Source organism: Aphis gossypii, chromosome 3 (genome assembly GCF_020184175.1).
Source record: "Aphis gossypii isolate Hap1 chromosome 3, ASM2018417v2, whole genome shotgun sequence".
Taxonomy (NCBI): Eukaryota; Metazoa; Arthropoda; class Insecta; order Hemiptera; family Aphididae; genus Aphis; species Aphis gossypii.
The window spans coordinates 21911781-21983869 of NC_065532.1; the positions used below are offsets into that span (position 1 = coordinate 21911781).

General features: G+C 29.5%; 6 protein-coding genes and 4 pseudogenes across 6 annotated transcripts; 6 read left to right on the forward strand and 4 right to left on the reverse strand.

The window, feature by feature from the left end:
- The first annotated feature begins 11342 nt into the window (after positions 1–11342).
- Positions 11343–13100, forward strand: LOC114124773 (uncharacterized; annotated as a pseudogene).
- Positions 13101–13656: 556 nt separating this feature from the next.
- LOC126551023 (uncharacterized) lies at positions 13657–18510 on the forward strand. Its single transcript, XM_050203779.1, has 9 exons — positions 13657–13971; positions 14137–14302; positions 14411–14579; positions 15736–15967; positions 16037–16192; positions 17148–17321; positions 17406–17542; positions 17606–17774; positions 17842–18510. Exons 1-9 carry the CDS (start codon positions 13657–13659, stop codon positions 18508–18510), a joined length of 2187 nt encoding a protein of 728 aa, XP_050059736.1.
- Positions 18511–18786: 276 nt separating this feature from the next.
- LOC126551024 (uncharacterized) lies at positions 18787–22969 on the reverse strand (annotated as a pseudogene).
- Positions 22970–24475: 1506 nt separating this feature from the next.
- On the reverse strand, positions 24476–25456 carry LOC126551025 (52 kDa repressor of the inhibitor of the protein kinase-like). The gene has a single exon (XM_050203780.1). It carries the CDS (start codon positions 25454–25456, stop codon positions 24476–24478), a length of 981 nt encoding a protein of 326 aa, XP_050059737.1.
- Positions 25457–28258: 2802 nt separating this feature from the next.
- Positions 28259–29440, forward strand: LOC126551026 (zinc finger MYM-type protein 5-like). Its single transcript, XM_050203781.1, has 3 exons — positions 28259–28280; positions 28376–28381; positions 28710–29440. Exons 1-3 carry the CDS (start codon positions 28259–28261, stop codon positions 29279–29281), a joined length of 600 nt encoding a protein of 199 aa, XP_050059738.1. The 3' UTR covers positions 29282–29440.
- A 6814-nt stretch (positions 29441–36254) lies between these two features.
- Positions 36255–37304, forward strand: LOC126550901 (uncharacterized; annotated as a pseudogene).
- Positions 37305–48475: 11171 nt separating this feature from the next.
- On the forward strand, positions 48476–49465 carry LOC126551027 (uncharacterized). The gene has a single exon (XM_050203782.1). It carries the CDS (start codon positions 48476–48478, stop codon positions 49463–49465), a length of 990 nt encoding a protein of 329 aa, XP_050059739.1.
- Positions 49466–50010: 545 nt separating this feature from the next.
- LOC126551028 (uncharacterized) lies at positions 50011–50827 on the reverse strand. The gene is made up of 2 exons (XM_050203783.1): positions 50114–50827; positions 50011–50049 (listed from the first exon to the last, which is right to left on the reverse strand). Exons 1-2 carry the CDS (start codon positions 50825–50827, stop codon positions 50011–50013), a joined length of 753 nt encoding a protein of 250 aa, XP_050059740.1.
- A 15038-nt stretch (positions 50828–65865) lies between these two features.
- LOC126551029 (uncharacterized) lies at positions 65866–68503 on the forward strand. Its single transcript, XM_050203784.1, has 2 exons — positions 65866–65934; positions 68180–68503. The coding sequence occupies exons 1-2, from the start codon at positions 65866–65868 to the stop codon at positions 68501–68503; spliced, it is 393 nt and encodes a 130-aa protein (XP_050059741.1).
- Positions 68504–70233: 1730 nt separating this feature from the next.
- Positions 70234–72089, reverse strand: part of LOC126550898 (uncharacterized) — a 2511-nt pseudogene continuing 655 nt past the window's right edge.

Here is a 72089-nt window from a genome sequence, read left to right on the forward strand (position 1 = left end):
GCTTGGACAGAGAAAGTTAGAAATGAAGAAGTATACCTAAGAATGAATGAACAAAAAGCAATATGGAAGACAATCAAAGAAAGGGGAAAAAATGGATCGGACATATTATGAGAAATAATGAATGGATAACGACAATAATAGAAGGAAAAATAGAAGGAAAAGCTGGAAGAGGTAGACCAAGAACACCATTTATGAAACAGATCATAGACGATATAGGGAAAACCAACTATAAGGAACTAAAAGTAGCTGTAATGGATAGGGATAAGTGGAGAGCCATCAAAGTCATTTAACCAATCTAAGGATTGACAAAAAAAAAAAATAAATAAATAAATAAATAAATTAAAATACACCATTGTCATAACTTAGGTATAAGAGTACCTACTGCTATGATTTTATTTCTAATTTTACATAATTTTATCGATGTTTATTTTTCATAACAATATAATATTATCATCATATTAAGGTTATAAATATCTTTATGGTTATAATAATAATAATATCCTATATTTCGTTTTAGTATTAAGTAGTAAGACGTACTAAGTAGGTACTAACAGTGTTAATGTGCTATTTTTTTTCCAATGGCCCTTCAACCATATAATTTTGAACCAACAGTGGATGATCTGGGAGCAGATATCCAACCGCGATATTTAAATAATTCACTTTTTGAAATGAATGTTAATGGACGATCAAAAGTGACTAACATAAATAATTGGTGCACGTACGAAAAATGTTGTATTTTTAATAACGATGTCGAGTGTATTTGTTGTGCTGAATTTGAAAAAGTTACATCTTTACGATCGTGAAATAAGTGTATAACAGAGAGTGATTTGTTTAAAAAAATCGTTTTAGACGAAGACATAATAAACATTACTCGTCGTCAGATTATTCTAAAAACAAATAATAAATCTAAAAAAAAACTATTTAGTATGTCAATCCTATCAAATAGTTCATGGAGGTACATTTGTTACACACAATATACGCATTGGATTAATTCATGGTCTTCATTGGGAAAATGTAATATGATTATTATACCTTTGTTTTATATATTAAACTGTTTATAACTAATAAATTATAATCTACTATATTTTAATACCATTGCATAATATAAAGTATTTATTTATAAGATTTACCCTTATCAGGTGTACGAGTTGTTATTCCAGCCTGTGTTGTAAAAACTATTAGAGAGAAATACCCAGAATTGAATGGAGTTTATGTTGGATTCAAAAATGGAAGTAAATTACCCAATTAAATAAAACACATTTTATATGTCATCATTTTAGATTTATAATGAATGTTCTGATAATATTTAAAAAACATATTTTAGTATATAAAAAGTGTTCAATATATTTTATTTAGTATTTTTTTAAACTGTTCTCCTTTGAACTAGACAATATTATAATATAGTATATACATAAACATAGGATCCTTCAAATATTTTTAGATACAATTGTAAAATACATTTTTAACAATATTAAAAATATTTTTTTTTAAAACATTTAAAATCATTTTTAATTATTATCGTTGAAAAATCTGGAATATTTTTTTGATCTCAACTCATTTATATCTGGTTTTGGAATAGATACAATATTCTTTGGTACAGATATTAATTGATCTTGATTTTGGCAAATTAAACTTATCTTAGACTTTTCTTTAACATTTTGCATTATTTCAGCACGCCAATTATTGGTTGTAGATGTATATTGATTTTTCATAGTATAACGCCCCAAGGGCTTAGAGTACACCAGGGCCTAAAATAAATGAAACTTCGTACTACACTATTTTATAATTTCACTTAATTTAATATGAGTTCTCCCTATCTAAAAATAAAATGTCAAAACAATTTTTTATTTGAAAATTCAACATAATATTACATCTGTCGCCTGGATAAAATAATTAAAAGTAGAACATAAAATTATATTTAAAAGTTTAAAACTGTATTTTTCCAAGTTCAATATTGTTTGTTAAATCATATTTTTCTTTGACTTCATCAAAAACCCCTTGATACCATTCCTGTTTTTTCGCATTTATATGCATTTTAGAATGCCTTTTCTTTTTGTTCAACCAATTAAAGACAGCTGGTTGAGGATCAAACTCGTCTAATGCCGGCATGTTTATTTTCACATACAGAGAATCATTTATTACTGTTGGAGATAGAGAAGATCTTGTTGCCGTTTTTAATAAGTTGTAATAAGAAATTAATCTTTCAACATCTGCCGAATGCGGTTTAGCCGATAGAATACGAGCCTATAAAAAAAATATACAAATTAATTAATCTTCTTCTATCACCTAACCTTCACTCCATGGGGTCAGCCACCCTTGTCCTGCAACTCTATAGGACTCAATTGACTGTCTTCTACTTCTTATTTTTTCATACGTCACACCAGCTATTTTCATATCATTCTCTATATTGTCTATTCGACTATTCATTGGTCTTTTCCACTCTTTCTTTAAACATTCATTTCCATAACTATTCTCACTATCTCCAAGTTGTCTATATACACAATAGTTAGTAAAAAATAAAAACAAATGAATAAATGAAAATTATTTACCACAGCAGTGCTAAGAGGTTTCCACGAATCATTAGATAATAACAACTTCAGAAGATCAGATGACAATTGTTTATCTTTTATACATGGTACCCCAGCAGCTTCTTTATAAGACGTAACAAAATCAGCTAGTTCAAAATCAGAGCAGATCACTTGATGTGCTTTTTGAAGTTCTTCGTCACTTACAGCATCACTTACTTTTTCTAAAACTTTCAATGGAAGCCATTCGGATGAATCAAGACGGGTGTTGAGGTAATTAACAATATGTTCAATTACATCGTTTCGTATTGCGAGAAACGAACGTTTATCAGATACATATAGATTATGTTTCTTTCTTCTCGATTGTTGACTTTTATCAAATAATTCAATGTTATGCAGTTTAATAATATTTTTTTCAAATTCTGAATTATGGGTTATAATTGTATTTTTGTTGAACACATATTCCCATCCACCCAATAAAGGGCTCACTTTTAAATTTTCAATCATTTTGACAACTGTATTTTTTTTTGTTTCTATATCAAATATTAATACATCATCCGTTTGAATTTGCTTTTGAAATCTACCATAAAGATAACCGAGGTCTGTCAAAAAACAAAGCAACATCATCTTGTCATAATCTGTCAATATTTTATAAAATCCTTCAGATTTAACATCATTATCTTCTGATTTCTTTTTTAAAAAATATTTAACTAAAATACGCCAATTTTTTAAAATTCCTAGAAGTAAATTGTATGTAAATTCAGTCCATCTCACTTCAAAATATTTTGGCAACTGGGTAAAACTCATACCTTCATTATTTGCTATATCTTTCAATTCTTTGGTTCTGAGACCAGATTGATGAAAGTATGAAGATATACCCGAACATGCAACAATAAGTTTATGCACTTCAATTACATTAGATGTCAGTTGCCCCCATGCTAAGGCACTTCTATGTACAGCACACCACATTTTTAATAATGGTCCTTGGATATTATTAGAACATCTATTTGAATCTATTAACGCCCACAGTCCATTTTTTTGTCCAATATTAACACTTGCTCCATCCGTTGCAATTGAAGACAAAATGGATAAAAAATCTTCAAATGACATTAACTTTTGTATTAAAGATTTAATTACTTCATAATATCCTATTGCTCCTTTTTGAATAGGTTCTTTAAAACCTATAAATACTAGTTCAGAATCTCCATTTGTAGTTATTATTTTAGCCAATACATGAATGTTGTCAACCTGTGTTCTATCAACAGACCCATCAACTCTTAGTGATATAGCTAGTGCAGTCTTCAGCTTATTCATTAACAATGGCTTGTCTGTTTCAACTATTGAGTTCAATAATTCATTATGTGTTGTTGGATTAATGTATTGTAAATCACATTCTTTAATATCAATTTTTTTAGGTGGTTCTAATAAATTTAATTGACTTTTTTTAATTTGCACAACTTCTCTTGATGGCCAAGACCAAGCACTGAGAGTTCCTCTTTTAGCATCATTAAATACTTCAATCATGAATTTCCCAATTTTGAGAGCTAATTTTTCATTTTGTTTTGAAACAAGTTTATTTAAAGGAGCATTAATATTAATTTCAGATGTTGATAGATTTTTCATATTTTCTACTTTTATACATTCTTTATGTTCAATAGAGCCTAAATGATTTATTAAAATTTCATTTCTTGGAATTGTACCTAACTCAGTACAAATAGGTGGCAAATGATTTTTTTGTTTAGTATGTAATAAAACAGTAGATTTATGCTTAACACAAATAGAACATCTAACCATTGTACGACCTTTTTCTTTTTTTACTTTTTCATAACAAGGATCCCATTTAATTTTGTTTCTATTTTCTTTGGTTGTTTTAACTATTTCAGTACAACTATCTACAGCAACATTTATTTCTACTTCTTTTATTTCAGTAACACCAACTGTTGAAAAGTTAAAAATTAAACTATGTTAAAATAAATTTGAAAACCTGGATGTTAGAATAATTAAAAAAATAAAATATTGATAGGTAATTGAATTAAAAATGGTTATTAAATGTTTATGTTTAACAATAATAATATAGTTATTGGCATTATTGTACTTATGAATAATACAATATAAATTCATAAATAATAGGTATACAATTTTATTTTTATTTGATTACCTCTCTGTATTGTGTTAATTTGTTAAATTAAATTTGTTCATACTTATTTAACCAAAAATGAATAAAAGAATATAATAATCACAGGCTATACTGAATATTGATATTCTATCATATGAAATACCAACAAATAAAACAAATTATAACAATTGTATTTTATTATTCACATACATATTTATACATATTTCCCAATTAATATTAATGTTTTCTTAAAAAGAAATAAAAACCAAACTATCAGAATCATATTATTATTATTGTTATTTAATATTTTATAATATAATATATATATTATAGTCACACCACACATATCTATCATCAATTTGTAATATTTATTATTTAATATGATTCAAAGTTAAATAGAAATAATAATAAATTATAAAAACTGATGATAATACTCAATATAATATATATTATAAAAATAAAAAATAAATAATTATTACTTTTGTTTTGAATTTTAATACATTTCTCATTATTTCCATCATCCTCAGATGTTCTTTTTCTAATAATAAAACGATCCATAACTACAACTGTAGTACTAGGTATACTAAACAATATATTATATTTTTTCGGTTATAGAACCTAGTTACTACAAATTTAAATATTAAATTCAAATAAAAGTATAAGATAAAACTTATAAGTTATAATAGCCAAGTGGACCAGAACGTCCAGAACCATAAAATATTATTATCAAGTTTTTATTTTTCTGATAATGCAACTATTATCAGAGTTTTGTCTAATTTATTTATTGCTGAGTTATCATTATCATTTATCACGAAAGAAGGTTACCTATGGTATACATAATATTAATAATAATAATAAAATTACAATATCATAAAACCGTGATCATAAACCTTAATAGCATTGCTTAAATATACATGGTGGTATTATCAGTATTTTTCAATGGTATAATTACATAATATATATGTATATTAATATATCAAAATTCAAAGTTAATAATATAGATTAAAATAGTTAATTGACGGAATTATCAGTCTACATAACACTAAAATAATCTACACACTTTTTCATTTTGTACTGCACTATTCCAATTTTGTACTACACTAACAGTGTCGTACTGCACACTATTTTAGGCCCTGGAGTACACCATTTTATCTCCAAACATAGTTTTGTTTACGTTACTATTATGATCTAAAATAGCTAATATTGAACGCATATGCATACCACTGTACTTTAAATGAATCCTTTTAGGCATGTATTTTAATCTGACGTTATGGTATGATTCTAACCGTCCTGTGTGTACAAAATGTTTGGCATGTTGTAGATCTTTTAGAAAATCTTTTGCCAATAAAATTTTTTTTAGAGCATTATAAGACTCGCTGTCTGGGTGTATCCATAATGTATTATTTTTATATTCTTCGCTCAATGTTTCATGTTCACATTTTTGTATAATTCCATCTTCTTCCTGTAACGATTATTACATACTTATTTATAAACATAATAATATTATACAACCGTATATATACATACTACATATTATATACTTACACATATTATATATTATATAGTATACGTGCATATATGTATATAGGTATATATATGTGTATCGTAGACCAAAACATGTAAAATATATTGTGATGAATGTACATTATGCCCCTCCTGTGCTGTCTCATATTTAACTATTGTAAAGCTACGGCTAAATAAGAATATATGTAAGAGACAGCCAGTTCCCCGCGTTAACACCAGCGCACACGAACTCCAAGCCAATCCAACAGCTTGTAAACGTTTTAGTTAGGTAAGAATAAACTTGATATATTTATAAGTATTGGATCAATCCACATTTATTTGTATTCTGAGTACCATTTGCTCCCAAGCTACGGTTAACTTATATTCATAAGAAACCAACTTCTTCCCTGAATATCATATATTAACGGGTCATCCCCGACCACGTTACATATTGGTGGAGGCGCCGAAGCTCTTTAGTAGTTAAGGTACAAATATTTGTGGTTGGTTCAGATTTTTGTTTATTATTAGTTATTAAAGTTATATTAGTTAAGGTAAAAAGAAAAAAAGAGAGAAAAGAGTATAAGAGATAAAGAAAATTAAGAGAGTAGTCGGTTTAAGTATAATTGAGTTTTTTTTTTTTTTGTTTTTGGTTTATTATTAAGTAAAAATTCATGAGATTATAAATTTTAAGAATTAGGATTAATGGAATAAGTGTGTAATGTTAGTAGAAAAATATTTTATTCAATAAAAATATAAATTATTTGAATTTTTTTTTGTTTCTGTTGGAAATTTACGAGATTGTAAGCATTAGGAAAAAACGTATAAGAAAATAAATGAGTAACGTTGTTGAAAGATATATACATTAAGGAGCATATAATACATAGGGTAAGTAGGAAAACATAAGTGTAAAAGCATAGTTATATAAATAATAGGATAAGACATTTCTATTGTAGGTAAACTTAAACAACGTTTCAATAAATAAAAGTAATTAATGGACAAAAATTTTTTAGATAAAACAAAAGTTAAGTAACGATTTGACAATAGATCGTATAGCTCTAAAGGTCAAAAATAATAATTATAACTCAGGTGAACAGAGCATATAATAAAATTTAAAACGGTATAAACTTTAAAGGGAACTATAAAAAATAAATTAAATAAAAAAAATGTCCTTTAATCAATTAATGTACAAACCTGATATATTCTCGGGAAAAGAAAACGAAGACATCGATAAATTCATAAAAAAGTTTGAACTTATATCAGTCGTAAACGAGTGGGATGATAAAAACAAATTAATTATTTTACAATTATGCCTAAAAGACTCAGCAGAAGAATTTGTGAACAATTAAAATAAAAAAAAAACGAAAATATAACATGGAATGAAGTCAAAAATGAATTAATAACAGAGTTTACAATAGTAGGAAATAAACATTTATTAAGGGCAAAATTACAAAACCTTAAACTAATGAAAGGGGAAACATACAAAGAGTTTATAATTAACATAACAGGAATATGTTATAAAATAAATAAGAATATGACGGAAGAGGAAATATGTGAATATATATTAGAAGGATTGCCTAAAGAAACTTTTCAATTAATAAGGTTAACTGATAATACATCAATCGCAAGCATTAAAAAAACCTTGGAGAAACTTGAAGTGACAAATCTATTAAGATCGGACGATAAGGTAAATGACGAGGTAGAGAAATTAACAAAAGAAATAGAACTATTAAAAAACCATATAAGTCAAATAAAGATTGGACAGGCACAAAATAGAAACAATAATTTTCAGAACGTAGGGGGAGCTAATTTTAATAATTGTGCCATGCTTTATAATAGAAATCAACCATACCAACCACCTATATTTAATAATACTAAACTAAAAATTTTAGGAACGACTATGGTTCAGATAAAAATAGGAACGATAGTATTAAACCACAGAATCATTGTAGTAAACAATCTATGCACACCCGCAATAATAGGATTAGATATAATGAAAAAAATTAACACAATCTTAGATTTAAAAAATAATTTAATTACATTTAACTATAAAGGTACCGAAACAAAATTAAAAATGGAACATGAAACCCAAATACAGCACGTTTCTCAGGTCACCCACGAAATATTAAATGAATATCAAAAATTCTTATTGCATAATAATAATCCACAACACTTTAACAATACCTACGAGGAAATAACTGGCGATTTGTTTAGCGATACATCAAGTGACGCTATCGCTCACTGCGTCAGCAAATGCCTAACGATGAACCGTGGTATCGCATTACAATTTCGTAACAAATTTAATAATATTGATAATTTAATTTTACAAAACAAAAGAGTAACGGAAATTGCAGTTATTAAAACGGAAAAACAATGGCTGTTAAATTTGATTACAAAAAACTACTATTACGAAAAATCAACATACGTTAACATATTCGCGACATTACAAAACCTGAGAATATTTTGCCTAAGAACAACAAATTAAAAAATTATCATTACCCAAAATATGTGCGGGAACAGACGGAAAAGATTGGCCTATTATTTCTAATATGCTGAGGTTCATATTTCGAAATACATGCATAAAAATATCTATTTATGACATAAACAAACCAATATTAAATAATAATGATATCACCAACAAAATGAAAAATAATGAAAATGAATTATTTTTTCGCCGACAATATTAATCACGCACTGAGGGAAAATATTCTATTAAATGCATTATATATAAAAAAAATCGAAGAAGTACCCGATGACAGCGACTGTGGTGCACATGCACTACGGGTTTGCTTGAGAGAAGAAGGGGTAGAGGTATCCACAATAGAAATACTAAAGAAAATTAATATACCATATACAACATCGGGATACTTTAAGACTAAAGACGACTTAGCATATTTAGCAGACCAATTTAATAAAAATTTAACAATAATTTCAAAATATAAAAACACAGTTAACAATGTATTAAACACCGCTGTAATATACTGGAAAAAAAATCGTCCGATGATAGCACTGATTCATGAAAATAATCGCTGGACTCCTGCATTAATAAATCAAGAGTCATCACCACTTACCTTACACAATACATGCATATACACAATTATACCCGATGTAAAGACTATTATAGAACATGTAAACCAATACTTAGACAAATTAACATTATCTAGCCTTGACGAAAAAAAATACTCATTAGATAAGCGTAACATTAACAATCCGGTGAAATAAAAAATAATTACATAAACAAAAAACCAATTATGTGGTACACTCAATATTGTCAGGATTGTGAACATCTGTCAACATCCGAGTCAGCGTTAAAATCTCACGAATATTCGAACCATCCATACTGGATCGAGGGGGGAGATGTAATTTTTTGCGACGTTTGGGGAACCTATATTAGAGAGTATCGTAACAGAGTAATTAACGAAAACAAAGAAAAATTACTGGATAAGCATAAAAAAAACAAAATTTCATCACATAAACAGTTTAAAACCAATTAATCGGAAAAATTATAAGGAAATGTTAAATTTTAATAACGTGCCATTTATTGACAAACAGAACACGGACGAATCAGAATTTGATATAAACCCGAAATTAACCCAATCACAACAAAATGTAAAATATAATGAAATGCATGATAAACAAAACGAAAATACTTATATTATTTCAAACAATATTATCCATCAATACGGAATATAGGTGCGCTTTAATACTAAGTTATATAATTATCATTTAACGATAAAAAAACTAATGTTGTATTGTATGAGGGAAACGAATCGAGACATTATTAAAACTCAGAGAATAAGAGGTTGAAATAGAATAGTGTAATATTATAAATTAATCATATATGTACTTTTATTTTTTAGCATAAGGATAATTTATTTTTTTGTTTTAAAAAGAAAAAAAATGTTTAGTAAAAAAAAAGTGTAAAAGCAAAAAAAGAGAGTGAGAAAGTTCTTTAGATTTATAGCTATATCCATGAACCATAAGCACTGAACTCAAAACATATGGTTCAATCACGGCCTTTCACTACACCAAAGTCATACCCGTACACCAATCCGAGGACAGACAATGGTAACAGACATCTCTAAATTCAACACAGGAAGAATGATATTTCGACTGATTAAAATTGAATAATTAAATAAAAAATTACAAAACACAACACTATGTTGACAACGCGAGTACAGTGTACTAAATGAGAAGTATAATTATGTTATATTATAATAACATAATAATATACTACAACAGATTAGAGATAAAACTATTATTAGCAAATTAATAATAATGGCCTACATATATAATATTATATAGTCTATATGTCGCCGCCGCGGTCCGCAATTAAATTTTAAGTAAGAATAGTCAGATAACAATATTATGCAAGCCTTCACCCACTTCTAATATTAGCTCAAGTTAAGTTAAAACTAAAATAGCCAGTTTAGGCTTGGAAAATCTGTAAGTACACGATGCCACGATCGTCAAAACAATATTACACACGTTTACTGTAATGAATGTATGGTAAATTCGTAAAATAATTGATTTAAGTGTCATTTTTTTCTAATAGATTAAACCAAAATGTGAAATAATGATACGAACAGAAAGATTATGAGATACTCTTAAATACATTTGATTAGTTCATTCGAAAAAAAATAAATTCATTAGAAGTTATTTCACGTTAAACCAAAAATGGATAAATATTGCCGAGTATTATATTTGGCCGCCGCCGCGGCGAATGAATCCGTGACGGCACGCACAATGTCAAGAACCTCCGTAACTAGCGAACGAATAGTCGCAAATGAATTTTAGTAGTATCATTTTCTTAGTTAGACTATTATATTTATTGTGGTAATAAAATAATAATTGATTTTTTGAGTTGGATGGTCCTTTAAGAACTAAGATTGTGTTCTATATGTAATCAGACTGTTTGAATTTTCAGGTGCACTAAATTGTGTAAATGACAGTATATTAGAAGAAACAATACCAGGCATATTATCATTAGATACAAATAGAAATAGTATACCATGTATGTATGTTAATACTAAATAATTTTGTCAAATGTTATTTGGTAACAATTTATAAGTACCTACTTGATATTTAACTAATTGAAAATAAGTTCATATTGTGAATATACATGTTAACATAATTCTTTATTTATTGTAATTCATATTTTTGTAGCGAATGACATGCAAAATGAACAAAATGACCAAAATATGGTTGAACAAATTGCTACCATACTTGCGTATGTCAAACGAATTGATAAGAAATTAGATATATTAATGGATGACAATGTATCATTAAACAGAAGTAATGAAAATAACATAGTTAGTTTGTTCCCAATCAAAACTGTTGAAGCTCTTCAAAATATTGAAATAAAACTATTAGACGCTACATTTGAAAAACAAATGGTAAGTAACATTTTTAAAACAACTTTTACAACACAGCTGTTGACTTCAATTAAATATATTTTTAGATACATTTTGTTACCTAAATTGGTGGTCTTAATGTCCATAACTTCACAAAAAGAGTGTTTTCCAGAATGTTTACTAACGAATTAGCCACGAAATATTCATGGACCGGATTGTAACGAAATTTGAACTCTTGTGGTTTTGTATTACGTTAACTTTTATTTAAAAGAATACTTTACATATATATATGAAATATTTACATTATTTTCTTTTTTATTATTTGACTTTATGTCTTTTAAATACAATAAAAAGATAGGATAGTATAACAAACACTCATTTAATGAGATATGATATAAGAACAAAACTCACGGATGGGAAATTGTATAACTTTGTCCTTTATTCACCGTCTTGATTTGGATCGTGCTGTAGATTGAATGGATCTGCTGTCTCGGATCTCTGATCTGATTTGATCTTGGATCTGTTGTCTCTCGGTCTCGTTCGGAATCTCACTGTTGTCTTGATTATTTTTCTTCTTCGTGATACACCACTGGGAAGTTTGGGTACATATAAAATATTATATATCTCAATATATTTGTATTTTACAATGGTATATTGTAAAATATATACTAAGATATATAATTAAACCCCGTGCAACTGAGTGTTGGTCCCGACTTAAAGTAAACCTTAAGTGGGCACTGCAGTTCGTCGTGGTTGAGTTGTTTTGGTAACTGTATAGTCGATGTGACGTCACCGTATGAAGGTCGTATATACCTTCCGGAGCGTAATCGACTAGTTACGGAGTAAAAGGCCGGAGGCGGGAAGTGTGTGTTTTGGTGCCAGCGTCGACGGTCTTATATGCCTTCGTTGAGCTGTTTGACAACGGAGTTTAAATTTGTGTTTCCTGACATTTGCATAATTTTCTAGGGCCATATTTGTTCGGGAATTATTTTCTTATTTTTTTGTGGTGTTTTTTGCTAAACAGAGATGCATGTGGTTATGGGTTGAGATGAGATGTAGTCGATAAAAAAAAATAAATAAGATGAATAAGAAGCGAGTCGCAACGACGGCGGCGGAACATACGCCATCTGGTTAGTGTCTAATAGGTCGTCGGCGCATTGACGTGATGGTATCGCGCTAACGTACGACACAAGAGCGCGGCACCTGTGCGTTCTTGTCTCGTTACAGAATTTAGGAATAATAACCCTCTAAAACAGTTAAAACTAACTACAAATATAAAAGGTAATTTAACTACATTTATTTAAAATTATTTACCTAAACAAATAAAAAAATTCAATATATTTATATATTTAATGGTTTTAATAATATTATATAACAACTTTGAGTTGTCGTATATCCAAAATATTTGTTCGAAAAATAAACAAATTTAAATGGTATCCCATCAATTATATTTTCTTCGGTAAACAAAATTAATTTAACCTGGTTATATGTTATTTTTCAGATATTTGCTTAAAGACTTTTAAAGCGAGTGAACTAGAATTTGAGAATAGTGTAAAAAACTGGTTTAAAAATGGAAGTCTTCGGCAATCACGAGAAAAAAAATGAATTGTTTTATTAAAGTTTTTTTAAATATTATTTTAAAAATAGCTGAAATTTAGTAGTTTTTAAAATTAATACGGTGTATAAAGCATAAACACATGATTTTTTTAGTATATTTTGTAATGTTCATAATATTTGTTCATATTGCATATAATTAAATACATTTGTTATTATTATAACCAAGTATCTTATTCATTTGTTTTAATACTAGATAAGGAAAAAAAAGGATATGCATTCAATGTCTAAAAGAAATTTTTTACCGTGCGTTAAAAGTAAAATAACTGAGCAGCCGTCACCTGACGTGACTCTAAATATTTCTGAACCATTCGTGCAGCCTCACATGCTCAACGATTTGAATAATTTTCATTAAAAGGTGTATACAGAAAAAAATAGTATTGATAATATTTTGCAACCGTCTGAACAATTAGTTGTTAGTACTAGGATAGCATTTAGTAGTGACAATAATATTAAAGATAATGGCATTTCATATATAACTAATTCTGATCAAAATTTTGACTATGCAGAGAAAACTTCCTTAGATTTAAAACTAAATAAATGGATAATGGAATATCATATATCTCATAACTGTGTGAATGCACTTTTCGCACTTTTAGCGATATTGATATCAGAAGGCCATGATCTACCCCGAACTGCTAAAACTTTACTTAAAACGCCAAAACTAAAGGACCATAGAATCATAAGTATACATCCAGGGTCATATATTCATTTTGGTGTTGAATTTATGATGTCTAAGATTTTAATGATGCATCTTGATAATTTTGATACAGACATTATAATTGAATTGGGAATGAACGTTGATGGCTTACCTCTCACATCTAGTTCAAAATCAAGTCTTTGGCCCATACTTATTTCTTTTGTAAATATCAAACATTTATCACAAGTTGTAATCCCTGTTGGATTATATCATGGTAAGTATAAAAAACCTACTTCAAGCCATGAATACTTAACTCAATTTATGAGTGAAATGAAAAATATTTTATCTTATGGTATAACTATAAATGATAAAATATTAAAATTTAAGATCGGTCAAATTGTATGTGACGCCCCAGCGAAGGCGTTTATTTTGAATGTTAAAAGTCATTATGCGTACCATGAGTGTAATTCCTGCACTGTTGAAGGTGATTTCATAAACAATCGTATGGCATATTTGAACATGGATGCTCCTTTAAGAAATAACCAATCATTCCGTGAAAAAAAGGATGAATTCTAACACAAAGATATAAGTCCTTTAGAAGATTTGCCAATTGATATACCATCTGTAGTTGTATTAGAATATATGCATAATGTCTGTTTAGGAGTTATGAAAAAATTAATAAGTTTTTGGGTAAAAGGTAAAAAACCAGTACGTCTTGTAAACCCTGAAAGTATTTCTGAAGAATTATCTAACATTAAATCTTTTTTGCCTGTTGAATTCAATCGCTTACCAAGACCATTAGACGAGTTTGAGTACTGGAAAGCTAGCGAGTTTAGGACTTTTCTAATATACACAGGTCCAATTTTTTTGAGAGGACGTTTAAAAACTACTTTGTATAACCATTTTATGATTCTATGTTGTGCTATTAGATTATTAAAGTAGTATGAAATGGACAGTTCTGAAACATAAGCCCCTGAGCCCTGAGCCTTACTGAGCCGCTGATCCTTACTAACCCCGCAGACCCCTCCGCCCACTACGTGTGTGACGTATGCTCTCCGCATGAGCCACACCGCCTGATCCACTACGTGTGTGACGTATTTTTACACCGCCGCCCCCTGACCATCATGTACCCCCGCCTCCTGCCGCAGACCCAGCCACTACGTGTGTGACGTATTTGTACACCGCCGCCGTGGTTATCAAATTATCAATTACGCTTATCATATTATTGTACACGTACCATATTACCGTACATGCACCATATTATTGTACATTCACCATTTACCGTACACACATCATATTACCGTACTCGCACCATATTATTGTATATACACCATATACGCGACCGACACAATATTATTGTACATGTATTCGAGCCACCACCGTAAATTTCATTTAATAATATTATTTGAAAATAATTTCGTATGTTTCTCCAACTAACATACAATTCTCAGTATGTCATCATCTATTCTTCAAAGGTTTCACTGTGCAGCCATTGTGTATAAATCTTTAGGTGGGATATATTTTTAAAATCACATGCATTTTAAACCAGACGTGTTATAAAACGCAACACAAATTATTTATACCAACACAGTATACTATTAGATTTATTCAGATACGTTTATAGCGAAACAAATATTTTATTTGACATTACGTTTACATAAAATATTTGTTTATATTTATTATTTCTTGTGATTATTTTATCTACAGTCTTTACAAGTATTTTTGTGTTACATTTTTCACTTTATTTCTATCAGTTAGTTTAAATAAAAAATATGATTAACTCATTTTTTTTATATATCTGTAATCTTATAATAATATTGTTATTATATTTGGATTATTATTAATCCAATATGGAAACGAGAATCTGAGGAAGATATCCTACTTTCACGAGCTGAGTTCATCGCAATCCACGGCGAAGTGTTTCAGGAAGAGTAAGTTATATCATTTTTATTTATAATTTATTTTTTAATTTGTTATTTTATATAGTGTGATTGATGTGATGATTGAAACAAATCATGTGATTGCACCGATAAATGCGCTAACTATAAGGGTAATTTATCAAGAATACTTGGTGAGACATACGTCTATCGAAAGAATGATGAATTGGGCTGTACGTGCAAGGACTTTGTCGCAGCAAATTAATCTAGAATTTAGGGCGTTAAGAATGCTAATGTCTAATCATTATTCTGATAGTTCAATCCCCGTAGACGAGAGCATAGTAAGCTTATAATATATACATATAAAAAATATTAAAATTAGGTATGAAAAATCGTTAATATTATTATAGGTTATGATGTCACTTGAAGATGTATTTCGTTTATCAAGGAGAATTACATATAACCATACTCAATATTATATATTTATGCAACTTATGTATTGGCTTAGGAGATTGGGAGAAATTGAGCCAGTAGAATATAGACGGCGTCTAAAAGTACAATGGAGGGTAAATGCAGTTATGATTTTAATATAGTACGACTTCCCGAGTGATACTCAAGATTTTATTATAGAAAGAATTCAGATTTTAATATAGATGTAAATATTAGTAGTAGTATTCTACAGAAATTAGATTTAAGTTTCGAAATAAGTGTGAATAATCCTGTAAATTTAGTTTTTATTATTTTAATACTTACGTATCTACTTGATGTATTTTAATTAAATAATCTTTTCTATCAATAAATAAATCTATATAATCAAACAAATTTTATAATTCTTTGAGTATACCGATTCTCAAAGCGGTATATGTCGGTATTATTATAACAACTATTTTTATGAGACTTCTATAAAAGTTAGCTCGAAATAATATATTAATCATAATTTTTGTCAAATGCTGCGTAAACAACACTATTATTGTTGACAACACGGTATGCGTTATAATATAACATGTTCTATTGTTAACGGAATGGCCTGTCCCAGCCGGTCTTTCGTTCTATTGTGGTCAACACCCGCAGGTCAGTTTCTAGAATCGGTAATGAAACTCTGTCCAATACATTGATACCCAAAATAATGAAAAATCTATAGCGATGTACACAATTATCATGTAAATAGTAAATACCCAATTAATATTTTACCTAGCCCTGGCTTATAGCGTTTTCCACCTGACTGCACTAGCTGCACTAGTGCACTTTTTTATGTTTCACCAGCTATTCCAGTGTGCACTAAATTACTAATTTTATGTTCCATGTTACTGCACTACGCGATTTTTTTGCACTCGGTGCAGTGATAGTTGCACGAGCTCCTGGAGCTCGTGCGCCTTATCATTATCACGAAATGTACTGATATGGCAGCATTGATATTTAATAAAAATGATAACGAATATTATTGTACCAGGTATGGGTATAACGTTTTATAAAGAAAAATATAGATTTTTATTAATTATTAATATTATAAGTTTTTCGAAGTTCGAACTCAATATGGATAGGCATACTATTGTAAAAATCATGGATTACCTTTCTTCTAGTGACAGTGATGACGATGATGAAATTATAAAGTATTTTATGTCCAGAAAACAAAGAATAATACCAAAAATTAAAAATTATATTTTGGACATAGTTCATGTTTATACAGATAAACAAGTTAGTTCTTTATTATATATATAATTATTTTTGTACATGTTAGGTTTAGGCCTTAATGCAATTATAATAATAATTTTTTTTTAGTTCAAAGGTAGTTTTAGGGTGGAACGATCTACTGTGTACAATATTATAGAAAAATTTGAAAAATCTATTTTTTTTCCAAGAAAAAATTTAAATGAATCTTCAGTCACATCAGAAAACCATATACTTTCCTTTTTATGGTAAATTGATAGTTAGCAAAATAATATTTTAAATCCTTTAGTTATTAAAATAAAATGGTTCAGGTTTTCTGCAAATAAATGTTGCCTACGTGATGTGTCAGAATGGTTTGGTGTTGGATTGACCACACAATTTCGTATCAACAACAGAGTTATGGACTTTCTTGTTGATATTTCAGCTACTATTATAAATTTAAACGAAGGAACTGTTAAATTATCTCAAGAATTTCAAAAAGTAAATATATAAATTAAGCTTTTTTGCCTTACATAAGCTTTTTTTACTAAATCGGTATCAAATTTAGGTTTCTGGACTTCCTGGTGTAATAGGATGCATTGACGGGTCTTCAATACCTATAAGAACTCCTGCTCACAAACTTAAAAGTACATATACCAATAGGCATGACATGCCATTTATTACCCTACAAGCTATATGTGACTACAAAAAAAAATTTATTGATGTATTCACCGGTGCACCAGGGAAAATCCATGATTCAAGAGTATTTGCTCTGTCGGACATTAGTAAAGAGTTACCTTTAATATGTGAAAATAAATACCATATTATTGGAGATGGTGCTTATAGTATAAGAGATTGGCTATTAGTACCATACAAGAATTATGGAAACTTAACAGACTCCCAAATTAAATTTAACAAAATATTATGTGGTACTAGAGTTTTAATTGAAAATTCATTTGGACTTCTTAAGTCACGGTTCAGACAACTACTTCAAGTTGATATACATGATGTGAACAAAATAACTAAGTTTATTATTTCATGTTGTGTATTACACAATATATGCATTGATATGGAAGATTATATTGAGTTGGATGATGAAATACTATTAACAATAACATCAGAACCAAATGGTTATGCAATCGACTCCGACATTGTCTTAAGAAAAAAAGGAGAAGCTAAACGGGAGGCACTAAAAAATAGTTTACAATATTTTCAGTGCTACACTTCTGATGAATGATTTAATACATTTTTAGTAATACATTATGATATCTAATAAATCATTTTCAATTAATTTCTTTAAATCAGACAATGTTTAAATTGTATTATAAAGTTTTTAAAAAATACAAACAAAAAATAACAAATGTATTACATAAATAACTCCTTGTAAAAATTACTAATTAAACATAAATAAAGATTTTCTCAGTCTTTAACAAAATATAATAGTTTTTGAATATTTTACTCTTAATATCACATAAAAAAAATAATCAATGGTATGTACATGGGTTATATAATATTATTTATCTCCTAAAAGACTTTTTAAGAGATCCATTTTTTCATTGTGGCGCCTTTCTTTTGCAATTTCCTTTTCCTTAAGAAAATTTAATAACATGGTCTCGTTGTTGTCTTTTTTCTTTTTTTTTTTGTTTTGGCTCTAAGCAATCTTTTTTGTTAATTACAACTGTTTTAGCACTGCGTAACACTTCTGGCAATATGCTATCATCATTGTTAGTTATTTCTCTCCATTCTTCTTCATACTCATCGTCCATTCGTGATGCCCCTGTGCTTTTGTTATTGTCAATAATGGACTTTTTTCTTTTACAAATTGTCTTATAACGGTTTTCCACTTGTATATGAGAGAAATCTACATTAAATTCCTCTTGAATATCAGAAGCTATTTGCATCCACATAGATTTTTTGTTCTTAAATTTTTTCATGGGTCCAACATAACTCATAAATTTTGAATATTTTTCCAACATAAATTTAGTGATTCCTTCAGTCCATACACCATTGCCTTAAAAATAATTAAATTTGGTGTTCTATTAAATGTTCAAAATTGATTTTAATATACTGCACTCCCTGTTAAATATATTAAGTACTCGTGGTACTCTTACCATTCGCTGAATTAGAAAAGTTTGGTTCCAACGTTTCTGTGTGATTTGGTACCTCCAAAATACTTGGGCTGCCAGTCGAGTTTAAATTATTGTAATCTACAGTGTCCTGTGGTTTAGTAATAAACTCAATGTTTCTATAATTATAAAAATGTAAAAAGTATCAATAATGTAGATAATATCATAACACATAAGGATATATTATAATAGGTTACTTTTACAGTTTTACATAATAAATAATAAATATTTTTTTTTCTAAAATTGAAATTTTTTTTTTATTGAATAAATAATACAGTTACAATAAGTAAATATAGTTATAGAGAGGTACAACAAAGTAGAGCGCATACTGCAGTCACAATGATGTCGGTAGAGCACATACGAGAAGACAGCCTAGGTAGGAAATGTAAAAAATGATTTATGAATTATATGTAGCCATGTAGGTAGTTAAAACTCAGTCTTGAGTAATTTACTTTTTAAAACTATTTGGAGTAAATAATCGGAACATTCATGCAAATTAGTATTCAGAAAATGAATTCAAATATTTTATAAAAATAGTATCCTGATTATAGGTATTTGTATATGTACATAGGTACATGTATTTGGAATACTTTCAAATATATTCAAAATACAGCATGAAATACTTTTTGAGAAAAAGTATTTTAAAAGTATTCTAAATACTTTATTTGAAATATTGCCCAAGACTGTTGAAACGTAATCCCACAACTTTAATTTTAATTATCTTATATACCTACAATTTTAAATTAATAAAATGCCTATTCTTTCTTATTTTGTCTACAATTGGTGCCATTTCAATACTATCTCTCACAAATTGAATTCCTATTCTATCTTCTCTAGGTGCAATTGTTTAGGGGGTAGAGAATAAATTTATATAAGAGGCACAAACCTGCTATTTGTCAAATCGTTGTCGAATGTCTTAGAATTATCCATTTTTAGAATATTTACATGTTCATTTGAATTATCCCAATCAATAGGCATTGCTTGTTGAACAACGAACTCAGTATTTCTAAAATGTATAATAAAACATACCCATTGAATACTTTAGTTGTAGGCTAATACATAACCAAATAAAAGAGAATAATATGACAACTCAAAACTTTTGATTTACCTTTCAGGAATTGTCACTTTTATTTTGGAATTTTTAATAGTATCCATGCTTAACTTTACAGATCCATCATCTAAACAGTTTTTTAAAAAGTCAAGCACTGTTTCCAAACAATCTTTTGGACCTATAAAATAAAATAAAATTCTTTAAAGAATTTGAATTAATAGTAAATTTATAGTTGTTACTATTAATACAAATATTTACTATGGATAAATAAATCGTGAATTGTCCACAATGTAGTATTTTAAAGTTTCAAACATCTACATTTCACTTAACAGTCAACATAATTGTCTTGAACTTTAATTTTTTGTTATGATATGTAACTAAAGCTACATTTAAGGGGATGCTAAGACTATATTGTATAGGTACTTGTCTCACTAGTCACTATCTACTCACTAACCACATATAGGTAGGTTTTATTTTTTATAAAAACGTCAAATAAAAAAAAAAATCTTACATAAAATAAAAAAATCCCTCTTTTGTCGCATTATTTTTATTGTTTTATAACAGTGACCAGGGGGTGCTGAATTGGAGATTGGGGAATGCTAAAGTATATAGTTGCGCCTATGCCGGACTAATAATTTATGAGTATAAAATACTTACCAGTTTGCTGAAAATAATTTATGGCTGATTCATCAACCACAAAAAAAAAAGGTTTATTACCGATCGTTATTTTTAAATTATATTCCGACATCATATATTATAATATATAAATTCGTTTAACAATTTGTAAAAATAAATTAAAAATTGTAATGGTTTTGTTTAAATTTGTAATGAATTATTATTTCATTTGTATTATCTGTATTAATAAAATAATAACCATTGATATAAATTCTATTTTAAGAGAAATTAAATGATAAACAATTTGTATGTTTCATCTGCACTTGCACCAGCCTGCACTAGAACGATTATCAGTGAACTGTACCAGTGCCACCTTGGTGCGACAGTGCGGTTAGGTGGAAAACGCTATTAATTTGTCTTTATCACCGCAAATGATAAGACACTTGCTCCGTTGTCGACCGATGTACAATCAATCTGTTCTAGACATCTATAGCGTTTACTTTGCCTTTGCTCTCCCCGTGTTTTCACAGTCCTTACACAACAGTATTATCAATTTTTCTCAGTGTAATTTTTTTCAAGTGTTTAAAGATATGTATGTAAAAGCGTAAACATTATGATTATAACATAATTTATTATACGTCTAATAGATGTATATTTTTGAGTATAACTAATAATAGTAAGGTACTTTATTGGTAGAGCAAGGACTTTCATGCATTTGTATATTTTTTCTTGGTTAACTTTTTCGTATGCAGAGTAAGTAGGTACACAATACATTTCACAATGTTTGTGACAAAAAGCTTGAAGTTTTTTAGTTCATATTTTTGCGTATTTTCACATTTTTGTGTTTAAAGGACATATTTTTTGATTAGAAGAGTATATTTTTAGTTTGTATTGCATATTTTGAAGATTTTTCGAAAATCATGTACTTCAATGAATATTTTTCATTATCATGGACACAAATTATTATATTTAACTGTTTCTATATAATTTCTCATAAATACAAAAAAGACTCATTTTATCTTAACTGCGAGTATCACAGTTACAAATCACAAATACAAAACTAACACATAGGTCCATAAGGTATTTAAAATTAACATTAAAAAAAAAAAACAACAATATTATAGTTATATTTACATATACCTAATTGATATTTTGACTTTTTACAATTATCAAACATTATAACTTCAATATTTGAATAGCCAATTATGTACAGTTATGTTTTTGTCTTATAATATTTCCCCCCTCCCTATTTTATTATTATCTTCTCGTAGATATACAGGCCTAACATTGACATCTTATAGATTTGAAATGTTTACTGGGTTACACATAGTACTTGCAGCATCATATATTGTTCTGTATTAAATACCTATATATAATGTAATATACCTAATAAATTATTATATTAAGTATAGTTTCCCTATTTATTTAATATAGGTACTTAGAATACTATTATACTAATATATTATATTATTGTATAGTCATAATAACTCATAAAGCATTAATTTTTAGCAATATACAATTATTGAACGTTACCTATTTTTTAATTGTAGGGTAGGTATATTTATTATAAAATCCAGATTAATATAATCATTAACTATTAATTTTCACTTTAATATGTTATACTACAATGCATGTTTAAGAAAATGGATTTAAATCAAACCACAAAATTGTGTTTACGTTGAGCAATAGGTATACGTTAGTTTACCTACTAGATAATCAAATATAAATTATAAATTATAATTGAATTTTAAGCAGTTAGGTATTAAAAAACTTGGTATGTAATATTAATTCAACTTACCGACTCTACCAAATTAATAATAAGTAATAATAATATAAAATATCCACTGACAAACCGTCACCGTTACTAGACACCCATTGTCACCATTGAATATTTTGGAGATCATGTTAGAATTTATTTTTAGGGCCACGTACCCTATATGTTTCTTAATAATTATAGTTATTCAATAATAAAAAAAAATTTCTTTGGAAGTCGATCCTCAAAGGTGAAGTATATTTTTAGTAGATCGTGACCATAAAAAAATTGTTCACTCCTGCAGTATAGTATATAAAATCTACATTTATATAAATTATTTTATTTTATCTATATTATTATTATTATTAGTGTTGATTTTAATTTGGATAATCCAAAAATGTAAAATATATAATCCGTATTTTTAATATTTCAATAAAATGTTTAATAATAGAATTTAATTAATTAAATATCTGTCTTTGTTATAGCTTATAGTTACATTATTATAGACATATTATAATACTACCTATTTTTATTATTTTGTTTGATAAGCATGTTCATTGCGATTTATGACATTATGATCATTCCTGACTGTTGTCCATCTATAAACATCAATTTATTTTATTTAAAACGTGCTGTGTATAATATTTTATAGTTTCACCACAAAATTGCTTGAAAACTACATAATACAAATTAATAGAGAATAAAGTAAGTTTATTATAATATTTATTAATATTATACATCGATCACATTAACGAAACCATCTACATATCAATCTTAATATGCCCTGAAATCGGTGGATCTTGAGTTATAAAATTTATTCAAAATGTACACTTCTTTATATATATATATATATAATATATATATATATATATATATATATATATATATATATATATATACGTATATAAGAGATATATTTTATATATAGGCATATTAATTAAGTACTAATGTAGCTTGATTTCGTTTTTTTTTTAATTAATATATTTAACTTACATGTACTTGTGTTATTTAAAAAATATATATATATATTTTGTTACAAGTTAACTCTAACGTATTTGAATTGGATTTCACATTATATTTTCATAACTGTTACATAACAAGTCACCCAAAAATTGAGGTGACTTTTAATACGTACTTTTTATTTATTTTTAAGTCCAATTTTGGTCAAAAAACTAAATGAAAGGTCTTATCCTATTCATGAGCCATATACAAACAGCACACATTTATGTATTTTTTGTAGCCCATTGCTATTTTTTTTAAGTTTGGAATACCTAAAAGTATGTCAAAATCGTTTCAAGTCACCTCGATTGAAGGTACCTAGATTAATTAATTAATTAATTAATTTTTTTTTAAGTTTTAATGAGTACTTAAGTTTTAAAGTTAAGTAGATGTATCGAGCGAATCACTAAGTCCTATTAGTTAAGTCTTAAGTACCTAATTATGGTTTTCCATGTGAAAGTATTCAGTGGCGTATATAGGAATTATTTTCACTAGGGGCCAATTTATCACCAGCATGATAGAATACATAGCTACAACTGCAATATTTTTTAGGTGACCAGGTGATTTTAATTATGACATAAATGATACAAGTAGAGATATTTTAATTTATAAATACATATTTATTAATATTCAGTCTTACAGATTTATTCGTTAAAATTCATTTTTCTATTTTTTTTATAAACATATTTACTATTTCTTCTACATTGATTGGAATGTTACGATGAATTGTCATCAATGCAAGGCCTGACAATCTAACGTTTCCTTGTTGATTCCTCAAAAACGTTTTAAGTCGACCTAGTGTTGAAAAACTCCTTTCAATCGATGCAGTAGTAACAGGTATAATGCATAATATTTTTAACAAAACATGCATTGTGGGAAATTCATTTCTGTTACATTTTTTTAATGCTTCGATAGCATTTTTTGGAATGCTGTTCGATGAGTCTAAAGAAAATAATTTCCATTTACTTTTCCATAGTCTCCATTCACCTTCAATAATTGATGGATTAAAGTTATCTTCAAAATCAGTTTGATAAAAGTTAATGGCATGTAATACATTAGTATAACTTGAATTAATCGCATAAAATAGTACAATATGTTGAAGACTTAAAAGAACTTCTTTATGTTTGGTAAATCTATTAGATAATGACATAGATAGCTCATCAAGATATGGAATAAACAAACTAATTCTAAAATACACTTCTGGAGAATCAGTAGAATGGTTTTGTCTATGATTTTGTGTACCGACAATTCTTGGTATCAATTTTGTAACATTGAGGTTATTAGCTACATTAAGAGCAGATTTAAATACTTCTTTAAATTCACTATCGGCAATTGATCTCATCTCACTGATGACTGATTGAACATTTTCTACACTTTCAACAGCTGTACATAAATCAATATTAGACTTTTGGAGATTAACAGATACTTGATACGTTAAAGCTAACAATTTGTTAACAGTAAATAGAGTAATAATAAACTCAAAATCACAGATTTTTTTGTGGAATGAGCGACCTATTGAACCATCATCTTTATTGTCAGACATTATTTGTTCTAATGTTGCTATAATAGGTAAAATATTATCTTTGAATAATGCAATAGCTTCATGTCTCTCAGCCCATTGTGTATCACAATAGTTCATCAATCAATAGATCTGTTAGATTATAAAGTGCACAACTAACGAAATAATTTCTAGCAATGCATGATAAATCGATAACATTTTGTAATAATGTAAATACAACAGTAAAATGGAAATCCATTTCTAAAAATAGAATGCACTATCGACGTCCATATAAATATAAACACGGGTTCACAGTTGTAAGTTACATGATTGTAATAATATTATAATTTATAATAGTCATGCCTTTTATTGTTGTATCGTATTTGATTGGTCATTGCTATCATGGACCATGGTCCACGGTATCAGTCAATAATATACAATTTTATATCTTAAAAACAACGGAAGTACGACTGTACGAGCCATAGTCGATGGTTATGTAAATATGTAATATACTTTATAGTATACGATTACCTATATGCATATATAAAGCAAAATGCATAGTAAAATATTTTGATTGAATCTGATATCTCACTATGGGCCCGGGCCTAGGGCCCCCCCCTCTATATACGCCACTGAAAGTATCACATGTATGCTGATACTTTTTAATTATTTTTATAATTATCAGTTAATAAAAGTAATCGAATTATCTCCTTAAAACTTAGTTAGTCATATCTATACTATAGATATATAATACATATAGTTATGTATCTAAGGTATTTAAACTGTTGAATATTTTTTAACAAACCCAGCAGTGGCGCAACAACCGGGGCTGATGGCGATGCCTAGCATCGGGGCCCTAAGACTCAAAGGGGCCCCATCATACTCGTAACCTGGGAGCAGGGAGGGTGTTTTTAATGCTAAAGAATTAAATCAAATCTGTGATAATTTAAAAGTTTTACCATACTTAATTTTGATACCGATGAAATTATAATAATCAATAATTAATACATATGGACACAGTGTGTTAAGGTGCAGACCGTGCAGTCCGCAAGTTAAACACTATAATATGTATTATTTTATATTATTATATTATTTATATTGTATTATGTTTTATAGACTATAGTTCTACAGCCATTGCCCATTACTTAATATTCTGTATATTATTATGTATAAATACTCAATACTGTTAACAGTGTTAACATTCTGAGAATAAATCGCCACTAGACGATGGTATCAATGGTATCATACAGATTTGTGGCGGGCGGTGGTCAATATTTAATTCCGACTCCGATGCTCACCGTAAATATTATTAATAGATATCAAGATACACTGGCTATTTAAAATATTAATAATAACTAATATAGTAATATGACAATTTATAAATGAAACGTCTATCGGTCTATCGTTTATGGTCTATGATACTGTTGACAATATATAAATATACCGGTTTTCTTAGGGGCTACGGTCCTATGAAGTTATTTTTAAATTCCATGTAAAATGAATTAGTATAATATATGATATACATTGATTACGTCTGTTATAAACGTGAACTGTGAAGTACCGATATTAGTCATTGTGCAATATATGCCTTACGTTGTAAACCGTCGATACACAGTACCTCGTATGTTATAATTTAAAATTTTTAATTAATTAATTAAATATTATATTATGCCACCAAAAAGTGGTTGTCAAAAAAGAAAAGAAAGAGCTCAAAAAGATGCCGAGTTGAAAAAATTACGAGGATCTTTGACAGATTTCTACCCAACAAAAACGGTACGTACCAATAAAGTAATTTATTAGTATGCGTAAAATAAACTATTAAGTCAAATAAATAATATTGATATTCTTATTGATCTTAATAATTTATATCTGTCAGGGTTATTATTGAATAAAAAAAAAAAATGAATTACTTATTTACTTGATAAAAAAATCTAATAATTAATAGTATACCTACCTACAGTGGAAATTTAATAAACTATATCTAGTTATGGAAAAATAATATTAAACAAAAAACGAATCACATATTCACATTACCTAATATATTATTATTCTTCTTAGTTCTTCTTCTTCAGCTTCGCCTTCCTCCCAACTCTTTGGGGTCGGCCAAATTATTATTTTAGCAATAAATTAGAGCAGAATTAAAAAAAAAAAAATGTTAAAGGTATTCCTTCATGATATTATTTTGGTATTCAGTCAACTTTCAAACAAAATTAATTACAACAAAATATGATTCAAAACAAATACATCTAAATAAACAGATGTTCATGTAATAATTTTTTTTTTGATAGTATTAACTGATTAGGTATTTAGGTAGGTACCTATTGATATTTTTGTTTTCGATCATATAATATTATGCATTATGCAAGTATACAATATTTAAATATAGGTAACTTCAATTTTTATTATTTTTTTTTTTTTGTTAAAAAAATGTTCTATTACCTATTCTATATATGTTCTATTTAAACCTACAGTAACTTCTTCAAGTGTGTTGATTGCCTTAGAAAGTAGTGTACAAGAAAATATAAATGAAATTGTACAAACTGAAAATACTATTGGTTATTTGTGTAATTCAAATGATTCAGCTTGTCCAGGTATTATTTATTAAAAAATAAATCTAGTATTTATTATTATTTTAAATATTTTTTTAAGCAAAATAAATCTGCTCTAGCTGAAAAAGTAATTGACAACAGCACAATTCTTGTTAAATCTACTGCAACTTCTGCGAGTGAGATAACTGCGTTGGAAAGTAGTGTTCAAGAAAATAAAAATGAAATTGTACAAACTGAAAATACTATTGGTCATTTGTGTAATTCAAATGATTCAGCTTATCCAGATATTATTTATTAAAAAACAATCTGGTGTTTTGAATTAAAATTTGTATACGAGAAATATTGAAATACCTCATATTCCCTATATTCAATATAAATTATAATACAATTTTGAATGATTTTTATAAGATATCATTGTTCAGATTTATTAAATTAAATATGTTTTATAACCAGTTATCAATAATAAAAATAAAAAAAACCCTATTATTATAAACAATTAATAATTTATTAGCATTTAGTTTGTACAATCATTCCCTATTAATTATTAGTTTAATACATTTGCTCATTTTGTCAGCTGGCATATTTGAGAAGTCATTATATTAATTTTGTAGCAGTTTTAAATATAGTAGGTATAGTGTGTTATTGCATATTACATGTAATACAGTACCTAATACATTATACATAGATTTATACTTTACACATTTGATATATTATATTATAAAGTTCATTTTTTTTTCTCAAATACATAACTTTATTTTAAATAACAAATAATTACCTATAATATATTATAGGTATTATATTATAATTTATATTGTTACTTAAATTTATATGATTTTTGTTTTTAGAATTTAATTTAAAAAATGATTACTCAACTGATCGATACCATTTTGATGAGAATATCAAAGACAGTAATCTAAAGAGACTTATCTTAGCATATGGTTCTTGCCGACCAACAATTCAATTTCCATATACTGAACATGAAAACGGCAAATCATATCGTTTTTCTAAACACTATTATTTTATGAAATTGAAATCTGGATTAAATGTCCCAAGGAAATGGCTGTGTTATTCAGTAGGTTTAGATGTAGTGTATTGTGAGACATGTTGGCTATTTGCGAAACGTGGTTATTCATATTTTAATCCATCCTGGGTTAATGGAGTTAATAACTGGCATTGTCTCTCAGCTAAGATAGATTTACATGAAAAATCAATACAACATATTGATGCTATTAAAGTACGTTGTATTTGGGAAAAAAATGAGACTATTGATAAATTAACTGAGCAACAATACTCAAATGAAGCAGCTTATTGGAGAATGATGCTGCTAAAAGTTCAAAACAAGTTACATCTTTTTATGAAACTGTGCAAAGCATATTTAATTTTTTTAGTTCAAGTGCTCCACGATGGTCAATTTTAGCTTTTGGCGAAGCTGATGCCAAAAAAATAAAAGCTAAAGTTCTGAAAAAGTTATGTGTGACAAGATGGGAAGCACGACATGAATCGATTTATTCATTAAAAGTCAGATTTATTGATGTACTGGAAGCTTTAACAAATATATCCTTAACAAGTTCTAAAACCGACGAAAAAAGTATGAGTTTATCTTTGAAAAAAAAATTAGAATCTGTAGAATTTATTTTCTTTCTTTGTTTATAGGAAGAAATTTTAAAACCCTTACACGGAGTGTCTAAGTCTCTTCAAAAAAAAGATACAAATTTACATAATGCATGTGAAAACTTGAAACAAGCTACATCTACAATTAAAGAATTGAGAAATAATTATCATACTTTAATGGAAACAGCCAAAGGTATGTGTACAAAATGGGGGATTCCTCAGGAATTTCATGTACATAGATTAAAGTTTGGAAGAAGATATTTTGATGAAGTAGATGGCGACCGTCGATTATATATTTCAGAAGATAATTTAAGAATCAAGGTTTTTCTTCCAGTCATTGATACAGTAATTTTTCAATTAGATAATCGATTCCAGGGTTTAAAAAAGGTAATTGAATATTTTGATTTCTTAAATCCTTGTTCATTGGTTAATAGCACGGAAGATGATATCATTAAAGCTTCGTATGATTTCATCAATTTTTATAACGTCGATATTAGCTCAGATTTCACCAGACAACTTTTATGCATAAAAAAATTAATAAATTTGAAAATAACTAAAAATATTAAACAACTAGCTATGTTTATTATAGAAAATGATTTTTGTACCACTTATAGTGAAGTATTAAGTGCTTGTATTATATATCTCACATTACCAGTAACGGTTGCATCAGCGGAACGTACGTTTTCGAAGCTTAAATTAATTAAGAATTATTTAAGAAATTCAATGGGTCAAAATCGTTTGTCAATATTGCTCTGTTAAACATTGAAAAAGAACAAGCTAATATCCTAGATATGGACAAAATAATCAATCAATTTGCTGAAACGAAAGCAAGAAAAGTTAATATACTTAGTTAATTAATTATATTTTAAATTTAAAATGTTTGTTTTTTAAATTCATTTTCAATAAATTTTGTAATTTTGTTGTTATTAATTATTATTAAAATATAACCAGAAATAATTTACACAGTATTATTTCGCTGATAATAAATACAAATTGTGTCAGCATTAAAAAAAAAAAAATGACTACAAATACTTTTAATTTAATATTAATTTGTAACTATTAATTTTTCTAAAGTATCATTAACGTTCAGGCTCACTTGAAACCATTGCTTGCTGTACCGATCGATTCAAATAGCGCCTCAAATTGTTGTACCGGATGTCCCGGCTGGCGGTTCGTACGTGTTAACTGAAGATGATATTTGTATGTTCGCAATGGATGCATATGAAATGCAAGACGCCGATACAGGTTAGTTTTATTTATTAGCGCTGAATTTATTAGATTTAAATCCCCCGGGTTTAATGAAATTTCGTCGTCCGCAAATAGGAAAATAGTTTGGTACTACGCTAAAAATATTAATAATGAAATAATTTATTATGACTTTCTCCGTCCACTTACATCTGAGCTAATAAATTTATTGAAAACGCACGTACAACACTATGCGATTAAATTTAATTTGAAACTTGAGGCGACCTATAACCGGACGAACGTAGCAAATTCGTCGGAGAATAGAGCGTTCAAGACAATGGCGGTTGAATTTTTTTCTGACAGTGATATTAGAACGATTGTAGAGATAACGTATATGAAGTTGACGAAAGAGAAAGATGAGTACAGCGGGAGAGGTAGCGGTTTTACTTTGGAGTCGATCGATGGGCTGTTGCTGGCGGTATACAAATATACTCCGATTGGTGAATCATCGTATATAGAGTTACCGGCGTATATCGACAGGAAGCGGGCGATTATCAACCCACAGAACGTAGACCGGTATTGTTTCAAGTGGGCGATTCTCGCGAGGCATGTGACGAAGCCGCCGGTATATCGTGTCGGAGAAAATTACAGGCAACATGAAGATAAATATAATTTTGATGGCATCGCCTTCCCTACACCTCTCTCAGATATACCGAAATTTGAAAAAAATAATATAAACGTGTCAATAAATATATCGCTACCTTAACAGCAACAACACGTATCTCATTTTCGCTACTTTTCAGGAGAGACAATAAACTAAATTAATTAGTAATTTATACCTAATCGACCGGATTCAAGATTTATTCTGTTACCTAATCTAAGTAGTTTTACAACGTTTTTTTTAACTAATAGTGAAAAAAGTTGTATTATTCACTGAAAAATCCACTTACGTGTAATTAGCCACATCACAATAAGATACGTGGTATTTCAATTTAGAGATACGTTATTATAAAAAAAAAATCCTTGAATTATTATAAAATAATAATGTCGAGACCACGTAATTGAAAGAAGGAAAAATATTTGGTGAAGTTTTTTAATATAAAAAATGAATTATCATTTCTTCTTTTTTATGACAGTTACAATGTTTTAACAAAATAATAATAAAAAAAAGTATTAATACATTTTATAGAATCTATTCCAGTCTTTGGATTTTTTTGGTACAATTTAAGGATTAATCTTAAATATTATACTTAAAATAACTAAAACAATACTTTTATAAAATAGTTAAGTAACAAATTTTCAACAAAATAATAACAAAAAAAGTAACAATATATTTTATAGATTCTATTCCAGTCTTTGGATTCATTTGGTACAACTTAAGCTTAAATATTATATTTAAAGGTTATAAAATAGAATTATAATAAAAATGTTGTAATAAAATATAATAATAACAACAAATAAAAATGAATATAATTGTTAAAACAAAATTCCAATCTTCGGATCTCTTTAGTAAATAATAAGGATTACATTTACATTTTAATATTATAGTAGGTATTTAAAATAGGTAACTAGAAAAATGTTCATAAAGTTTGGTAATAAAATATTAAGTATTACTGTTTCTTGATTTGTATGTAGCTGAATGATTTAAATTATCATAAAATGGATGAGTATCTTGTGGTAAAAAAGTTTTGAGTTTCTGTAAATCTTGCCATTTTGATAAATTTATAGAGATTGGTTTTTTATACAGTTTGTCATATTGCACATCTGGATTAATTTTATCACATTTTTTGCTTAAAGGCAATATGGTATATGGTTCATCAAACATTAATTTATAGAAAATGCGCTGACTTTCGGGATTATATTGAATAGCTCTTATGTCCTTAACTTCTGGGTCTTCTTTTGTTCTACCAGGTCTTATGGAGTTGTAAACTTGATGCGATTTGTAGTTTAAAAAAAAGTCATAGTTTAATAAAGTTGCTTCAAAACAAGATGGGGATTTTCTCGCTTCTTTTGTAATTCTGACAAAATCAGAAGGTAAATAAATATCTCTACCTTTAAGGTTTTTTTCAATTAAGCAATGTGCACTATCACAAGTCATTTGAGTATGACCCTTAATAAGAAATTTTTGTTCAATAAAAACTTGGTGTTTGATAGAAAAATGAAGGAGTGCATTAGCCATAATTTTATTTCTATTTTGGTACCCACAACCATCAGAATAGATTATTATAGGTTTTTTCTCCTTCATACAATACTCCTCTAAATGACATAAAACAATTGATACAAATACTGAAGCTTCTAAGTCACCATCCCCTTCATGCCACCAATAATTTTTGCAGTGCCCTGTTACCATATTGTAAAGGGTCATATTGTGTACTTTAAGTTTCATTGAATAATATAGTGCACTAGCTTGTAAAGTAGGACATAGCTTAACAGCTTGACAGTCCATTGTAAACATATAACATTTGTTTTCATTTATTGCTAGTTGTTTATCTAAATTCATTTCTTCTCGTGCTCTATTTTTAAATGCTAAATGTTCAGCCATTACATTGTCATCTATGTTTCCCATTTCATAAGAAGAACACAAGTCACATTGATCTTTTCGTGGAACAAATATAGATAACTTTTTCTCTCTCATAAAATTATAAAAGTAGCAGATACTTAATGGTACCAGATTGTCATCATTGCATTTTTGTTTATAAGCTTCAAAAACTTGTTGCTTATTAAAAAATGATCCTTCTAGATACAATCTATTTGTTTTTTGCCTGCAATAGTGAGAAGGCATTTTTGGTAAGCAAACCACGACCGAAGGTGATCAATTCTTTTTGATAATCCAACTCTTTTAGGTGAATTAGTAATTAAATTATTATCACCAACATTTTCTTTTAGTTTTAAACTTTTTGGGCTTAATAATTTTCCTGGTAGACCATGAGTAGCATTTCTCACCCAATTATGTAACATCCACTCATTAAGACCAAGTGTGTTTAAAAACATAAGTTTGCAGACTTGTAAAGGTTCTCCAAAATTATCATGCACCAAAAAATATTTGTAAGTATTTGTCCTTCTGCTTAAACTACCAAGTCCTGTTGTATCTGCTTTAGCTACATTTTTTGACACCATACCAATAACAAACATTTTTTTTTCTTCCCAGGTTGCATTTCAAAACTTCTCAAAAATCTTCAATCTTCTGCTTTCCTCAAACTCTTTACAATATCTATTTGATAATTTTTCACATCTTTTAGATGTACAAGATTTTTTAATAACCCTAGCAGGTCTTTTAAAATTGTGTTCAACTACTTTACCATTTCTTTTATACCCAGTATACACTTCTCCATTCATTCTGTTATTCTTTGAAGTTTCCCTTTTCCATTTTACCTTTTCGGATCTTACACTACGGTTTTTAGTTTTTTTATCACAGTTAATATTTGATTCATCATTTGAATTGACTAAAATCTCATTTTCTATATTATTATCCACTGCCACATCTTTTACATTATTAATTAAACAGTCAGTTAACAAGTTCATATCATTTTGTTCAACATTTTTAATAGGACTATTAGCATCCAAGACTGCTGGATTTTCATAACAAGGTTGAATTTGGTTAGTTGAAGCTATATTAGTTACCTGAAAAGTAGTTGATACAGTTTCAATATCAGCTGGAATATCTGCAATGATATTATCATCAGTATATTCAAACACAAAATCAGCATTCATAATTATATCTTCATAAGTCAATAAAGGTAGATCAACAGGAACATTTCTAGTTTTAGGACTGGCAGGCGGTGAATAGTATTTTCTTGAAATTGAAGTGCTATGTTTTTCATTTTGTTGACTGGTAGATGCAGCTAATTTTAAAATTGTATCCAACCGTCTTCTGGACATTTTAATACCTAGAGCCAGTAAAAACTTATATTAATGAAATGAAACATAAAATAGGTATTAGGTAATAGGTTTATATTAAATTAAGTAATTAATATTATAGGTATGGGTAAGATCAAATTTAAAAAAATAATATGTAAAACCACGTATCTCAGTGAATAAACAAAATCTTAAGATTGTTTTAAAAAATATGACTAACCTATAGGTAGTTAATACATTATAATAAACATAAAATGCTTTATTTCAGTACTTGAAACATTAAAAAATAAGTTATTAAATTATACAAAGTAAGAAGGCAATGAATTTTTTTGTTAATGCACATAGTGTACAATGAAGTTTATATAAATTGTATATACGCGTAATAACACGTATTTGAATCATGCAAAATGTTAACAAAGTTTTGGAATATTAAATAAGTTAATAACCAATAACAAATAAATAATTATTGTAATACAATGCATAATATATATAATAAAATTACTTATATTATAATTACCTTAATATTGAGTAGAACGCAGTTATTTTGAGGGACGTTCTACATTCACCGTGTAAAATTGGTCAAATACGTGTTATCACAGGTGAATTTACGATACGTGCTATCACTGAAATTACTTTTGGCGGGAAACTAATGATTCTATAGCGTGCATGATAATGAACAATTTTATGCGCAAGGAGGTTTCAAATATTTTGGTATATAAATCTCATTTTGCCCAAAATGAGATACGTGTTGTTGCTGTTAAGGTAACGATATACGGTCTAGACAAAAAGTTCCAACCGCCTCGTAAGTACCCGACCTATGAGGTTTATCCACTGCGAGTAGCCGACGAAGAGAATACCGATCATTTTGACCTGTTGTTAGTAACGGACGGTGACAACTCGCATTATACGTTCATTTCAAATTTTTCCCGGCTCATACGTAAACAAAAAACCGGACATGATGGGCGTGTCGTGTTTTGTAAAAGGTGTTTTACCAGTTTCGACAACCGAAATTTGAAATACAAGCTAAGCGGGCAGGAGGCCCTGGACCAACATAAACTGATTTTCGGGGTGCACAAGGCGATTCTACCGGAGATGCCGAAGGAGGGGGAGTGCCTACAATTTGAAACGTGGAAGAAGACTCAAAGACAACTTGTATGGATGGGCGATGTCACAGTACATCCCGTACGGTGGGTTCAACTGGGTCGAACCCAACTTGAATGGATTAGATGATTTAAACGATACCTCACCCAGAGGACGGGTGTATGAGGTAGACGTGGTGTATCCTGAAAGTTTGCACGATCAACACAATGACTTACCTTTCCTACCGCAAAGCAGTGTGCCAAGTGGTTCGAAGGTGCAAAAATTGATGGTGACATTTGAGAAGAAGACAAATTATGTTATACACTTTAGGAACTTACAGCAGGCTATTAAAAACGGTCTTATAGTTGAAAAAGTAAAAAAATAAAAATATATTTGTAATTATTAAGTTTCATTTAAAAACATTTTTTCTTATATTTATAGGTACACAGAGTTATTCAGTTCAATCAGTCGGATTGGTTGGCTGAGTACATTAATTTGAACACTGAAATGAGAAAAAAGGCGAAGAATGATTTTGAGAAAGACTTTTTTAAACTTATGAACAATGCTATTTTCGGTATTTTTAAACTTTTATAAACTTTATTAAACTTTTTTCAAAAAAAAAAAAAAAAATTTTTAATTTTTTTTTTCTAGGGAAGACTATGTAATCGAAAAGGAAGGAGATGAAGATGGAGTTGGTATCATGTGAGAGGAGGTTGCAGAAGTCGATTAACAAATGCACATTAAAACATTGTACTAATTATAATGAGAACCTTAACGCTGTTGCTTTAGAAAACAAATTGATTCGATTTGACAAACCTATATATATTGGTAAATATACTTTTTTAAATTACATTTTTATCATTTATTAACACATTTATTATTTATAGGATTCACTGTGCTGGACATATCCAAGACGATGATGTACGAGTACCATTATGATGTAATGAGAAAACATTATAGAGACAAAATTGAGCACAGGTAAATATATTAAAAAATACTCTTTTGTAATAATATATTAATTATTAACATTATTTTTCCAGATTCACTAGTGTATCATATCAAGACAGATGACTTTTATGCAGACTTGGCTGCTAACCCTAGCTTGTTGAACCGTATGGACACTGCCAACCTTCCTAGTGCCCATCCATGTTATGTGGCAGATTGGAAGAAGAGCCCAGGGTTCTTCTCTGATGAAGTTGATGGTAATGTGATTACCGAGTTTTGTGCCTTGAGGGCGAAATCATATGCGTTTGAGGTATATGCTGGAGAAGAGGATGAGGGGAAAAGTAAAGAGGACAGAGTAGGAGGAGAGAAAATTAAAGCGAAGGGTATCAGAGCTCATGTGGTTAAGAATCACATGACGATGGAAGATCATAGAAAGTGTTTGTTTGGAGAAGCTGGTGTAGAGGCTTACCAGGATAATGTTTCAATACGGTCATTCAAACATAAACTCATGACAATCAACACAAAAAAATTGACATACAACAGTTACGATGACAAGAGGGTGGTGTTAGAAGACAAAATAAACACATTAGCCCATGGCCATTATAGTATAGAGTAAGTTATTACAATATATATTTATATATATTATTTTACTAATATTTTCTCTTAATTTTACAGGAGAGATGAACCAGAGGACGATTAGTCCAAATTAGATGAAGAACAGAACTGAAACCATCTACATTACTTTTCTTGATTTTATATATTGTATATATATTTTATTATATAATTATATTATATTTGAGATAGATTATTGTATATAACCTTGGTATATTTTTTTAAATGCAAGACATAAAATTGAAATTATTGTAAATACTGTGTAACAGTATGTTTTTAAGTTAGATTAGTGTATAAACTTACAGTATTTCCCCCCTTTATAATGTATAATTGTTAGATATTTAAGTTAGTTTACAATGTTTTCTTATAATATTTTTTTCCCTGTATTAAAGTTAATAATCATGTTTTTTCTATTTCAGGTTGATGGAAGCCCATACATATTTAATTTAAAAACCTGTGTAAATGCATGTTAGCATATAAATAAAAACAATGTTTTAAATATGTTAAATAATGTTTATTAAATAAATTGTATACAATTTTTAAGAATTATTTATAAACCATTTTCTTATAGCAAACACTTTATAGAATGTACACTGTTTAGAATTTAAGTCCTTATGAAAGATACAACAAGGTAAATTTTCTTCATAACATATTTGATCCAGTCGAGGACAGCCCAGGTCTTCAATGTTGATGACTGCGACGTGTGGTATATACTCTATAAGTAGTTATTTTTTCTGTTCACCTTTGATGTAAATGCAATAAAACTTTAACAAATTCCATATTCAGTCAAGTTCTTCATATTCTATATCACCATAATCTGTAGATAGCTGATGAAAATTATGTAGTAGCCACTTGTTAGTTTTCTGACTCAAGCTGTCTTGCATAGATTTTGAATTTTTAAAAATCCTGTGTTGAGTCGCCCATGTCTTTGTTTCTACAATAGACATTTCCTTAATAAAATATTTGTTGTTTACTCCGTAGGTTTCTTAATTTCTGCGATATTTGAGATTTCATGTAGTCCACATTATCTTCCAGATCAGATACTTTAAATTTTAAATTTTCGTTTAATTGTTCGATATTTGATAATTTTTGTTCAATAATCTTAGTGTTATTTTCAAGTTGACTCATTTTTTCACTTAATTCAAATCTAATTATTTTTATAGTCATCGAGTTTAGAAATAGTTTTTTTAGTTTCACCAGCTTATGAACTACCAAACACATTCATGACTAAAATTATTTTTAACAAGTATATTATGTAAATTAAATTAATTTTTCTTAATATAATTTTCTTCGATGATTTTCAAACGAGTGTTTAAATCTGAAATATATGATCCATGATTCGGTAAAGAATTTTCATCAAATACCCGTTATGCGTTTTTTTCGGCATTTACACTGTCTATAGAAGAATATAAAAGAAAGTTTTGTATCTGTTTCTATATAATTATTAAACAGCTCCGACATGCGATTTTCCAGCGTTAGTAGATGAACAACATTACTTTTTATGTTATGAATTTCTTTCTGCTGATTATTTATTTCATTTTGTTATGTTTTATTACTTGACTGAATACCTGATATAATTTTTTTTGTTTCACTAGTTTGAGAACCTCTAAACACGTTCATGGTTATATTACTACTGACACTATACTTTAACATCGCGTGTATTTATCCAACTATTATGCGTGTTATCAAATCCGAGCCACTTGACAAGCATCTGATTTTGCTTTTTACGTATAATTTTTTCGATCAGATATTCGGTCGGGTGTTTGGTTTTATGTATTTCATCCGAGTAAAAACAACCGGAAATCGGTTTACCCATATAATCTTGTAACTGATAAGTGACGGGCAATGTTCTATTTATTTTGATAATATCGAATATTTCCGTAGACCAATATTGGGCAAATAACCTTTTGTAAACACACTATGGTGAGTCGCCGTGTGGTTTGTATCAGTGATACGAGAACGACGTCACAAGCGGAGACTCGACCAAGGATTTCGGGTTACCTTAAGATAAATGATAAATGAGTAGACAAAAATAGTTTTTAAGGCAACAACTGGTTTAATAAGGCTTAGGCGTTATTTACATACGACGGTGTCGACAATGACAAGCGATTCGACACGCGGAAAAACAAAAGTAACTTTTTGAGAAAAACGATATAAATAGGCGACGTGCGGAGTCGGTGAGTTCGGTCGAGAGAGAGAGCGAAGGCAGGACGCTGGCTCGGTACGGTGACCGGTCGGCGTCGACTACGGAGGTGTTGCCAACCGTCTCAGCCGCGCTTATCACTACCGGAAGCAGCTATGTGGTGGTGACCCGTCACAACACCTTTTTGTGTATTGATACCACGGACTAAGATATACAGGACTGGACACGAACATTTAATCATGTCCATGAAATGATATAGAGTGGGCGGTGTACGGGGATACTTGATCTTGTCAACACTAACGCCATCTACTAAGCAATTATATGTACTATAAATCAATCTAATATTATAAAATATACTATATTATTAATAATATAGTATTATAAAGCGGCTACTGTGAGACTCGGGGGCTTATATAGTGCTTACTATAAAATATCAAGAATATTTTTAAATCCAAATGATTGTAAATTGTAGGTACTAGGTACTATAATAACTAGGTAATGACATAATGTACTAATTTACCATGTAAGTCTGTAACTTATGACAAATTAAATTAAATTTGTAATGCTTTAAACCACAGTCCACAGGATTATTTCTATTTTCATTCTGTGATGTAAGTTATAACATCTGTAACTACCTGTTACATTTTGAATTTTGGAATGTTGCCACATTGGTATTTAAATAGACCTACAATAATATTACAATACAACTCTAATTCACATTTAACTAATAGGTTTTGTATTTAATAATTTCAAATATAACATAATTATTAATTATGAAGATTGAAGTTTTGAGAGCTTTTTTTTTTTAGAGCTATTTTTCTTTAATTCTCTATTATGACTTATAGTATACTGCTTCATTCTCATAACAATGTAATTTTGGAAAATAACCGTCATCATTTCAGATTTATGCTCAAAACATGGAAATTTAAGCATTTCTGGATAATTTTCTATAACGTAATCAACAGTATTGTTAAAAACATTGGATGTGGTCACAAATCTATTCAATCCTTCTTCAATGACTGATGTCAATTTAAATAATTGAAAATTGGGATGCACAAGAAACCCCTTAGATTTATATTTGTAAGTGAAGCCTGTGGTTGTATACCTGTTCCTATAAGAATATGATTGATATGCTATTAGATATATAAATTTAGATTTTAAATATTAATACATCATTTTACCTTTTAAAGCCAATAAACATTTATCACATTTTGTATATTTTTTTATTGTTCTACATAAGTATCCGCATATGTAATAAATTACACAGTCCTTAGCAGTTGACTTTATTTCAGTACTATAATTATGATCGTGTAATAAGACATTATCTATAGGGTCCCAATTTTCTTCTTGTACAAGTAAATCTAATTTTTCTTTTAATTTATTAATTTTTACTTGTCTTTCTGACTGTGTTACACTGAATATTTCTTTTAGATCACTATAGGTCACCTTAGGTGAATTAGAATCCAAAATTTGACAATTACCCGTTTTGGGCGGCTTCAAGATAGAATAGATGGAAAGCAATTTATAAACTTAGAGGAATGTTGGTGTTGTTGGATGCTCATTTGGGCCAGTAGCTTGTCTAACAGTTCCAAAAAATTGCTAAAAACCATGGTAAATATAAAATCAATGATTTATTACGCTATGATAGTAGTATATTTCCTAGAATTACCTCTAAACGGTCTTGGTTCATTTTATTGGTAAGAACATATTTGAAACCACAATCATTTAATAAATATTTTGATAATTCAAGAGTTGATTTAATTGTTACACGGAGCCCTTCAGACGTACTTCTAGTTAAAAATTCATCTTGTGTAATATTTTTACTGTCAAAATAACTTTCCCATTCATCAAGCCAATTTAGACTGTCTTCTAAAACCTTTAAATTAAAATAATAATAACTCCCTACATAGTTTATGCTGTTTAAAATTAAGAAATTAAAATATAAATATATTTATACATTTTTAATATATACACATACTTTAAAATCTGAACTATTATTTCTTATTCCTTCATTTGGGAATTTCCGGTTAAGAGCATCGAACAAATTATTTAACACTGATGTAAACTTTTCTGTTTCCTCACTGTCTTTAAGGGATTCAATATTTTGGTTTTCTCTGTAAAATTTAATACCACATGCCATTGAATTGCTAAAGACCTACAACATGACAATGTTAACTTGTTTTAGTAATATTAGTAATTGAAAACTTCCCAGATAAGTATACCTGTGTTGCTAGTTTTACCGACATTTTAGAAAAATTATCTAAATTTATATGACGATCTGTTATTTTTGGGCATATTCTAGTAGGAATTGACATATTTTGTGACACATCAAGGTCATGGATTTTTTTGTAATGCCACCAACTTACATATGGTTTTTTTGGATCAACCTATGGAATTACAATAATTGTTAGGAAATATAAAATAATATTCAAAATGTATTACCCTGAGAACTTTTTTGTCGTGAAGTCTGTTTCTAACACATTTGATCAAATGAGGAGCATCAGAAAACATGTAAAGTTTTCTAGTATCATCCATTGGGTGAATAACATAATTTTGAACTTTACATTTATCACCAGTAATACCTAGTTCAGTCCACATTTTACGATTGGTCTGAGCTCCATCTGATACTATTCCATCAACTTTAACACCAATTGTTTCTAATAGTGAAATAGCTTTGATAACTAGTTGAGCTAATACAATACCTTAAATGTCAAAAAATAAAATATAAATGTACGTACCAAATTCAAATATTATAATAATTAAGAGGACAAAACACTTACACATATACAAAAGCTTTCTGTTAATACATAGATGTCTGATGAATACATTTATAGTAACTAGTGAAATATAAATTCCTATTAAAGTTAGTAGTTACACACAATAAAACAATCTACTTGAATTAATAAAATCTATACATGAAGGAAAACACCTTTTCACAAACACATAGATACTAGTTTACACAAACAAATGTTAAGTTTAGTAATATAATACACAAACATATTATCATAATATTATTATATTATTATATAATTTTAAACCTGAAACAGTTCCTTTTGAAGCAAATACACCAATTACTTGACAAAAATTTGCTGATAGACTTTGAAACATAAACACAAGACCATGATTTGCTTTTAAACTTGTATTTTGGTCTTGTGGATAATCTTTTCCAAGATTTTCTAACCCAGAGTATGTCAGAGTACTTGAATTAACATGAATACTTTCACGTAGCATAATTCCGTCAAATAAAAGCATTCCGTGTTTTTGTTCATTGCTTAAAATAGAAATTTTTTTTTTAATAATTGAAAAAATTTCTCATCAAACCCACATTCTGATTTGACCTGTGAAAGGTATCTTCTTAAAGTACGAAAACAAGGCAATGGAAGAATTTGCTGTGTTCTTAGGAATTCATATGCAGACGGTGATCTAATAAAAATGAAAAATACATCCATATGATCTCTTTTTTTTAATACTTACTCAAAGGAACGGCTTTATACCTAATACGAAAAAGAATGCATAACAAAATCCAATTCTCAGAGTATTTTCTATTTTTAGAATTTGAAATAATACTTGATTTATAAATTTCATTAATAATAGATTTTTGTGAGTCATTAAATTTACTATTTTGTAGAATAGACTCAAAAGTTTTAATTTCTATTTTTCCCATCCGTTCTTGTAAATCTACAAGTTTTTGACAAAGGTTGAGAATTCTTGATTTATACCTCAAATAGTTAAGAAATTATTAAATTAAAATCTCAACTTCATTGAATTTAATATATTGTATATAAGTATATTTGTATACCAATATTATACTTTTTTTTAAATTTTTAAATATGCATCAACAGCATTATGGATTAGGTACCTTATATTTTTTTCCTGATATAGTTTTTTTGTTTTAAAATACCACAATAACTTCTTCTTTTATTTGGTGTAAGTACTTTTGATATATATGGATTAAGTTTAGTTTTAGATATATCATATCTGTGTTTTTTTAATCTAAATATATTAACCAATTTTTCACACAGAACACATCTCTTTCTATTAGGGTCTGTCAGTAAATTACATTTCAAATGATGCCAAACTTTATTTGAATTTATAAATCCATTTTTATCAATTATTCCTATAAGAAATAATTTAAAATCATTATTTTATAAAAAAAAAATTAAAAAATGAATTACAATGCAATAATTATTATAATTAATGTGTTAAAAGAAAACTATTATTATAATAAATAACATAATGTGTAACATGTAATTCACCCGGGTAATTTATTTCACTGGGTCCACCTAAACAAACAGCTTTTAAAGAAAATATTGTTAGTGCTTTTTCGATGTGATTCAGTTGAAATGGATAAACTAAATTAAACATTCTATTTTGATCTTCTAATAATTGATCATTAATAAAGTAGTTTATATTCGTATCAGAAGTGAAAATAATTTGTCTTTCAATCACAGCTTTAATGTTTTTTGTAACTGTATGTTTTAAAAAATAAAATGTAACAGCCTTATTTCCATCATAAAATGTTTTCCAACCTAATGGCAGGTTAACAGATTGGAAATATAAAGTCAATGTTTTAAATGAATCAATAAGTTTGTTCTAAAAAATAAAATAAGTAACAACAAATAATTTTTAAAAACAATACATACCTAGGTTTAAGAAATTAAAAACCTACCTCTAATTTTGATGTTTTATCTACATCTTGCAAGTTTAATAATTCATCATATTTATTCACACGTGACCAAACTAGCTCTCTGCGACAATGTGGTATTTCAGGTTGAATATTTAGATCCAATTCTTTTTCCTGTTCAATTTTTTTATCCTATAAATATTTAGAAAAATAAAATTGGCATCTTTAATCTATATTATGTTGTACCTATATTGTTATACTGCTATACATTGTAATCTTTGATATAACGTTGGAAATAAGTAATATAATAGTTAAAAAAATAAGTAGGTACCTACATTTATGTATTGCATAAACAATATTACCTCAAATAAATTTTTATTTTGACATTCATTTTGTGCATAACTACAACTGGCTTGGTCTAAAGTACTGTCAAGTGTTTTGTTGGAGTTTTCAAAAACTGACGGAATAGCACCCTGTTTTAATTTTAGTTTTATTCTTTGTGTCATAATATCCTAGATTGAATAATTGTTGACAATTTTTAATTAATGAACAGTGGTGTAATTAAGGTATGTATTTTAATTTACCTTTTCATTAATAATTTCATTCTGCCAACATGAATTAGACCTCTGTATATCATTAGGATGAAAATGTCTTTCAAATATTCGTTGTGTTGGTTTAACAATCTTACCATTATTTTTTGAAATAACTTTCAACCATTTATTCCGGAGCTCAGTAGCTTTAGGAAATAAAAATAAAGAAAACTTTTTGTCCTTATAATCTTTATTGTTTTCACAATTAGTTATACAACATTTATGATACATAATTCTACTTTAATACATTTAAGTATTTTACTAGGCATACAAATACTAGTGAATTAGAGTATAGATTAGTATAGTATATTATTATATTCTAGTATTCTACCTATATTAGCATTTAGCTATTCTTGTTAGTTATTATTACTCTATGGGGCGATGGCTATATAAATATATTATATTTTAGTCCGTGGTACATAGGTAGTCCGCTTTGGCGCTAGTGTTGATAAGATCAAATAACCCCTGTGCACTGCTCACTCTATATCATTTCGTGTACAACCACTCCACACCCTCCTACCCATTCGTGTCCAGTCCTGTATATCTTAGTCCGTGATTGATACGGACGTTATCACCAACTTTGAATTTAATTTTCTCATTATTAATCTCACGTTGTTTTATTGTAACTGATGAAGGATTTAAATCTGCTTGCGTCGGAGTCATTCCTATCGTTCTATGTTTTGAATTGTTATATTCGTTAAGCAGCTTTGGTAAAATTGAAATCCATTCGTGTGAACCACGCGCCGTAAATTCTCTAAACATTTTTTCTTTTAATGTACGATTAAATCGTTCGACAATGCACGCTTTCGTGATGCTAAACGTAGAATATTTGTGAATATTATATTTGGTCATCAATGTGTCGAAAATGGTGTTGTAAAATTCTTTACCGTTATCTAGTTGTAAAAGTTTCGGTGAGCGGTCTAGTAATATTTCAGACATTGCGTTTGTGACTTCTTTTCCAGTTTTCGATTTTAATGGCACGGCCCACGCAAATTTAGTAAAACAGCCTATCACGCATAAAATATACTTGTAACCTTTATTTTTCTTTGAATACAGTAACTCATTCGGATTATCCCAATACACTAAGTTATTTTTCTGCAATTTCATAGATAGCCGGCCACCGGAGGGAAATAATTTATGTATTATATCCTTATATTTAGAACCACTTTTTTTGATTTTTTTACTTTTAAGGTCAAATGTGCCGATGTCTGAATTAATATAGATTTATATACTTGTAGATCGTTTTCGGTGTAAATAAGTGGATTTTTCAAAAATAATAACTGGATTAGACCCGAGGTTGTTGAATAAGTAGTACCGTCGATAAGAATAGAGTTTTCAATAAATTTTACTTCTTTATCGCCCAAGATAATATTTCCATCTGAAAGTTTTTTCGGACCATAGGTTTTGTCTAAATCTATAGAGTGAAACCGATTTTCAATTTCTTGTTGATACTTTTCATTAAGATCGTCGTTATTTTTTATTTTGATCGATGACGATTCGGTTGCATTCGATAATTTAGTTAAGGGGTCGATAATAGGTTTAAAAGTTTGTGACATTAACTGTTGAACATTTGCTTCTCCAGTTTTTAATGCATTATATTTACGTTTAATATTTTCTTTAGCCTTAACTTACTCATCTAATATACTACCTTCATCCTTCATGACTGCATTTTAAATGGAAAATTTCATTTTATACATCGCCTTATATAACGACAAAAGTATCAAAACCATAACGATATCGTCCGTTATCGCGCTCGCTATCTTTACAAATAACGACGAATACAAATCTGTCACGGTTCGAACACGTAACGCAAAAATGTTTAAATTGTATGTTTGTCATATCGCCTGAACAGTGTTCATTGTATACATGTTTTAAATTTGTCTCGTCTTGTTTGAATAATACTATCAAATTTGCATTGTCGCGGATCAACTGCTTTGGTACTTTTGAATAACTCTGAGCCAGATAAAATATATCTATTTTATTGTGCCGCCCTCTACAAAATAATTCTCGAATCACTTGCTGATGTTCTCCAATAACATCGTCCATGATAAATATAGAGTTTGGTAAAACTTTTTCAGGGGGAATGACTTTATCATTCTCGAAAAATGTCAAAATTTTAACACCGTCAATATCGTCGATTATACGTTTTAATAATTTATATTTTGGTTGTTCTAACGTTTTAGAGTATATGTAAACGTTTTCAAAACGTAGACCGTTTTCATCAACAAGTAGAAAATATATGAAATTTGTTTTACCGCAACCGAAACTCCCCAACACCAATGAGGGTATAGTGTTTGGAAATAGCTCACCATGTCTAAACTGTATTGTATCCGGAGTATCAATTTTATAAATTCGTAGTTTTTTCTGTTGCTCGATGAAGCGCAATTTTTCACTATAAATATCAATGCTATGTACTTGAAAGCGTCACACGATGTCTCGCGTTCGTAAGCGACACAACAATAAAGGTTCTGGTCTTATTAACTCAGTTATAAATCATTTACCAGTGGAATTACATCTACCCAGCTATAGGTAAGACATTACTCACTATATGATTAAATCATATCTAAAATGTTTGTTTGTATTTTTTTTTCAGATTTGCTGGTCCTGGTACTAAATTAAAAGAAAGATTGGCACGCGGTGAACGGGGCATAAACAGACTAGACGAGTTGGCCAGAGCTCATGACATAGCGTATGAAAACAGCAATTCGCTAACCGATAGACATAGAGCTGACGAAATATTGGAAAATCAAGCTTGGGAAGTGTTTAAATCTAAAAACACTGGTATTAATTAAAAAGCTAAATCCTGGTTGGTTACTACAGCTATGAAGGCGAAACGCAAGTTGGGCGCTGGTTGCGGATTTAAACAGATGGTTTCGGCAGCAAAAAAATCAATCAAAAATAAAATTAACGAAAAGAATATAACCAAGTTAGTAAGAACAAGTCTGTCGGCTGAGAAAATAAATCAAAAAAAATCTAAAAATAAGAAAACTCCAAGAATTATACCAATACCAAAAAATTGTGGTGTTCTACCTTTAATACCTATTTTCGCTGGTTTATCGGCGTTGGGCGCTCTTACCGGCGGTGTCGGTAATATAGTTAAAGTCGTAAATAAATTAAATTCCGGTAAAAACACACTTATTCATTTAGGGAAAGGTTTATATCTTACACCGCACAAGGGGCAGTCTTATAAAATTGTTAAAGGTAAAGGTTTATACCTAGCACCTTACAAAGGCGAATCGGTAAAGAAAACTAGAAAAACGACAAAAAACTAATTTCCACGTTACCCAAGAGAGCGTTGTACGACTATGAGATTATAAAATACGCTGACATGTTGAAAATACCTCATTTCATCGGTGTGTTTTCCAGAGATAAGTTGCCTCCAAGACCTAAGCATCAAGAGTCTGCTGTGGTTAATTTAGACATCGAAAACGGTACAGGTACGTATTGGGTAGCGTATAAAAAAATCGGAAAAAAAAATCGAAAATATGCTGGTAATGTAAAACATGAATCTGATACGGTGGTTAATATTACAAAAACAAACTGTATATACATCGAATCAAACCTAGCCACAGGTTCATTCATCAACGGGGAGCAGTGCCATACAATACACGAGTTTTACCCGACTGTACCTCCAGGTTATAAAATAATAGAGGTACCGCCGCATTTGGTATTTTACTCCCTTAATTCTACATCTATAATGCATGCTAGTATAACTTTAAAAAATCAGAACGAAGAGATGATCGATCTACGAGGTGAGCCGATATCGGTACGTTTATTAATTCAAGACTCGTGATATGGGCTTGCAATTTTTTAATATATATAGGACTGCACATGTTAAGTCCGTTAGTCGCATTAATAACACAAACCGGACAACAACTCTGAAGAAAAATTCGACACGAAGACAAGTTGTACACAGTCTAACAGCATCCAATTTAGCTTTTTTACGTTCGTTAAACGCTATTTAATATGGACGACATGTATTTAGATGTTACGGGCGGATACACCGACGATTGCAGAATAACTCAAATTGAATATCATTCTTTTTTACCTTATTCTACGTCAGCTCTCTCCAATAACGATGAAGTGCGTATCGCACTACATAACACAGAATCTTATACTTTACCATGTGAGAGTTATATTTACATCGAAGGAACAATAATCAAACCTGCAGATATTACTGATGACATCCGATTTATAAACAACGGGCTAGCGTTTCTTTTCTCCGAAATGAAATATGAGATAAACGGCATTCAAATTCAAAAACTCGCTAATCCAGTTATAACGACTACATTAAAGGGATATTGTTCGTATAATAAAACGAATATTACATCACATCACAACTTTGGCTGGGATAACGATATTAAAAATGCTAATAAAGATTTTATTGAAAGCGGCAATTTTAATGGTTGTATTAATCTTAAAGATTTGTTCGGTTTTTGTGAAGATTACAAACGTATTTTAATACATTGTAACCAACAACTTATATTAAACCGAGCATCACTGGATATAAATGCCGTTAAGCAGTATAAGAATAATGAAGTTGTCGCAGACGCTCCTAAACTAAAAGACGTTAAAATAAACATAACAAAAATATTATGGAGAATGCCCATAGTCAAGGTCAGTGTTAAAGAAAAAATAAGATTGTTGAAAGTAGTAAACAATCAGAAACCGTTGAAATGCGCGTTTAGATCGTGGGAATTGTGTGAATATCCTTTTTTACCTCAAAACACTTCGCATTCCTGGAAAGTGAAGACATCTAACAAATTAGAAAAACCTAGATATGTCATAATCGGATTTCAAACTGGTAGGAAAAATAGCTCGAATAAAACAATGTCACATTTTGACCACTGTAAAATTAAAAACTTGAAGGTCTATTTAAACTCAGAAGTGTTTCCCTATGAAGATTTCCAAAGTGACTTTATCAGGAATAAGTTGGCTACATTATACCGCGCCTAGATAGAGTTTCAAAAATCTTACTACTGCCATGACGAAGTGACACCTCTGCTGAACCGAACAGATTTTAAAAATCTGTGTCCGATTATAGCTGTTGATATGAGCAAGCAGAACGATAATGTAAAAATGTCAACTATCGCTCTAAGGATTGAACTAGAAGCAGACGAAGCGTTTCCAGCTTCCACTTCAGCATATTGTTTAATATTACACGACCAAATTATAACTTACAATCCGTTTAACGGAGAAGTAAGAACCTTGTAAATATTGTAAAACTTAATATTAATAAATGAAAATACTTTTTTTTATATACATGTCTTTTTATTTTACACAATACATATCTGAAATTAAAATAGTTTACGTTTTGGTACAAAATACATTTCCGATACGGCTGAATCGAAGTTGCACGTTTTCGATAATGATCGCGTGTTGAAATGTAACGGCCCATCGTTTTCATCGACTGCTCTGCTCGGCGATTGCATTGTGAAACTCGGTGGTGGTGATGTCGGTGGTGGTGTTGACATCGGTGTAGGTGGCGACATTGGTGTTGGTCACGATATTGGCGAAATGACCGTCGTTTCATCGGAATACTAAAATTTAAAAAAAATATTTAATAATTGTTGTTTAAGGAATAATAATATATTTTTTAATTACCTCATGCGAGTTGTTTGTCCTCTGGTGTAACAATGATTCAGCTAACTGTTCAGCTGCACACATCTGTATTTGATTGGAGAAATTTGATATAGATTTAACGACTCGATCGTCTTGTATGTTCTTAATGAAAACTACCATCTCGTCAACAGTTTTCGGTGGTGATTTATGCTGCCTACATTTCTTGTCGAGGTACACGACAATTTCTTCATATTGTTTTATAATCAACAGAGCGGTGAATACTTCTTTTCGCACGACGCTATCGAAAATAGAACATTCGAGATATTGAAGTCGAAGAAGGTCGCCCCGATTCAACAGTACTCTACATCCATCACGATTTTTTGTTTCGATCACCAACACATTTTCTCCGCTGTACGTCATACTCGATAGTTTAATTTTTTTGTCTTCATAAAATATAACTCGCTTATATTTTTGTGGTGTGTCTGATATGAACGATAAGATATGTCCCATGAACCCGAATATTTTTTTCATAAAATCTGTAGTAATATGCACGTACCGCGATGAAGTTAATAAATGAACAACGACTTGTAATTTTTCACTAGGGTCAAAACCAATATGTACAAACTTACGGGATGAAAAATCTAGTGTGTAGCTAGTAGATTCGATGAGTTCAGCTGGTGGTGTCGGTGGCACAAAGTAAAGGTCTTCTAACTTCTTTTTATACAAGGCAGAGTTGTCAGCGATTGATCCAGCCATCACTTATAAAAATATTAAACACTGAAAAAATATAAAAACTGCGAGAGAACGGTTGAGACGTGAGAAACAGTATAAGGCTAAGGACAGACTGAATGATTGTCTGCTCTTGTAGAGCCAAGCATATGTGCATTTCGGACAATAATAGGTAGGGGTACATTCCTTAATGACAAAGGATGCACGTGTGACTCATAATTCGGGGCTTAAATACATATCTTATAGATGTAAATAACAATAGACTGCTCGGACATGTCGATGCATGTCGATGTAATGGAATATTTCATATTTCTACTGACGATGCTTTTTAATTTGATCAGGACGTTATTTGTTACAATAAAATGCATTATATATAATAGTTTTAACAATAATTATCAATGGAGTTAGAGTTGAAGTGGGGCAAATATGTACGACAGAGGTAGTACATACCCGGTTCGATTCTAACACCAGATTATTGTTATTTTTTGCATTATGTGATGGAAAAACGTTATTAAAGACGTTGTTGGATACATAATGTAACTGGTGACTGAAATATATGTACGGTAAATGGTGAATGTACAATAATATGGTGCATGTACGGTAATATGGTACGTGTACAATAATATGATAAGCGTAATTGATAATTTGATAACCACGGCGGCGGTGTACAAATACGTCACACACGTAGTGGCTGGGTCTGCGGCAGGAGGGGGGGGGGGGTAGGTACATGATGGTCAGGGGGCGGCGGTGTAAAAATACGTCACACACGTAGTGGATCAGGCGGTGTGGCTCATGCGGAGCATACGTCACACACGTAGTGGGCGGAGGGGTCTGCGGGGTTAGTAAGGATCAGCGGCTCAGTAAGGCTCAGGGCTCAGGGGCTTATGTTTCAGAACTGTCTATTATATACTACTTATTAATTTGTCCTAGAACATGTTATACTTACAATAGTGTTGCTAAAATATTATTGAAAACATTTGTAAGTGAATATCCTTCTCACTATGGTCCAGAATATGTAGGCTACAATGTGCATGGATTAATTCATATTGCTGACTTTGTACTAACACATGGATGTTTAGATAGATTTTCTGCATTCAAATATGAAAACTATTAGCAATTTGTAAAAAAAAAGTTGTAAGAATGCAAGGTATCCCCTTGAAGATACTTATAACCGTGTAATAGAAAAAATAAATATTGAATCTATTTCTGTTAAACTAACCTACCCTATTCTCAAAAATGAAATGAATTATGACGTTTCAGTTAATAAGTGTGTTTATGAAACTTATTATAAAGAAATTATTTTTGAAAATTTTCTTATAAATAATTCAAATTTAAAAGATAATTTCATTTATGTAAAAGATCATGGTTTAGTAAAAGTAGTACACATACTTAAACATATAAATGGTACAATTAAATTTAAAGTTCTTAAATATAATCTATCTCCAATGTTCCACCATCCCATCTCATCAGATATCATACAAATATTTTATTCTCATATTATTCCAAAATCTCCACTAATTTCAATTGATGTGGATTCTATAAGGTATAAATGTTTTTCATTCCCAATTGATGTTCACAAGACAGTAGCTATTGCGTTATTACATACCATATAATTTTTTTGTAGTAGTATTGTATTTTTTTTTTAAATTTTTTACTTAACAATAAACAGTAGTTAAATTTTAATTTATTTGTATATATATATATTTTGTTTATTTTTATCAAAGATACAGATAGGTGCCTACTGCCTATCCTAGTTTTATAGACTATAATATTACAATAAAGTCCTACATATTCTTATGCTTGTTCACTAAATTAAAAATTTGTTTTATTAACAATTATAGTGTAAGTACCTAATTTAAAGTCTTAATAATATTAATAAAGAATTACATTTTTTAATAAATTTAAATAAATTACTTGTTTTTATTTTATTTAGGTACCTATAAGTACATAATTTTAGTTTAATAACTTTTAAGTATAGTAACTAGCCACTATGTACCTACTTACCGAATACAAGTTTTTGGAATTGCCTAATTTTTAGTAATACTTAATAATTTTTACTTGTAACAGGTAAGCTTGAATAGGTTAATACTAAATGCTTTTTATAAGTATAAACTATGTTATATTACATTGCTATGGTATTATGGTCAATAGGTATAACCTATATCAATTTTTAACATTTTAAATGAACCTATTAAAATGTAAACTAAATCGATGACGCTAAAGCTTTGACCCCCTTTTTAAGTTAACAATTTAAGTAAAAAATATTAAACAATACAAATATTATAAATATGAAAGGCGAGTATGTGAAAAATAAAAATCTACAGTAAAACCTCTGAATAGCAGACACCACTGAAATGTCATAAATGTCCACAATTCGAAGGTGTGATGAAATGAAAATATATAAATAATTATCTTCCCAAAAAACGTCGGAAATAAATAGGTGTCAATTATTCTGTATTATAATGTATTTTACTCGTAACTGCTAAATCTTAAATGAGCTAAATACACCATATAATACTCCAATTAATATCTCAGTAGGTTGTCCCAGTAGGTTAGGCGTAGATTCATTAAGTTAGGGGTATCGTGATCGAATCCGGCTTAGACGACGGTACCTATGGACTGATGAGAATATTTTTTTTTTGATTTTTTTTCCTGGACTATTCTATATGTGAATTCTATGTGAAGTTAATGTGATGAAAATGGGTGATTTCACATGGAAGTTACAATGCGACGGAACATAGACCATTGTCTTGTAACATCGCATGCACTAACTTCACAATACCGGGCATTAAGCGTCACGGTAATGTCTCAGAGAAGTCTCTGAGTCAAAATTATAAACTTCACATGTCTCAATGTAACTACTATGTAATATCTACGAGAACATATTTTACACACAGGGTGCAGTTTACGAAATAAAATACATTGTTTTAATTAATTTATAGTAAATTTATAGATAAATAATAAAGTTGAAATCACAAAGTTGACTTTTAACAGTGAAAACATTTTGTAGTATTTTATTATATTAAAACATATTATTATTAATAGGTAGTTAATAGTAGGGTTTTTGTGTAGGCAATTATACTGAAAATTCTAAATTTTTAAATTTTCCTCGCAAATTATTGTAGACTGCAGCTATAAAAATATTATAGGTAGTAATAACTGATGGTGTAGACCTTACTAAACCCTTTTCCCCTATTTGCGCTACCTATGCATTTGAGCATATTAAGTAATTTCAGAAATCAGAATTTAAACTTTCTGGGATTTAAATATTTAATTTTCTGGAAAATGATGGTCTACGCCGTCTACGGTATCACTTTCTGTAAAACTACATTCAGTGATTATAATTTCAGGCTTTAAACCTTATGGAATTTAATTTTCTGGAAAATGATGGTCTACGGTATCACTTTCTATATAACTACATTCTGTGATTGTAGTTTCAGGCTTTCAACTTTCTGGGACTAAAAATCTGTGTATATATTTTATGTTCATTTTATTTCAATACGAAAATAATTCTGGAACATTAAATTCCAGCTATTTTATTTTCTGCAATTTTATTTTCTGTAGTTTTATTTTTCTATTAAATTCACTTTATGGTTTACTAACGTGTTCGGCTCATTTATTTCTGGAAATCTGCGGCCGTCCTGGTAAATTAGTGCACCTAGTTATGTAAATTATAAAAACACAAAACTTACCTTTTGTTTTTTGAATTTCCATGTAGACTCAGGAGCATCAATTTTTTTGTTATTTTTAACATCTTGGAGTTCATTAAATTGTTTTTTATGGTAGGAAAGAATATGTTTTTCCAAATTGGAAGAATGTTTACCAGTCATATTTTCACTTCGAAGTATTTGAGCTTACGTTAAATGTAAAAAACATTTCTAGCACTGGATTTTTCGTGATTAATTGAAAATAACAACAAAATATTCAAAAACATTAAATATATATAACTGACGACTGCACACTGTACGTCTGTACACTATACAACAATACAGTGATCTGTGACTTGTCAGGACTGAGGAGTGCTATACAAAAATACTGAACAAAATAAATAAATAATTACGAATAATAGCAGATAATAAGTAAATAATATGATATCTTAATATATAAAATTCTCGTATCACACTGTCGTTGCCATACTCCTCCGAAATGGCTTGACCGATTTTGATGAAATTTTTTGTGCATATTCAGTAGGTATGAGAATCGGCTAACATCTATTTTTCATACCCCTAAGTGATAAGGGTTGTCCAGATAAATATAATAGAAGTGCTCAAACAGGGATTTTGATAATTTACGGTAGAAATAATTGTTTATAAATGGTTGCTAAGGTATTGGTTATATTATAATATATATATAAAAAAAAAATAATAGATATGTAACGTGTCACGTACAATCAGTTGAATGATGTCGAATCGGAAAGGTTGTTTTGAAATAAATGTAACTCTCGAAATTATTCTAAGTGTTTTTATTTAAAAATTATTCTAAGTCCAATTAATTAATTTAATTGAACTTGTGAAAAATATTCTATGTCCAAATGACAAAACTATTGATCTGTGTGACGTGAAGGTGCTCATTCTAACTCTGGTGGATCACGTCTGAATTGTGCTTAATCTGAACCCCCTTTTATATCGTCTAGGGACTCCCGCGGTACCCTCAGACTCCTGTTGGTCTTCTGCACCTGCATCCGCTTCTGCCCATGCTTTGCGTCATCCGGGCGATAGCGTGCGTCGATTATATGACTATAATATTCTATCGGGTGAGTGATTCCGCAACTAATATACTCTACCGGGTGGTAATTACGTATCCATAATATGTCATCAGATAGTAGTTATATATTATTATCTCCCAGCGGATAGGAAGTACACGGGCGATGATACTTTTGATTGTTTTCTACTTTTGTTTATTAGATCCGGTTCTAGTCCAACCACACCCAATCATTGCTTGCCTGGGTGCTCACCCTAACATAACTATAAGGATGTCCTTTATGCCCCCATGGTTTAGAGTATTGTTGGCTATGGTAATTTATATATTATATTTAACTATCAGAGCACGTTGCATTATGCACAGTAATTTATAATGCTAACTATTAAATAATTACAATTAAAACAAGTTTAAAGTTTAATCAATAGCTAAAAACTAATGAAAATTTAGTAAGAAAAAAAACATGATACAGAAAACTTATTAATAATAATTTTAGTTTTATAATATTTACAAGAAAAAAAAATATTTTTTAATTTTAGTTATAAACTATGAATTATTGGAAAAGCTAATTTTTGTCCATTTAATTCAAATTGTATAATTTTTGTTTTTATGGAATCATAAGACCAGTACTTATAATTTTGTGATAGATTATTCACTTCATAAATATTCAAAAATGTTGAAGGAATTGGTTGATCATAAAAAGCTTTTTTCGTTTCAAACACTTTCCCCATAATAATAATTTTATTTGTTTCATGTAAGCTAACTATATTTTCAACTTTAATGATGTCATTCATTTTGTTTAATATGAAACAGTCAACTTTAGACCCAACTTTAATTTTTATATTTTTTAAATATAATTTTTTGTATTGTGATCCTTCAATATTTTCTAATAGAGGTCCATCAGTGTGTTTATGATTCAGTTCTTCACAGTTTATCAAATTTTTATCAGATATTTTAACTTCAATAGAAGTTTTTTCATTCAACCTCTTTATGTTTTGTTGAAGTGGTTTATCATGCTTACGTACCATCCTTTTTAATTGTTTTAAATGATTTTCAAAGGGAAAAGCAGCAATATTATCTAAAGGGCCAAATTTTTTATAGTCATCACTAATATGAGTTAGCCCATGAACATTAAAAGACATTAAGTTTCTTCCGTATAATACCTCAAAGTTTTGAACAAAATAATTTAATAAATTTTGTGCATAATCTATATAATTGTTCATATTGTTTGATAATAAAATAGTCATAGCTATATTCAATGCCATAAAATGTTTATAGCAGTCACTGTTCAAAATATTTTTAAAGACAATTGGGCCAGTATAAATTAATATTTGACGGAATTCAGTAGCTTTGAATCTATTTAAATCACATAACCCTCTTGGTTTACGAGCTAACTCGCAGGGTATGTAGGATCTCAATGCCAAAAGTGAGGAAGATAACTGTTTTGTTGATAAACTCGGTAATTTTACACTTAAAGGGCCATTGTTTATCCACAAATGTAGTAATTTTCGCATTATACCAAGACAAGTTAAGTGCATGTAATCAAGACCAAATAAAGATGTTATATCAATAGGTAATTCTGACAATATAGAAATTCTATTTCCAACGTGATGTTCTTCATATTTTCTACTGATATAATCATGAAGAGTACGTTTTATTGTATTTAGAGAATAAGGAAAACAAGTCCTGTTTTTAAGGTATTCCCCTTCTTCAGTACAACGTGTACAGGAATCAAATCCAGAGTGTCCTTTGGTTTTTAAAATGAAACTTTTTGCGGGTGCATCTAAGCTGAAACCATCAATTTCTACTTGTTTGGTAGTATTATTAATAGTTATAGTCCAGTCAAAATAAATATTCAACTTCGGAAAAATTAGCATAGAGCTGAAAATTGGTACACATCTTAGGTACATTATTACAAATAAAATGTCAAAAGTCCCCATCGATCCCACCGCTGCTAAAAATTTAATTCGAGGTCAAAGGTCACAAAATAGGTTTTTCACAAATATCTCTAAAACTTTAAGTTTTTTTGTAAAAATAGCTATAACATAATTTGTAGATCAAGAAATTATCTAAAAAAAAAGTATTTTGAACTTTTTTCTTATGATTAATATTTCATGAGATATTGCAAATTAAAAATTTAATCTTTGAGGCGCTTGGTACATTTTTTTTTCTCTGAGGGTATAATCTATAATTTTGTCATGAAATAAGTTTTTATTTAGGTTTTTTAGAATTGATAAGAAATGATAAATGCATTATTAACTATTAAGTCAAAACACTTTATTAGAAATTAAGTTAAATTTGTTTTGTAAAATTATGCCGTGTCAGTGCGGTGTTTTTTGCATTGTATTCGGTTTAATCTTGCAACGATAATATACAATGATATTAATGATAACATTAAATATTACTATTATTTTAAACCACAGTATGTTTTGAAATATTATTCATAGGAACAAAACCATGACAAATATAATATGTCTTATTTGTCATGAACAAAACCATATTTTTCAGTAAATTAGATGCCAAACTCGGCAGGGCAAAGCAAAAAACAGACTACAGTATTGATATATGACAGTAGCCACTAGCCAGTAATACTACTTAAGTATCTGCAATATCTCATGAAATATTAATCATAAGAAAAAAGTTCAAGATACTTTTTTTTTAGATAATTTCTTGATCTACAAATTATGTAATAGCTATTTTTACAAAAAAACTTAAAGTTTTAGAGATATTTGTGAAAAACCTATTTTTGTGACCTTTGACCTCGAATTAAATTTTTAGCAGAGGTGGGATCGATGGGGACTTTTGACATTTTATTTGTAATAATGTACCTAAGATGTGTACCAATTTTCAGCTCTATGTGAATTTTTCTGAAGTTTACATCTTTTTTTGTCTATTTTGACTGGATTATTATACCAAACTTGATCAATGTATTAACCTCATTCACAAAATCTCTTAAAAATTCATTGGAGTCATTAGGTTTTTCATAACCCCAATAAATACCAATAGGAAATACCACATTTTTTAGAGGGCGTATGTAATCAAGAATCGGCCAAAATTGGCTACAACTACTTTTGGATAAGGGAAGTCCATCAATTCCTATTACTACTTTAATTATATCAATATCAGCTATTTCAGTATAATTATGAAAATATTGTTTGATAGCAGCACTTAAACCAAAGTGATGGTAAAAACCAGGATTAACAACTTTGAGGTTTTGAGCATGCTGAATAGTTCCTGTTTTTAATATTGTCCGTGCATCTTAAGGCATATCTGTAAGACCCGGGATAGTTTTGAAAATAGGCAATAATCCATTAATCGCATTTTGCGGGATATTAAAATTAATTGCCCATTCAGCTAGTCTACATTTTACTTCTGAACATATATCAGTAGATACTGTAAGTAATTGATTATCATAACAATTATCATTATTATTAACAATAGACGCTTCAAGAACATTATCCAACTGTATTGTTATATTTTCATTCTGAGGAGGACATACTTTAGAATCTATCGGAACAGTAGTGTTTTCATTTTGAATAAAAGCAGTATTATTTTCTGCACAGTTTTCATTAATATGGTTAGGTTCTAATTCATATAAAACGGAATCAATAAGCTCTTGTCTGATCCTACGCCTTTTAGTTCTATTACTTGACATAACTACTCAATAATATCTAAACAATAATATTAATTACCTATTAATATATGTTATTTTTATTATATTAATTTGTCGTTTTTATTGTATATTTTAACGTATATTAATTTAATTTTATGTTCTATAATAACTTCTAACCCTGCCAGGTAATTAATATGTATTCAAATAATAATAACAAAAATAACTAATAATAAATATTACAATATTAAAACTAAAAAAATACACTAATGATAGATACCTACCTATCGGTACATAATTTATTACTTTCTAGACATGCTAAATAGTATACTATGCACTTACTGTTCAGTAATTACTGAAAAATCAAACTATAAAAAAAGAGTAAATGTATGATGTATCTACTTACCAAAATCTGCACTATAGCCACAAGGTAGCTTATCTTAATTTGTAGTAAGTAAAAACGGTACGAACACTATAGTCACTACGAATTAAATAATAATATATAAATATAATATAATATATACCTAATATATTAATTATACTTAATTTATGAATAATCGGAAAAAAAATGCAAAAGACACGACGTTACGCAACAAAACGTAATTCAAGTCATCTATGGTAACAGCAGTACAACAGCACAACTACACAAGTGAATAACACTTATAATAACTCTGTGGTACACACGCACATGAACATAATATAAATAGTACACGCATTATTATCAGTGTACATTATCATTACTTTGGTGATTGATGATTGGAAGAGTGTGGCGACACAAAATTTAACAAAATATACTAAAAATAGATACATCGGTATTTTCCAGAATTCATTCAAATATCAATGATGGGCAATTAATAATTATATAATATTATACTACTGCCGACTGCGATAACGAGTAATAACAATATAGCATCGACGACATTCGACGTACGCTTGGCTGGCGCGTCCCTGTTATTAGTTATTACAATAAATAATATTTTTTTTTTTTTTTTAATTTGGCTTTATTAGAAGAATTACAATCTATACAAGGTATAATAAGTAAAAGTAATAGAATTTACAGACAAATAACAAGAATAATTACACGAGGAGGGAGTCACACATTTGTGACACCTCTAGTATATATAAGTTTTAAACTTAAGTTATCATATCACGGCACCATTTCCTTTTCAGACGTCTGGTTGGATTACCTGGAAGTGTTAGTGAAGCTAATTCATTGATTAGTTGATTAGGAGCAGCTTGTAGTTTGGCGTGGAAGCATTTGTAGTAGACAGCAGCTGTATGGTCGATGGATGGCAATTTGAGGTCGGAGTTTATGGTGTCGTTCGAGACGAACCAGGGTGCACCAGTGATTAAGCGAAGAGTGATGTTTTGGACGCTTGTATGGTTCTCTTGTTTGAGTTCTTGGCGGAATCCCAGATTACAATACCATATGTCCATATTGGTTGGAGAAGAGCTTTATAAAGAATGATTTTGATGGGTAAGGTAAGGTTCGAACGAAGTAGTGGCCTTAACAGGTGAAGTCTAGAGTTAAGTCTCTTACGCTTATCTTTAAGATGGAGAGACCAGGTAAGGTGTCTGTCGAATGTAAGCCCCAGATATTTAACTTCTGTTGAATGAGGAATGACGATGTTGTTGATTGTTACTGCAGGGCAGTTTAGAGGTCTGAGTGAGAAAGTCACAAAAGAGGACTTGGATTCATTAATTTTTATTTTCCAATTGGTGAACCACTGTGAGAGAGGAGTATTTAGGTGAGTTTGAAGTTGATGAGATGAGGTGGTGTGGTCAGAAGAAACTGATAATAGGGCAGTATCATCAGCATAAGTTCCAACTAAGGTATTTTCAGTTGTGGGCAGGTCCGATGTATATATGGTGTATAAGAAAGGAGCAATATCGCTGCCTTGAGGGACACCAGCATATATAGGATATTGTTTTGAGTGTTGTAAATTGTGTCGCACATTAAAAGAGCGATTGGCAAGATAGGATTTAAGTATTAGGTATAAAGGGGCTGGAAAAATATTTTTTAATTTGAAGAGGAGACCGTCATGCCAGACGGTATCAAATGCTTTCGCGACGTCCAGAAAAACACCGGCGCAGTAATTTTTGGTTTCGAGTGCAGCGGAGATAGTGTCCTCGACCCTGTGGAGTTAATGAGTTGTGGCATGGTGAGCACGAAAGCCGAACTGGAAGTTTGGAATGCTGTTTTTTGATTGAGCATTGGTGGTGATTCGCTTGAGAATGAATTTTTCAAGGATTTTACCCAGAACTGGTAGTAAGCTGATGGGCCTGTACGAGGAGGGGTTTTCTGGAGGCTTACCGGGTTGAGTACTGTGACAATAACAGATGCTTTCCAGGTAGTTGGGAAATAAGATAACCGAAGGGCTGAATTATAGATATGTGCAAGATGAACGATCGATTTCATAGGTAGATTTTTGACTACTTTGTTAGAGATGAGGTCATGACCTGGGGATTTGTTGTTTGCCAGTTTTTTAATAATACCCACTATTTCCGCTGGGGTAGTAGGTTTTGTAGGTAGGGCCATAGGTAAAGTAGACTGAAGAGACTCCATGACAGACGACATGTGTGGTGCTGGCGTAGGAATGAGATGTGGTTTAAAAACGCCCGAAAATTCTTCAGCGAGAATATTTGCTTTTTCCTTGTCTGTAGAAGCAAGTGAGATGTCTGCACGGCGAAGAGGTGGAGGAGAGTCCTTAATTCGTAGAATTGACTTAGTTTTGCGCCAGAGAGATCCATTTGTAAGAAAGAGGTTTTGTAAGTGATTTTTGTAAAGATTGGCTTTGTGAGTTTTAAGTAGGGACTTAAGTTTATTGGAAAGATAATTGTACTTTGTCTTATCTGCAGGGTAGTGAGTTTGTTACCATTTAGATCTGGCTCTGCGTTTTTCAACAATAAGTTGTCTTATTTTCGGTGATAGGTTGGGTGTTTGAGAATAGGGTGCGCGAAGGGTAGATGAGTCCTTGGCTGCTGTTTGAATGAGATCCGAGTTGGGTGATTGCTTGGTCGACATCGGAAGATGATTTTAATTTGGTATTAAGAGTTATTTTGTTTGAGATGAAAACTCTGAATTTGTTCCAATTTGTAGTACCTGGAGTAATGGTTGGTCTGTTTTGCTTCAAAGTGGGTTGAGCACCAATGAGGAGTAATACAGGTGTATGATCAGAAGCTGGATCGTTTAGGTTTACAAGTTCAGTGGAAAAGCGGTTTGGTAGGTTGGTGATAAAAATGTCAAGGGTGTCGGGGTGTCGGTTGTCATGCGATGGCCAATAGGTTGGAGAGTGCGGCGCTATTACCTTGAGGTGGTTGAGCGATATAAAGTTGTTTAGAGCACGACCTCTAGTGTTGGTGGTGCGGCTCCATGTATGGTATTTAGCGTTGAAGTCAGCACCAATAACATGAGTGAAGCTTAGAGTTTGAGAAAGATTACTAAGTTCGGCCAAAGGGAAGGGTCTTCCTGGCGGGAAATAGCAAGAGGAAATGGAGATAGTTATAGAGTTAATTTTTATTAATGTGCTAGCTGCTTGAATGTTTGGAGACAAGTATGGAGGAAGAGGGAGATGGTCGATTTTGTTTGAGATTAGGAGAGCAGCGCCTCCGTGTGCAGTACCATCTGGGTGGTCAGCTCTGATAATATCGTATCCAAATAGCTTGAGTGATGAAGTTTTAGTTAAGTGAGTTTCCGTTATAAGTGCAATTTTGACTTTTTTTTCACCGAGGACCAATTGAAGTTCATTTAAATGTTGCGAGATGCCGTTTGCATTCCATAACAATATGGAGAGTGTTTGCAAATTATTTGTTGGCATTTTTAATAAGTTTATCAATGACTGTGGTTAGGAGTGATATTTGAGGGTTTATTAATGCTTTAAATTCATTAATAAATGATGATAGTTGTGCAGAGATATTTTAATTTTGATTATCCTTTGAGTTGTTATCATGACTGTGAGAAGAAGAACCTTGATTTAATGGAGGGAAATTTTGTGAGTAAGCTTGGTGTGTAGATTCATAGGTATTTTTTTTTTTACAGTTGATTGACGCGAGAAAGAACTTTTATTCCAGATTTTTTTTGAAGGGTTTTCTGATATTTTTTTTAAGATTTAGGTGCGATTGGCAGCCCCTAAAGTTAGGCGGGTGATGACCACTACAAATGGCAGGAGAGCTGCGATCTTTGGTGCATTCAGTTGACTCATGTTGTTCGCCACATCGTACACAACGGGGAGAGTGATTACAGTAGCCACGAGTGTGGCCGTACGTTTGGCATCGGTGACACTGCGGTATTTCTTTTTTTGGGTGGGGAGTTTCAACTTTAATTTTTGTATAACATAATGAAGTTAGTTTGAAAATATGGAGTTTGTTGTACTCGGTTCTAAATCAATAAAGAATATCGGTAGGGGAATATTGGTTAGCTTGTTTGTAACAGGCGTTATGCTTCTGGTGACGAATCCCTTATTTAAGAGTTCTTGTTTAATAAGAGAGGTGTCAGTCGTATGATGCATGTTTCGTATTACGACGCGATATGCTTTCTCCTATTTTAGTTGAAATGAATGAAAGGAGACGTTATTATTTTTGACGTAAGATACGACTGATCTATAGGAGACAGGACTGTACGTTAGGAGTTTAATACCTTTGGTAGAGCTTTTACAATCAAAGCCGGTTGCATCAGTTAATTCTTTCATTTTTTGACAGACATTGTTGTAGGTTATCTGTTCTTGAATAAAGATAGGAGGTGGCTTTGATGTTTTATTTTCATTGTCATTAATTACAGGGTTTGTATTGGTACTTGATGTTTCCATAGGTTGAATTTCGTCAGAAGGAGCAATCAGAGAAAAACGGTTAGCCGAAATAAAAATATTTTTGTCAGGTTTTTTTGTGGTAGGAGAAGAGCTGTTGGGAGATCTTGAGCGTTTTGAAATATTTGATTGGACTGTTTGCCAGTCATTTTCGTTGTCAGAGAAGTCCGAGGGGCTATTGACACCCGTTTGGTCTTTTAGTGTTTTGGAGATAATAAGCGGTGGAATAGTTTTATCTGTTAAATGTTTATTTTTTAACGGTTTGGGATATTTGGTGGTAGGAGTCGGTGGGCGATTAGAATAACTCATAATGATGTAGATAAGGAAAATTATGGGTTGGCCTTGGGTAATGTTTATATAATTTATACATTACCAACGGTACGAATACCGCGACGAGCTGGACACGACGAACAATACACACGCTATCGGGAGCTGATAAAGCGGAACGAGAGGCAATTAACGTGTGGACTGTACGACGTCTTAACACGAAACATACATAATATTATAAAAGTAAAAATTAATATGTTGGCAGTCGTATAAATAAATACGATAGATATAAAATACAAAATTTTCAAGTAAAATAAATTTTTGAAGTGTTGCGTATTTCTATTTATGAAACCAAGCATCATGCGTACAATATACAACTATATTATAGTTGTATGTGAATACGTAGATCTTTTATAACATAAATAATTGGATTTTGGAGAGTAAAGTAAATAATCTAACATAATTTAGTTTATATAATATATAATATAATAGCGGTATGTGATTTGTGTTACACCATGTAAAGTAAATCTAAGTTCAGATTCTGCTATAGAATTAATTGGACAATAAATTGTAGCATCGTCGGTGTAAAGCAAGGTTTTTATTGGAAAATTAAATAATTAATTAATTAATTTGCATTAAACTGTTATATATATAAGAGAACATTTCACAAAAGATATTTTGTGAACAACATTTATTTAAAGTTCTATTATTATTAGCCTGAAAATATTTTGTTGACAACTATTATGGTATATTTAAAAAATATATTTTAGCATTATTGGTATAATATTTGCGAAATAATATTTACAAAAAGTACTGTAATTATTATTCCAAAATATTTTCATGAGGACATTTTAAAAACTTTTAGAAAACATTTTTTTTTAATTATTTTTTATTAAAGCATTTAACAATATTTACAAAATATTATCATTACCTAAATGCTATGTGGGTACTAATAACAGTTATAATGATCTATTATTAAATTAAGTTAATTAGGTAAATAAATTCATATTTTATTAGTTTAATAGGAGGTATTGATGCTTAGGTAATTATTTTATCAACAGGTTAAATTATAAGTTATATTATAGATTATTTTTTACCTGATGTTTATATATGTATACCAATTTTTTACATTACACACAATCAGAGCTGTAACTACACTACATAGACACCTTCGTAAATTTATTCAAATAAATACAACTATAATATACTAAATTTAACTAAATTAAACCAATCGAACATTTCGCAAACTAATTATTGCACTGCATACGTACAAATATACAATATAAATATTGTATAATAACTAAGATAGTATAAAGTGAGTACTTACCGAAATTAAAATAATTTGTTTGACAATTGAAAGATGTAACTAAATATGAACGGCGTGGTATTGCACTGGTGTAGGACAAATGGGCAAATGATTATTACACATTAACACAATCACTGTCTAGTGTCCGGCTTGCGGCAATTATATTATTGGGCGACTCGCGACTAAGTCGATGTCATAGATAAACGAAAACGATAAACGTGTGCAACTCTGCAGCTATTGTTAGGTTGCAGGGCGGTGCGACGCTTATCTTGGGATAACCGAAAAGTACAAATTATTTTTAACATAATAAACATAAATAATATTCCAATATTATCGGGTTGACGCGCAGGGCGGCAAGCGCCGACGTGAGCGCGAATGAACAATGCGGTACAACGACAAAATAACCGACCGGCGAGCACAAATAGACGACCGTAATACCGTTAACATGGACGTATAAATATTAAATATGTATATTATGAAATAGTATAATATAATATAATAAAATAACATTATAGTTACTACTTACAAAGAGAGTTAGAGTATAGAGACACAGGGTAATATGTAGGTACTTTTCCACACTAATTATTAGTATACTACTATATTACTAATATTAATATATCATTATTACTGTTACTATTACTAATTAGTAATTATCAGGGGCTAGGATTTGTATGCAAAAAATTGTAAAACATGTATTTTATTTACAAAAATATGCATTTAAATTTGTTTAAGATAAAAACAAAAATACAATTACAAAAAAACTTTATTTATTGAAATACATCAGTGATTGGCTGTTTGTTTTAATATAGTATAATCGAGAAATAAAATAATATAATTTAAAAATAAAATTTATAATTCACATTCACCAGTGGAAATACGTGTTACATGCTACGACCACATACTTTTTAAATTTTCGATTATAAATGATCGGCGATTGGATCGTAGCAGTATTGATTTTTATTGACTAAAGATTTTATCGCATACCTATTGTACCATAAAATTGTATTTATAAAAATAAAATTTATGATTGACAAAAAACAAAGTTATATACTTTAATCAGCACAAGGCTATAATTAAATAAGAAATATTAATCACGAAATATACTATACAACGCATTTTTATTGTATTCTTATAGTTATAATCGAAATATGCAATAATATGCATTTTATCCAAAATATGCAAAAACATACAAAATAAAAACACCACAATCTATCTCATCTTGAGGTGATTCGTGGACATAACTGACAAAATTAATAATCAGAAGTTGTAAAAAAAACATTCTGTTGCATATATATCCTAGCCCTGGTAATTATACATAGACTATGTAACATAGTTTTAATATGAGTAGATATAATATGTAATATTGGGGCATTAGGTGGCAAATTTGTACTGAACAACTTTTTTTTTATTTATTTAAATTATTTGTAAATCCCGTATTAACATTTTTTTATGTACTTACATATTTTTCTTAAAATTTATTCGTTAAATATCGTTTAATATTATAGGTACTTATATTAATAATAATGTATATTAGGTATATTCAATGCATGATACATGCATGCATGCATTTTCAGTTTTCACTGCACTGTGTACTGTGGTACTGGACTATAAAAATATAATTTGTCAGATAAAGAACAAACAAAATTCGGCATCAAATATCAATATTCAATAGTCGTTTTAATGTTCTATAATAATATATTATGATACTGACTATATGTATAATATAATAACAAAATAATATAATATAATGATAATATATAATAATTCTATAATATATATATATATATAACTATATGATAGTGACATTATATAACCACGAATTAAAAATATATACTATTTGTTATTTTAAATTACTATTATAATAACACTGTGTATTTATTTTATTTGTGAATTTTTAATATACTTAAATTATGTTAATAGTTATACTTCTAAAATAATTTATTTTGAATATAATATATTAAAGATAATTAAAATTTATCTTTTTCATTCCAGTTGAGGATTCGATGAAGAGGGGGCAAATTTTATTGAGGCCTATGGTGATACTTGTGCTAAATTTAGGTCTGTATGTAATTAATTATAACCTAAATATAGGTACTACTACTATATGTCTATATATAGTATTACTTAACCTGTCTTACATTATAAAACTGTATACTTAAATTCAAGTATGAAGTTATAAAATGTTTCAATAAATTAGAAATACCACCAAAGATTATGATCATTGTAATAAATTAGTTGATAAACTTAGAAAATATGGGGTTTTTTATAACAGATAATATTACATGGGTACATAAATTTATAACTAATTAAACTATTATGCTCTACTATTTACTTAAAATAATATATTGAAATAATAATAAATAATATTAATTTAAAACAAATATTTCCACAATTATTTCATAAAAATATTTTAATAATAATCGATAAAAGTTATTGTCAACATATTTGTTTAATATGTTGTATTAAATATTGTATAAAATACATTTCGATCATGTTGACAAAATATATGTAGTAAAATATTCTCACAATAACACTATAAAATATTTTCAAAACATTTTTTTATGGTTATACTTTAAAATATTGACTAATACATTTTTAAAACATATAATTGCAATATTTTTTTGGCAATATTGTTAGCAACATATACATAAAATATATTAGCAATATTATCATGTTCCTATTTGCTGTCTGGGTAGGCTTCCGTCCACTTGGAAAATCAACAGACCGTTTACTTCGCTCCGGGACAAGCCGAACAGCGAGTACACGACGATGTTCAACGTCGTACAACACTAACAGAGTTCTTCTCGTTCAACGCACACAACGCGGAAGCTAAACAGTATCTGTACCACGAGATACCGGTCCAATACACATGGCAAGTGTCACATAGAAGATGGACGCGGAGGCAAAGGCGGATGGGCAACGACACTTTGGCTCGGATGTACGTGGTCAACCCTCTAGACCGAGACCGGTTCCACTTGCGATTGCTACTGTTGCACAAGAGAGGCCCACAGTTTTTCTGAGACATGAGAACGGTCGACGGAGTCGTGTATGAGAGCTACGCGGCTGCCGCCGTCGCGATGGAACTCATTAAATCCGATAGAGCGTGGTTGGCTTGCATGGACGAGTCTGCGTTGTTTGACACTCCTCGACAGTTGTGGTATCTCTTCGTCACGATACTGGTGATGAGCCATCCCGCAGAACCGTTGGCGCTCTACCAAGCGAGCGAGGCCAACATGATGGAGGACTTCAATCGGCATTTCCAAGACGTTGACCGTAGCAGGGCGGCAAGTCTGGACGCCATTGGAGACCTTCTTCGTGCTCACGGGAAAACGGTCGCCGAATACGGATTGCCCAACCCGGACATCGCTCTACTGAAACCCGAACCAGACGACCAACTGTTCGAGACAATTGACGCGGCGGCGTTATGGGCACGACAAGTGGACGACCTGAATGATGAACAGCGGATGGTATACGATCGGGTGATGGCGACCGTCGACGACAACCGGAATGTCCAAAAGGTGTTCTACGTCGACGGACTTGGAGGAACGGGTAAAACGACGCTGTACGGATACCTCATATGGTCGCTTCGTAACCGGAGGCGGTCGGTATTGTGCGTGGCATTCACTGGGATCGCGGCGTCGCTCATGGACAGTGCATTCAACGTTCGGGCTGCCGTTTGGTACGCTCAACGACGACGAGACGTCCAGCATCACCATGCAGTCTAAACGCGCGTAAAGGATACGTGACGCGGCGCTTATCGTCTGGGACGAAGTGCCCATATTACCAGGACCACAACTCGCGGTGGTCGATCGCTTGCTCAGGGACATCATCAGGCAGTAAGTAGTGTATCAAAGACTTATTTTATGTTTAAACTTGGGTCAAACGCGCGCTATTAGACGAATAATTAACGTTGAATTTACGTATCTAGTTTCGTGTAGTTGACGAATAATAAACAAACATTTTTAGTTGACCAATAAGAATATTTTCAATCAGTAACCGTGTAAGATTCGAATATTCTTGGTCGATTACTAATATATAGATCATATATTCTACGTATACTTTTGGTGTAAGATTCAGATATTTTTGGTCAATTTCTTATATATAGTTCATATATTCTACGTATACTTTTGGTGAAAGATTCAGATATATTTGGTTTAAAAGTAATGTTCATATTTTCTATACACGTATACATTATAGTACCCATCTCAAATAATTAATAAATAACTAAATAAATTGAGTGGAAAATATAATATTATAATGAATTAATATATTTTTATTAATATATATAATAATATATACATAATTTATTGATTAATCATAAATTAATTTTTACCTACATCCCAATATAGAAAATAAGAATGACAATTCTAAAAATATATTGATAAAATAATGTAAAGTAAATACGTACAATTTTCTTTTAAGTATTATTAATTTTGTAAAATCAACTCATAAGCTTAACAATATAATTATTGAATGATGGGTCAATGAATAATAAAATAACATAATATTGATATTACATTGCTAAAATATGTATTTTTAAAAATTATAAAAATAATTAAGGCTTAATGATAAAGAACAACATAATATTAGTATATTGATATAATAGTAATATAACATAGTTAAAATAAAGAATTATTTAAAAATTATAAAAATGCGCCTTAATAATAATAAAAATGAAAACTAAAAAATGTACTATTTATGATAGTATAGTAGGTATATATAGTTAAAAAAACATATTAAAAATATTTAAAAATAATAAAATTGTGCTTAATATAATAATACAAATTAAAAAAACATAACAATTAATGCACTATTTACGCCTAGGTGCTTGTTTTAGCCAATCACTAATGCACCCTTTTATCAATGGAACTGACTCTTCAGGGAAAAAGTATTTTACAGAATCTGCAACACATACAGTAATAATAAAAAATAAAAAAATTTAACACCTGTTTAAGTTAATAAACAACAATTAAATAATGTAGGTATTTTAAACAAAAATCCATAATAAATATTATCACAATTCAACAAGAAGTAATAAAATCAAGCTTTAATTAAATAATAGTTTTAAATATTTTATTTAAAAGCTAGAGAAGTAGGTAAGATATATTTTTCTGTGTAGAATTTATTTATATTTTAAAGTGTTTTTATAATAATGTATAACTTAATATTATCAAAAAATAAAAATAAAAATGTAATTAATTAATTTAAATGGATGATAAAAATAATTATATTTGCCCACTATCGCATATTAATGTAAATAGGCGAATAACTTTAAATTCACCATTATTAAAATCAAAATGCATCAAACTCACCAATTAATATCTTGTATAAATCCATGCGCACAAAAGGTAGTTTTTCACCTCTCCTGCCAACCATATTTAAACTATCGGCCACTCTATTATCTATTAGTATCCTCATCATTTCGTAAGTGGTACGTCTGGTATCAAAACATTTCCCATTGCGTATTAATAACTGTGCCTAAATAGTAACTAAATAAGATTATATGGTTCATGTAAGAAATAAAGTAAAATAATTAAAACATACTAAAATTTGTTTTTGCTCCTCATTGGACTCCAATTTATGTAGGTCATCAATGTTTGAAACTGGAACTTTTAAATTTGATCCATACAAAGGCAGCACCTTCTCCTTTGGTTGAGTAGCGCTATAATTGACACGATCAGTTAGCGATATAATTAACTCTTGGTTTTTGACTATATCAACCTTAATTTCTTTGATACTTTTTTTTATTTCAGTAATTTCAGTAGCCACTAAATATTAAGAAATACAAGCTAAGAAATAAAATAATAAAAAAAAATATAGATAAATATATTTTACCATCTTTAACCACATGTCCAATAAACATTAACATTTTTCCCATATTGACATTATCATTGTCAATGAATTCATTTTCAGTCTCTGAAAATTACAAATAAAGTTATAAAAAATTAGTATACATACTAAAATATTAATTGAAGTGTTTACCTGAAGGAATCTGATGGTTTTGATGATGTGTGGATTGATGATATTCAGTGATTTGTGATAAGCTTTCACAGTCTTCTTCTTTTGTAGGATTAGTAAAAATATCTATAATATAATGTAAATTGAACGCATTCATATATTAAGTAAATTTCTATTAATGGTGAAAGTTACCTGGAGATGTCTGACGATTTAGATGAATATCTTCATTTATTTTAGTGAATTGATTACGTGCAGTATTTTGTGATGATGGCTTACAGTTATTTTCAATTGTAGGCTTTAAATAATGTAACACATCATCTTTAAGTGCAAAAAAATCCGGTGAATCGTTAGATCCCATGATATCAAAAACAACTTCAACAAAATACAAATTTGATTAATATTAAGAAGCAAAGTATAATTAGTATACAAATATAAATTGTATAGGTACCTGTAGGTCCAGGAGCATCAAGAATATTGTCAATTGAATTATTTTCTAATACAATTTTTTTTGAATTCATTTTATATTTTTCGTTGTCTTCATGGTCACTTGAAGATTCAAAATGTTTCTTTTTAAAACGTTTCCTTTTTTTGTTTTCAGTTTCAATTTCAGAAGTTGTACTTGTGTAACAAAAAAGGGATACTTTTTTT

Excerpts from the sequence above, each read along its gene's own strand:
- LOC126551023 (XM_050203779.1), top strand. The coding sequence starts at position 13,657 with ATGGAATATCATATATCTCATAACTGTGTGAATGCACTTTTCGCACTT. Across the intron at positions 13,972-14,136 it reads GGCCCATACTTATTTCTTTT|ATCGGTCAAATTGTATGTGA; the intron begins GTAAATATCAAA and ends TTAAAATTTAAG. Across the intron at positions 15,968-16,036 it reads TCCCCGTAGACGAGAGCATA|GTTATGATGTCACTTGAAGA; the intron begins GTAAGCTTATAA and ends ATATTATTATAG.
- LOC126551025 (XM_050203780.1), bottom strand. The coding sequence starts at position 25,456 with ATGAACTATTGTGATACACAATGGGCTGAGAGACATGAAGCTATTGCA.
- LOC126551027 (XM_050203782.1), top strand. The coding sequence starts at position 48,476 with ATGGACGACATGTATTTAGATGTTACGGGCGGATACACCGACGATTGC.
- LOC126551028 (XM_050203783.1), bottom strand. The coding sequence starts at position 50,827 with ATGGCTGGATCAATCGCTGACAACTCTGCCTTGTATAAAAAGAAGTTA. Across the intron at positions 50,050-50,113 it reads GGACAAACAACTCGCATGAG|TATTCCGATGAAACGACGGT; the intron begins GTAATTAAAAAA and ends TTTAAATTTTAG.
- LOC126551029 (XM_050203784.1), top strand. The coding sequence starts at position 65,866 with ATGCGGTACAACGACAAAATAACCGACCGGCGAGCACAAATAGACGAC. Across the intron at positions 65,935-68,179 it reads GTAATACCGTTAACATGGAC|GCTTCCGTCCACTTGGAAAA; the intron begins GTATAAATATTA and ends CTGTCTGGGTAG.
- LOC126551026 (XM_050203781.1), top strand. The coding sequence starts at position 28,259 with ATGATTTTTATAAGATATCATT.